The sequence below is a fragment of the Helianthus annuus genome, chromosome 7, assembly GCF_002127325.2.
Source record: "Helianthus annuus cultivar XRQ/B chromosome 7, HanXRQr2.0-SUNRISE, whole genome shotgun sequence".
Taxonomy (NCBI): Eukaryota; Viridiplantae; Streptophyta; class Magnoliopsida; order Asterales; family Asteraceae; genus Helianthus; species Helianthus annuus.
The window spans coordinates 85897751-85969839 of record NC_035439.2 but is presented as its reverse complement, the minus strand read 5'-3'; positions in this window follow the sequence as shown (position 1 = coordinate 85969839).

The window sequence follows — 72089 nt, the reverse complement described above, 5'->3', positions numbered from 1 at the left end:
GTAGAGATGGTATAATATACAGATCAAATGAGATTTTCTCAGTTTGATATAGGTTTCTTGGGTTTCTTTTGGGCACTTGAGGGCCTCTTACGGGTGTATTAGATCTATAGCGCGACAACGTATAGCTAGGTCAGCATGTATCTGGATGCAGCAGAAGCTGTCGTTGCCTAGCACCTCCAGGTCAGCATATATCTGGATGCAGCAGAGGAGGTACACGACTTTTTTCAGAGAAGATTTCAGAATCAGATCAAAATTGTGTGTATCGGGAAAACATACAGACATTCAAATAGAAATAAGCTAATTCCAAGTGACTTTCTTTCCTGGGGTCATGTACAATTTTAGTTCTAATAGACAGACAACCAAGATATCCCTAGTTGAAACAACAGTATAAAGACCCAAAACTTCAGATTTTGGCAATCTATCAACGCAAGAATTAAGGTCATTAAACCATACACCACTGATGTGTTCCCCACTCATATTCAGTTCATTTAAGTTTATATCACATTGGTAAGTTGATTATTTCATGCTTTTGCCTACTGGTACATCGTATAATGAAGCTGCTATCACACTTAAGCAATTTTGATTCAATTTCAGTGTGACAGTCTAACTTGCCAATGTACTATCACTTCTTCTTTTTCACACAGTGAAATCTCATTTTTCAGTTTTCAATTTTTTTATGTTTTTGATTTTTCAATTTTTTTTTGTATTTTTGATTTTTTTAGAAAAAGCAGTAAACTATTTACAAAATTCTTATGAAAAACCAGTTATTCAGGATTCCTCATCTCGTTGAGTTCGACTAAATGTTCAAAGCGAGCCCTGTCAAATGCTTTAGTATAAAGATCTGCCAGGTTATCCTCTGCGTCGACTCGATGTAATTCAATTAGTCTCTTTTCAGCACAATCCCGTATAAAATGATGACGTATGTCAATATGTTTTGTGCGACTGTGATTCACGGGATTATTAGTTATTGAAATAGTGGCATTATTGTCTATCATAATAGGAGTACGAGTGAAATCCAAACCGTAATCGCGCATCTGCTGTTGTATCCAGAGAACCTGAGAGCAGCAGCTTCCAGCAGCAATATATTCAGCTTCACACGTAGAGGTAAACACACAAGATTGCTTCTTGCATTGCCAAGACACGATCCTGCCTCCTAAGAACTGACAACCACCTGTTGTAGACTTTCTATTCGATTTGCATCCTCCAAAGTCTGAATCAGTGTAAGCAACAAACGTCAAATCACTATCAGCTGGATACCACAACCCAAGTTTAGGTTTCCCCTTTAAGTAACGAAGAATCCGCTTCACTGCTTTCATGTGTGACTCTTTAGGATTTGCCTGATATCTGGCACACAAGCATACGGAAAACATGATGTCGGGTCTTGAAGCAGTCAAGTACATTAGAGAACCAATCATTGCCCTGTATTGAGTAGGATCAACGTCTTCAGTACTTTCATGATCTGGGCCAAGATTGTGATTTTCACATATGGGTGTGTTGGAAGTAGTGCAATCATTCATTTTGAACCGACTCAAAATGTCATACACATACTTTGTTTGATGAATAAACATCCCATCCGCCTTCTGTTCAACTTGTAATCCCAGAAAGTAAGATAGCTAACCCATAGCACTCATTTCGAACTTGCTCTTCATCACCTGCTCGAACTCTTTACACATGCTTTCATCAGATGACCCAAAGATGATGTCATCCACGTACACCTGTACCAGCAGAAAATCTTCCTTCTTCCTCTTGATGAAAAGTGTACTGTCTATCTGACCTCTTTCAAAACCATTCTTGATCAGATGTGTAGACAGTGTCTCGTACCACGCCCTGGGAGCTTGATGTAACCCATACAAAGCCTTATCAAGTTTGTACACTCGATCTGGATAATCTGGATCAACGAACCCATCTGGTTGTGAGACATACACCACTTCTTGGACTTTCCCGTAAAGAAACGCACTCTTCACGTCTAGTTGGTAAACTTTGAAGCCCTTGAAAGTTGCGAAAGCCAGAAACAAACGAATTGCCTCCAACCTTGCCACTGGTGCAAACACCTCATTGTAATCTATCCCTTCTTGCTGATTGAAACCTTTGACCACCAATCGAGCCTTGTTTCGCGTGACTATGCCTCTTTCATCCTTCTTGCACCTAAACACCCATTTGGTGCCAATCTCTCTTTCACCTTTAGGAAGATCAACCAACTCCCAAACCTTCAACTTAGCAAACTGGGCCAATTCCTCTTGCATAGCTTCAACCCATGAATTGTCTTTAAGAGCCATATGAATGTTCTTCGGCTCCTCTTGGGAAATAAAGCAACTATACAAGCACTCGTTCACAATCCCAGTCTTCTCAATCGACACAAATAAACCAGTATTCGCTGCTATGCTTCTTCTCGTCTGAACACCTACAATAGGATCTCCAAGTATCATGTCAACTGGATGATCTCTATTTGCTCGTGTAGTTGCAACAGCATCGACTACTAGATTGTCACCCAGGTTTGATCCAACCTCCCCCTGAATATTCTGATTTGCAAACGGATTAATGAAATCCTCCCCCTGATTGGGTTCGGGTTCACCATCACTTGAATCAGTATCAACAGCATCTTGGGAAGTTTTCGGAGCATCTGTCATATCAACATTTGATCTAGGCATGAACTCGCCTTCATCATCTCCATTTATCACTGTTTGAATCAGCTGAGACTCATCTGCATTGGAAAACTCAGGAATATTAAATGATTTAAAAACACTTTCATAATCATATAATATAGCTGGTCCACTCGTTGACTGTTGAGGTTTGTAAGAAGTAATTTCAACATTAAACACAACCTCATTTTTACCAGTTTTTAGATTAAAAACCCTTTTATTCGGTGCGCCAGGTACGTAACCTAGAAAGTAGCCTTCGTCAGCCACCTCACCGAATTTTTGTTTATCTTTATTTCGCACAATGGTGCAGGGTAATCCAAATGGTTCAAAGCCTTCTAAGTTTGGTTTCTTGTTAAACATTAACTCATGACAAGTTTTGTTAAAACGTTTAACAGTCAAAACTTTGTTTAGGACATAGCAAGCTGTATTCACAGCTTCTCCCCAGAAGAGAACTGGTAGCTTAGAATCTGAAAGCATCGTCCTAGCGGCTTCAATCAACGTCCTGTTTTTCCTCTCAGCGACTCCATTCTGTTGAGGCGTATAAGGAGCAGAATATTGATGTTCAATTCCCTTGCGAAGACAGTAGAGATCCAGAATACGGTTCTTGAACTCCGTGCCATTATCACTCCTTATCCTCTTTATCTTTGCATCATGGACGTTTTCCAATTTTGTAAAAAGATCTATCAACATCTCTGCTGTCTCATCTTTTGTACCTAAAAAGAAAACCCATGAATAACGTGAGTAATCATCAGTGACAACAAGACAATAGTACTTTCCACCTATGCTCCTCACGTTCACTGGACCGAATAAATCTATGTGAAGTAATTCGTAAGGGCCATCTATGGAATTTACTGTTTTAGACTTGTGAGGTTTCTTATGTTGTTTTCCCTTTTGACATGGAAGACATTTGTCTTCCACTTGAAACCTCTGCATTGGAACCCCTTTCACTAGCTCATTTTTAACAAGATAGTTCATTTTTCGATAGTGAATATGGGCCATGCGTCTGTGCCACAACATCGGTTCAGCTTCAGATGCTTTTGATAGTAAACACGCCACCACCGCAGTTGGATCCTTAGCACCCATGTCCATGACATAAGTGTCATTTCTCCTTGGCGCTCGCATCACTATCCAATCATCCGGTATCTCCAAACCTGGTTTCAACACTAATGCTTCATTCTTGGTAAAATGGACCGAGTGACCCTTGTCGCAGACTTGTGACACGCTCATCAGATTGTGTTTAAGCTGCTCCACATAGTTCACTTTGTCCAGTGTGATCTTCCCATTGGTCACCTTTCCTCGTCCAGTAATTCTACCACCTTTCGCACCCGCAAAATTCACATGTCCTCCATCATAATCTTCAAATTCAGTCAAAAACCTCGCATCCCCCGTCATGTGCCTGGAGCAACCACTATCAACATACCACAAGTTGATAATCCTCCTTAGCAGCTCCTGCACACACCAACCAAAAGATTAGTTAGATTGGGGGACCCAAGCCTTAATGGTCTTGGGTCGTCCAAATTCACCAACCACCGGAACATCCATCCAATATCCATTACTCCTAACTGGAGTCTTGGATCTTAGACCTGTTGGAATTTGATTTTGATTTCCACTAGGTCTTTGGTCCTGAGGGTTCCTATGTGTGTTTGGACTATTTGACCTTTGAAAATTTTGATTTTGATTCCAAGAAGCATTATTATTGTAATTTTAAAGCCATTGTTATAAAAATTTCGACCACCATTATTTTGGTATCGATTTTGATATTGACCTTGACTTCTGAAATTATTTGTATTTTGATTGTTCATTCTTGGTGAACTGCTTCTAGGTCTCTCAAATCTGCCTGGTGGAGATCTAGGCTGAAATCTAGGTTGATTTCTTTGAAAACGAGGAACTTGTGGAGTTCCTTTTTCAGCCTTATCCACACCAACAACAACTTTCTCTGGTTGCTTAGGAGCAGATTTCTTTGGAGAGTTTGACTCTCTCTCCTGCTTATCACCACTTTTCTCTGGTGACTTCTCTCTCTTCCTCTCATCCACTTATGCTTCATTCTTTTTGTTAGGACAGCAACTAGCTACATGTCCTTTGGTGTGACATTTGAAGCACGACATCCTCTTCGAAGACTTCTTATCTGAAGCCTTTGAACTAGATTCAGGCTTTGATGATGATGCTTTAGAAGAATCTGGTTCAGTTTGCTTAGTTTCAGAATTTTCTTTGTTCTTGTTTTTAGCAAACTCTACATTAGATTCATTTTCAATAACAGCTGTTTCGTTTTTCATGTCACTTCCTTGAACAAAATTAATCTGTTTAATAACAGTTGGATTCTTATTCTTAGGATGTGAAGTTTTCTCTTTCAAAGATGGTTTGCTGTTATCATTCTTCTTAGCATCATCACACGCAGACTCATCACCTCGACTTGCTGTGGAACTACTTGGTGCTGTTGACACGAAATTGGTTAGCTCATCTTCATCAGGTAGGAATGAATAATCATGACCAAGAGGAGGTGGGACTTCATTAAAGCCTTGGAATCCCACACTAGTCTTGTCATTACTCTTCTTTAACCCACCCATCATATGTTTCATAACAAAAGTAGAATCCCTGAATTGACCCAATTTCTTTTCAAGTTCAACAATTTTGAGTTGTGCATCTGACAACTCTTTGTTTTTATCAGAAATCTCTTTTGTTTTCTCAACAATCATGTCATGAGCTAAGTCTATGACTTGAAGTTTTTCATTTAGTTTACAGGTTAAAGAATCAATTTCAGTTTCATAACCTTTAATTTTCTTTAAGTATAGAGATTCATTTCTTTTAGCGAAAAAGTTTGATTCTTTTATGTTAGACATTTCGCTTACCAAACTTTGGTTGTGTGTGGACAACCTGTCAACCTCACCCTATAGTTCACGGCATTTTAACACACCGAATCAGACTTTACCTCTCCTGTCTGTTTGTCAAGGTTTGCCATTAGAGCCGCAAGCTGAGCTTCCATTCTCTTATACTTGGCATCCTTTTCTTCAGCTTCCCTTTCATGTTCAGACTTTTGCTTTTCTTCTTCAGCAACTGATGTCTGATCAACCTTCTTTTCTTCTGCAGCTTTACTCTCTACTTTCTCATCAGCATCGACTTTCACTTCAGCATCTCCCTCAGTAGCTTTATCATCATCAATGGGCACTATCTCTGCCATGAATGCCTGAGTGGCATTCTCATTGTCTTCTAGATGAATACTCCAATCATAAGAACCTTCTCGTGCTGTAGAGATCAACGCCTTAGAGCTAGAGTTGTTTGATGCACTCCTGTTGTTTGAACTCTGATTCGAATTATCTTGCTTTTGTTTTTGACATTCCCTAGCAAAATGCCCATAACTTTGACAGTTAAAGCACCTAACTTTGGTCTTGTCAAAACCAACAGACCTTCCCACAAACTTCCTTCCTGTCCTGTTCATGAACCTCTTCACACGCCTAGAAATCATGGCCATTTGCCATTGCAAATCCATTTCTTCAAGAGCATCAGGGTCAATCTGATCATAGTCTTCATCTAAAGTAGCAGGATCAGAAATCTTTCCCTGAATGTAGTTTTCATAAGAGGCAACAAACGAAGCAAGTAGAGCAAGATGTTCTTCAGCAGATTTCACACTCATTGGCATTGACTTAGCACTACTACTCTGCTTAGCAGCTGAAGTTTTCTTTACTCCTGATGATCCTCCTGAAGCAGCAACGAAACACACATCACCATCCTGATTCACCATAACCTGCTCATTTTCACATGATAAAAATGCAGTAGTAGAGTCGCTAGAAGCGTTGTGAGATGAAGAAGATGTAAGCCCATTGTAAACTGCCGGATCTTGAACCTGATCATATCCAGTATCTTTCTTCTTCATGCTGAGCTCATAAGCTCTCAGCTTGCCAACAACCTCTTCAAGCTCTTTTGTCTCATAATCTGCTTCACCCTTGATCATGAGAGTGTAGATATCCCACTTGGTAGGCAAAGCATCTAGCAGCTTGTCATTCTTCTCTACGTCAGTATAGCAATCGATTTCATAATTTTCCATTTCTGACATCAGATGGTAGTAACAAGTGATGACGTCTTCAAGTGACTCATGCTTCATGTACTTGAAAACAGCAAACTGCTTCTTCAGTAGATCAATGTTGTTTTTCTTGACATCAGCATTTCCAGCGTATCTTTTCTCCAAAGCATCCCACATATCCTTTGAGTTAGTGTACTTCTTGAAGGTATGCTTGATGCTATCAGGTAGCGACATTTTGATTGTAGCCAAGGCTCTGTTTTCAGCCTCATACATCTTTTTGTCATTATCTTGCATGTTAACATAAGCTGTTCTTCGTGGTCTGCCCTCAAAGTCGTATGTAGGGTTCGTATACCCATCTTCAATGCATATCCACATGCGCGTATCCTGATATTCAATGAAGGACTGAAAACGATCCTTCCATGTCAGATAGTTTTCCACCTTCATCATCTTAGGTGGTTTGTTGGTAGTGCCAACCTCATGCTCCATCTTCAACAACTCGTTCAAAGTAGACATGTTCGACATTTTAACGTTGCAGACTGAGAAAACCGTACAAAATTTTCCAAAAACTGTGATTACCAAATTACACCGTTAGAATCGTCTCGAAAAGACGAATCCAATGATATATAATGTCAAAAACCGAATTCGGGATTTTCCAGAGTCTTTTTTTTGTCCTAAAAATAACACGAATTCAACGGTGCAGACGGTTTCCTCAAATGAGTTACGGTTCACTTTCTATTTGCAAAACACTGAAAATTTTCCTACGCTTGCCAAAAAATGTTCCACCTTTTTAATTTGCTGGATTTTAAATATGCTGGTCAATTCGCTGGTAACCAGTTAATTTCGCTGGTCTGTTTATGGTTCAAATTCGCTGATCAAAGTTCAAAGGTTCGCAGGTCAAATTCGCTGTTCAAGTTCGCTAGACAAATTCGCTGGTTTAGTTCGCGATTACGACGACTGGTAAAGTCGCCGAAAACCGTAATAATTTCACTGTGAAAACTATACGGTTACCAAAGTCGCCTTTGGATTTAACTTCGCCGATCACCGAGGTACTCAGTCACAAAATCGCTGGAGAGTTAATTTCGCTAGTCAGTCAGCGAAATTGATCAAAATCGCCAGATAAATCTGGAAACTTGATCTGTTCGAAAATTGTGAAGATTTTTCTAATTCTCCTAACAACTTCCTGCAAAATCAAAGCAGCAAATCAGCAAAAGAATTTCGAAAATTTATCAAGAACTGATTGAATAAACTCAAGAACACGAAGAACAGTCTTCGAATCTTCAAGTCTATCAGCCGAAAAATTCTCCAGAATCAACAGAATCTTTCCAGAAATCCTGCAAACCACCAAACAAAACAAACCAGAAGATCAAACAGCCAAAAATTTTCGAAAATTTTATCAAACCTAACACAAAAATTTCGAAAATTTTATAAACCCTAATTTTCAGGTTTAACAAAAAAATCGAAATCACTCCCTGTTTCTGCAGCAAACAATTCTGAACCGAGCCTTCAAGAGCCTAACGCTCTGATACCAATTGTAAGTCCCCTTGATGTGTATGGATCTTCACAGAATCGTCTTTCCAATCAAGAGTGCGGAATCCTATTGATCAGAATAAGCAGAAAACAAGTAGAAGAACAGAAACAACAATTTAATCAAACCGGGTTTTATTGATTATCTATCAAGACTGATTACAATCAATCAAACCCTAACCACACACTCAATTTCGTCCAAGCTCTCACTCTCACGAAATTCTGTCTCTCAAAATTCTGTTCTGGCTGATTAACCTAAACCCTAATGTCTAACCTTGTTTATATAACACAAGGTTTACAACTGGGCTAGGTCAAACATCATGGGCTGCGAATTGGACAGGCCCAATTCGCCCCCCATCACCCAATTCTTTGGGTTTAGTTAGCCCAAACATTACAACTAACTATTACAAAGCTAAACCCGCTAACCGTTTATCGTTTAACCAATTACAAGATATCCAAAGACCAAATCTAAGCTGTTGTCACAAATATGCACCAACATATTGTCGAGAATTTGCTTGTTAAGGTCGACAAGTTTGTTTTTCCCGCTGATTTTGTCATTCTTGATATGGAAGCTGATGAGAGAGTTCCTATCATACTTGGTCGTCCGTTTTTGCGTACCGCTAAAGCCCTCATAGATGTCTTCGATGGTAAGATCACACTGAGAGTCGGTGAGGAGAGAGTCACCTTTGAGACCGATCGTTCCATGAACCACCCGAGTGGTTCTGATGACTATAGTGGTCCTTTCCATTCCGTCTATTTCTTGAACTCATTCATCTCATGTGTTAACCATTGTCTAGAGTACATTAGTGGGGCCGACTTACTAGGAGGAGAGGTAGTAGAGGAGGAGTCGTTGAGGTTGGATGAAGTAGAAGATGAGGGTACTCTTTTGATTCCCAAAGTGTTAGCCGTTAGTGATGACACCACCCAACCCCCACCCTTAGAGCTTAAGGTCCTTCCATCTCATTTAGAATATGCCTTTTTAGGGGAGGGTTCCGAGCTACCCGTTATCATCTCATCGAAGTTGGAGGACGAGGAGAAGTCGAAGTTGTTGGAAGTGTTGAAGGCCAACAAAGAGGCCATTGTATGGAGGTTGTCCGACATTAAGGGCATAAGCCCTTCTTATTGCACTCACTGGATACTCATGGAGGATGATTTCAAGCCGGTTGTGCAACCCCAAAGGCGCCTCAACCCCAACATGCAAGAGGTGGTGAAGAAGGAGGTTCTAAAACTCCTAAATGCCGGGATGATATATCCTATCTCTGATTCGCCATGGGTTAGTCCCACTCAGGTTGTCCCTAAGAAGGGATGGATGACCATTGTCATGAATTCCAAGAATGAGCTTATCCCTTCACGTACGGTCACGGGTTGGCGAGTGTGCATCGACTACCGGAAGTTGAATGACGCCACCTGAAAGGACCACTTCCCATTGCCCTTTATCAATCAGGTGTTGGAGCGTCTCGCGGGTCAACAATTCTATTGCTTTCTCGACAGTTTTTCTGGTTACTTCCATATCCCCATCGCACTGGAGGATCAGGATAAGACCACCTTCACATGCCCCTATGGCACATACGCGTACCGATGCATGCCATTTGGCTGTGTAACGCTCCAGCTACCTTTTAGCGGTGCATGGTTGCCATATTCCAGGATATGATTGAGAGTTCCATGGAGGTTTTCATGGACGATTTTTCGGTCATGGGTAACTCATTCGATGAGTGTTTGAGGAATCTTGAGAGGATGTGAAAGAGGTGCGTTGAGACGAAACTGATGTTGAATTGGGAGAAGTGTCACTTCATGGTGACTGAAGGTATTGTTTTAGGTCATAAGATCTCGAGGGATGGTATAGAGGTGGATCGTGCGAAAATAGATACCATTAGCAGGTTGCCTCCACCCACTAGCGTAAAGTCGATTCAAAGTTTTCTCGGTCATGCGGGCTTCTATAGACGCTTTATTAGGGATTTCTCTAAAATCACTCGCCCTATGACCCGTCTTCTAGAGAAGGATGTTCCATTCGTCTTTGACGAGAAGTGTCTTAAGGCCTTCAACTTTTTGAAGGAACAGATTGCGAGTGCACCTATTCTTATCTCGCCCGATTGGAGCTTTCCATTTAAGCTCATGTGTGATGCGAGTGACTATGCCGTTGGGGCGGTATTAGGACAAAGAAAGGACAAGCACTTCCACCCCATTTACTACGCGAGCAAAATGTTAAATGATGCTCAAGAGAACTACACCACCACGGAGAAAGAACTCTTAGCCGTAGTTTTTGCGTTCGACAAGTTTCGTTCGTACCTCGTGCTCTCCAAAACCATAGTTTTCACCGACCATTCTGCGTTGCGTTTTCTTTTCCAAAAGAAAGACGCCAAACCCCGACTTATTCGGTGGATTCTCTTGCTTTCCGATTTCGACATCGAGATTAGAGATAATAGAGAGGCCGAAAACGTTGCAGCCGATCATCTTTCACGTTTAGAAGACCCTAGGAGGGAGGAGATTCATGAGGAGGAGATAGGAGATACATTTCCTCACGAGTCTATTGAGTTTGTAGAGGCCAAGAAGGAGGGATTGCCATGGTTTTGTGATTTGGCGAATTACCTTTCGAGTGGTAATATTGTAAAGGGAATGACCACACAACAGAGAAGGAAGTTCCTTAGTGAGTCGAAGAAGTACGTGTGGGATGATTCATTTCTTTTTAGAATAGGGGGAGATAGGATTCTTAGGCGATGTGTGTCGCGAGAGGAGAGTTTGAATATCCTTAAACATGAGCATGAAGGTCTAACGGGAGGCCACAATGGTGCATATGCCACCGCACAAAAGGTGCTTGATTGTGGATTTTATTGGCCTAACGTACTTCGTGATGCCGTTGAGTTCGTGAAAGCATGTGATGCTTGTCAACCAACCGGTAACATTTCAGCCAAAGATGAGATGCCTCAAAACCCAATCCAAGTGTTAGAGGTTTTTGATGTTTGGGGCATTGACTTCATGGGACCCTCTCCCGTCTCAAAAGGGAATCGTTATATACTTGTGGCAATTGATTACTTTCTAAGTGGGTTGAGGCTCAAGCTCTTCCTACGAATGAAGCCCGAGTAGTATTGAGTTTCCTCAAGAAACTCTTTTCCCGCTTCGGTACACCTAAGGCTTTAATCAGTGACCGTGGTACTCACTTTTGCAACGCATTGATGGAAAAGTTGCTTGCACGCTACGGAGTCACTCATCGTTTGTCTACCGCATACCATCCACAGACGAGTGGTCAAGTGGAGAACGCGAATTGCGGTATCAAACGTATTTTAGAGAAAACCGTCGGAAAGAATAGAAAGGATTGGTCTGACAAGCTTGACGATCCATTGTGGGCGTTTCGAACCGCTTACAAAACACCTATAAGAACCACACCATTTATGATCGTCTATGGAAAAGCTTGTCATCTTCTCGTAGAGCTAGAACACCGATCACTTTGGGCTTTAAAAACCGTTAACCTTGATATGACCGAAGCCGCTAGGAAACGTTTCTTTCAAATCCATGAGCTTGATGAGCTTAGGGATGCGGCTTATGCTCGATCTTTGGGCATTAAGGAGAAAACAAAAGCCCTCCATGATCGCAAGTTAAGGAAGATCAAAGAATTTAGCAAGGGTGATAGAGTGCTTCTCTACAATTCAAGATTGAAGTTGTTTGTGGGGAAGTTGAAGTCGAAATGGTCGGGACCGTATATGGTTCATTATGTGTTTTCGTATGGAGCAGTTGAGATTATGGATGAGTCCGATGGCCGGAGTTGGAAGGTAAATGGCCACCGTTTGAAGCACTATATTGGAGGAGCGATAGATAAGAATGAGATGGAGGAAACTCCTCTCGAAATTCCACCAAAAGCCACCACTTAGTGTTTTGGGTGAAAACCCAAGTATACATTTTGTATCGTTTGTATAAGAGTCGTCATTTGAGTTATTTTTGCTTTCTAACAGTATTTTGGTAGATTGTCGGTCTTTGTTTTGTGTCGCTGAGAATTTCGCAGGTTTAATTACCACTATGGAATGGAGAAAGCATGAGAAAAGAGGTCCCAGGTATGTTTATTTAACACTTAGAAAATATTTTGGGAGTTTTGGATGGCTGGGAAAGTGTTTGAAAAAATTTCTAAGGCATGAAAGGAGAAAATTTTCGAAACATTCTGTGAAAAACGGACCCTGGCGTAGCACCTAGGCCCATAGCGCTAAACCAAGCCCTCAGCTCAAATTTTAAATGTTTTGGAGGCGCCGCTGTGACAACTGTCACTTTTCCGTACATTCCGTACACTAATTGAACAGTATTCTGTGCTTTAATAACTGTGCATGATCTAGTTTACAAGACAAATGAATTTCTGATTACCGTTATATTCATACAATGGCATTTCATGTTGCAAGACTTTTATCGTTACTACATGCAACACGATATAGTTCACATAATACACAGAACAGAACTGGCACCATGATCAGACAAACTGAAAATGCTAACGATGTTCAGTACATAGACAGACAATATTTTGAGGCCCAGTATGAGCCAAAGACTAAGTACTACACTAGTATAGTGTGTAGGGAAGTAAGGACCCCAAAACTGCATGCCTAAGTGATAGATAAAGTGCCGGAAAGTGCCTAAAACTCACATAAAGTGCAAAATTCTGCATATTTCAGCAAAATTCAGCATTTTAACATACTTGTATTATGCAGAAAATTGACTAAATGGTCCTGAATGCTTTCCTAAGTGTCGGGAATTAAGAGTGTCACAAAAAGTTACATAAAAGACACTATACAGTATAACTTAGCACTTTAACGAACCAGTATCTAACTGTAGGATCGTTTACGGACCCGAACGAGTCGATCAGAAGAGTTTATACTCAATACGAAAGGCGGAAACAGTCGTATTGAGGTCAATTCAGCAAGAATATCACTTTAAACTATCGTATGATTAATTTGATGACAAATTACAGCGAGACGACACTTCGGCAGCAGTTCGGCACTGAAACCGGAATAGTTACAACTAATATCGCTTGAAGGGTATATATAGGCTGCTGATTCCGCTTGAAGAAGTTCCAAACGGAATTAGAATTCCAAGCGGAATCTAATTCCGCGCGGAATTACATCAAACATCTTTCAAGCGGAATTAACCCTTACAAGCGGAATTACAATTATCTCGAACTACGTGCCCTGATCTAGCAATCTTAGTACAAGACTCGATACAAGACGAAGTCGACAGACGTATGCACTAACAGACTCCCCATCGAATGTTGACGAGTCTTCAGTGTCAAGTCTTCAACATCTTCAGTCTTTATCAGTCTTTGGGCTCTCTTTTGAAGTATCTAACATTGTAAAGCATCCTCAAATCCTCTCTTCTCTTTATCAACACCAACAAACTCCCCTCGAACTCCTTTACCAGGATCTGAACTTAGCTCTTGCTTCTCTCTAAATCTCTTGATCAGATCTCTTGATTCCTTAAGTTCATCAGCATCAGCAGCTTGCGTGAATATCAGGCTTCCAGAATCTTAACCTGGCTCTTAACATCTACAGACTCCCCCTTTCGATAAACTGGGATCGCAGTCTGGCTTTCACAGGTTCAAGATCGTGACCTGGCTCACACTCTGCTCAGGAACGAAAACTGGCTTTCTCTACACACAGAATCTTCAGGAATCAGAACCTGGCTCTTCTCAGATTTCATTCCTGCACAAACTCTACCTCACAATAAATTTCACAAATTTTAACATTTTACAAATTTATACCACTGCTTACCACTTGTAGAAACAACTCAATCAAAGAATGATTTTACCAATTAAAAAAAAAACTTCTGATGACCACTTGCTGGAAAAACATACACAATCTCCCCCTCACAAATTGTCCATCATGTTTAGCACTTAGAATTTTGAAAAACAACTCTTCAACACCAGCTGTCGAAAATCTTTTTGAATTTTTCAAAATTTATGCTAAAACACACTAAAATCTTTTTGGAATTTTTGAATAAAATGAAATGCAATAAAGAAATATTTACATTCAGTATTTTTGTGAGTTTGTGTAAGAGGATCATATCAGTTTTTGAGACAAATCACTAACACCGTTAAGCTTTAAACAATTTAAGTTCTAAACAATTCACCTAGATTGTCAGTATACTGGTCCACTTAAATTTTCACACAAAATTCATCTGTTTCGAGATACGAGATTAATGTTTTAATGCACTTAAACTTATTCGCGTGTCCCACTACTTGAATATACTCCCGTATCCAGATCCCAATATTCAGTCTTACAGGTGAATATACCTAAATGATATCTGTAAAGGGTTAAATGCGAAACTGTGAGAGCTCAGGTCAGAACTTCCGTTCAGCAGAGAGATGACGGTTCGACTTTTGGTGTGTTCCCTTTAGAGAATCTTTTCTTCAACAGCACATGATTAGCATTTTTCAATGTTTCATCATTTTTTGTACTGAGGGCAGCGCTATATTTCAAGCAAATGCAAAGTATTATACGGGGACTAGGCCATTGCTTCCGCAAAATCAGAAGTCCCGGGATAATACCCCAGATATCACTGAGTATAAAGACCTAGTATCTCAGAAAGAGAGACCTTTCAAACAAGATTTCGTGGGTTACCCATATATCCAAGAAATGTTCCCCACGAGATAAGCAAGTTTGAATTTAGGTTTATATCTCGAAAACAATTTACTAAATGTGCAAAAACCTACTGGCACATCCATAGTGAGATTGTTTATCACATTTTCGACTTTACAATTCTTTAGCATGTTGTGATAGCTCACTGATGTACTATCATTTCCTCTTTTTCACAACAAAACTGATTTTGAATTTTATCATGTTTTTGGTTTTTTCAAAATTTTCTAATGTTTTTGGATTTTCTGAAATTTTCTTACTCCCCCTAAAATTCAAAAACATTTAAAGAAACTTGAAAACAAACTGTACAAGAAACTGACAACTGTTGTGAATTGCTTCAATTCGCCATTCACTTGGCATAAACAATCAGAACTCCCCTTTACAACAAACTATTTTCCCATTATGATTTCAAAACACTTAAGTTTGTTTTAATCAAAATAGTTTTTCCGGAAAATAAATTTTGTTGATTTTACCACTTGTAGGTTGGGGTTAATTCATCACATTGTTTTTAACCGCTTGTAAGTTTACCAATCAAACCAATTGTAGAAAATCAAGTACAACTTAATGTCCCTGATTTACCACTTGTAGATCAAACAAATTACCACTTGTAGGTATGCACAATCAGACTTTATATAAAAATGATACCGATTCCTGCTCCACTCTTACCAACCTGGGAGTTCCGGCAAGTCAGGTTTTTCAGTCAAAGAATATATCCACCCAAGCCTGACCAGCCTTGGGTGATTCTGAGTTTCCAACACTCGGTTTTTTACCTTTCAACTTTTTCTCATAGAACTCTTTAACCCCTTTTTCCTTCCCATCAATCATTTTTTCGAAAGTATGTTTCACTTTGGAATTAAAGGCCTTTTCAATATCAAATTCTTTCTTTTCAGAAAAAAATTGATTTGAAATCTCAACTTTTCCAACTTTTTGTTTGAAATTTTCAGCCCTCAATGGTGGAAAATTTGCATCATCCATTGCAGGAACTGAGTTTTCACCTTTTGGTTCAACCTGTGGCTCCTCTGACTTTGTGGAATCGGATTCATCGCCAGAAGATAGCTGCTCTGATTTTGATGAATCAGAATCATTGCTAGAACTATCACATAATTTCTTAACAACCCATTTCTGGTTGTCAGAGTTTGCTCTTCTCTTATAAAACCTCTTTGAACATTCACCAACTTCAAACTTTGAGTTTTTGAAAACTATGAACCGTTTAGTTGGTGGTTCATTTTCAGTCATGTTTTCTTTCATCTTACGAGAAACTCCCTGTTTTAATTGTATTGCTTTGGAACAATCCTTGGCAATATGTCCAGTCGTGTTGCATTGGAAACAGGTTCTCGCTTCTTTCTTTTGAATTGCTTCATTCTTCATTTCATCTTGCTTCTTCTTAGCAAGGAACTCTCTGTTTGTCTGCTTCCAGAAAGAACTCTTCATTTCTTCTTCCGAGCTTGCACCTGAAACAAAAACCATCTTTGATTTAAAATCTCTAACATATTTTTCATTTTTATAATTTTCTGGTGGAGTAAATCCTAATGCTTTCTTTTTGAAATTACTGTTATGGTTTGGTTTCTTTCGATAACCAGAACCAGAACTGTAACCTTTTTTCTTGTTTAAACGTTGTTGAACTCTTGAGGTGTAAGGTCTTGGATTTTCAGAAAGATTTACATCTTTTATTTCAGAAATATTGATTTCTGTTAGTTTGAAAACCTTTTTGTTCATTTCTGGTTTAACACCTCTTATTGGAAATTCCTCATCAGAATATAATTTGTCAGAATCATTCAAAGTATAAGCCACTTTGATTGGTCCGTCATTCAAATTAGATTTTGATAACAGGAATTCTTTATTGTAAACTCTTTTGCCCTGTTTGACTGTTTGATTCGAAGTGCTGGACTCAGACTTTGACTCTGACATAGACTCCGACTTTGACTCCTCTGTTTCATCGTTATCTAACACATGATCCACCACTTTCTTCATCAATTGAGATTGTTGATCGGTGTCAGACGATGTGAACGTGACATCAATACTTTCTGGCAGATTAACTGATGGTTCAGACTCCCACTTTAAGTTGGTTGCCTTTTTGACTCTTTCTGAATTTGGATTTCTTGGCGAATATCCATTTGACACTTGTTGTAACTAACACCTTGTTTCTTACCAGGTGTCTTTACTTTAGTATCCTTCTTCTTTTCTTTCATCTTTTCAGGAGTCTTTTCTTCAGAAACCTTCTGTTCTTCAGTTACTTCATCATCCTCAAATGCCTTCATGCCTTCAACAGTTGGATAAATCCTGTCAATGACATAAGAAGTACATGAGTAACTTTTTAACAATCGATTAACTCTTTCTGTTTCAATTCTTTGAGTTTCCAGTTTCTGTTCCAGCACAGCACACTTTTCGATGTAATTGTTAACCACTTTCTGTTTTATCATGAAAGCTCCCTGAAGTGTCTTCATTGCTGTTGCCTGTTCATCACTGGATTCATTGTATTGATTCATAGCTTTGTTCAGTACATCATAGGACTCCTTCAATCTGTTCAAGTTGTGAATCAAAGTACTGTTTTGTTTCTTTATTGTTTCACAGTTTTCACAAATCACCGGACTCTTCTTTGCATCAGTTTCTTCATCAATCTTGAAAACTGGAACTTCTTTCACTTTTCTCTTCACCACTGGAACCTCTTCATCATCACTGCTGACTGGTGTTTTGACCTTTTTCTTTATCTTTTTAGCTTTTTCATCTTCACTATCACTTTCTGCCATCATTTTCAAGTGCTTAGCCATTCTTTTAGCATAATAATCATTATCATCATCACTATCTTCTTCAATTCGAGCAACAAAAGCTTTGTGATTTGAAACTTTGTTTGGATCATAATCATCCCAATTTAAATTTGCCCAGCTAAAACCTTCTAGCAACTTTTCATCATCTTGATTGATTAGGCATGCTTTGTTGTCGGCTGGAATATATTTGTCCCAGCTGAAATCTTCTTGATTCACCAAACATGCTCTCTTTGAAGATTCTTCAATCTTCTTCCTGCCATGAGCAGTTTGCATTTGTTATTGATGTGGCTGTTGATCAACTTGATGATAGATCGATTTTCGATAGTAATCGTTGTTGTTGAACGGATTTTGAGCTCCACTTGCTTCGCGATTAGTGCACTCCCTCTTGAAGTGTCCTTTTTCCCTGCAATGAAAACAAGTGACTTTAGATTTATCAAAGCCTAAAGTAGAAACATTTGCATCACGTAAATCATCTCTTCCTGTGATTTGTTTAAACTTTTTGGCTCTCCTCAACACACTCGCCAAACACCATTTTATGTCCATCAATTCCATTTCTTCAGCATCTATCTGATCGTAATCTTCTTTTGTCAGCATTGGATTACCGATCCATCCTGCCACTAAGCTTCCATAGGACTTTAACACAGTCCCCAACAACGACATATGGCTTTTTGCTAATTCTTCAGAATACTCCTGATCATTTTCAAGATTCAATACAATGTTGCATTGTAGCTTCTTGCCATTTTAGTTGCTGAAATGTTCGGATCAAATGATGGATATGATGAAAAACTTGTGTTGCTGTTTGATCCTTTGGATGAACTTCCTGATGAATTTTTTGCATTAAATGCTGTCTCAACTTTTGGTGACATGTTGGTAGAATTGTCATTCAAACCTGCTTTGTAATAAAGCCCAATATCTTGTTCTCCATCGAAATCTTTCATTCTTGAGATCTTTCTCTGTTCCATCTCCTGAGCCTCAATCTTTTCAATGAACTTGCTCAGTGTCAGACTGCTAAACCCTTTCTTGTTCCTTAGCATCATGAGATATGTGCCCCAAGTTTCGTGTGGCAATGCATCAGCTAGCTTTTCAATCAACTCCTCATTGTCTTTTGTGATGCTCAATCTCTTCATGTTCATCAGTAAATTGCAATATCTTTCAATAATTTGCTTTGTGCTTTCATTTTTCAAACCACGAAACAAGTCAAACTCTTTCTTCAAAAGTGACTTTTTGTTTTTCACCATCTCTTGACTACCAACAAACTTTGATTTTAAAGCTTTCCAAATCGAATAAGCACTACCATTATGTTGCAATAACACTAAGATATCTTCTTTCACAGCTTGTTGTAGTAAACTTAACATCATTTTTTCATTTTTGTATTTCTTTTTATCATCAACACTCATATCTTTAATTGCAATCTCCTCTTCGTCATCATTCGTCGGTCTAACATATTTTGTTTCAACACATTCCCAAGCATCTAAATAATTTGCTTGAACCCAGTTTTCAAAACGTCCTTCCCAACCTTTATACTCTTCAATATTCATGAGCTTAGGCGGTTTTTGCATAGTCCCTGTTTCATTTTCCAACATTGCCTGCTGAGTAACAGTAATCGGGGTAGCAAAGGCGTTATAAAATTCCTCTTCCATGTTTCGGATTTTCAAAGTTCACAAAAACAGTTTGTTCAAACGAAATTACCCTTCACACGGAATTCCCTTTCAAACGAGATTACACAATTCAAACGGGATTAAACTTTGAACGAAATTACCCTAATTTCGTTTGAAGTTGCACTCTTTCAAACGGAATACTAATTCTGTGCGGAATTATCAAGCAAGATCAGATCTTTCAAACGAAATTACTAATTCCGCGTGAAACCACTCAAACGGAAATACCAACTGAAACGAAATCACTAATTTCGTTTGAAACCTTTCAAACGAAATTACCAATCTGAAGCGGAATTAGCTAATTCCGTATGAACTTTCAAACGGAATTAACTTTTCAAGCGAGATTACCCCTAGTTTCGTGCGGAATTACGCTGATGTCATCATCTCGAAGCGAAATTTGTCAAATTGATTGAGTTTTAAGCCATTTTTAGTTCTGAAACTTTCTAGGGTTTGTTAAAACACCAATGCACACATGATGTTTGAAATTCAAAGCATTTTGACTGTAAAAACAAGTTCAATTTGAAAAAGAAGGTGTAGAAATCAGAATTTGCAGCTGAATTGGTATGAACTCTTCCTCCTGAGCTCTGATACCACTTGTAGGATCGTTTACGGACCTGAACAAGTTGATCAGAAGAGTTTATACTCAATACGAAAGGCGGAAATAGTCGTATTGAGGTCAATTCAGCAAGAATATCACTTTAAATTGTCGTATGATTGATTTGATGACAAATTACAGCGAGACGACACTTCGGCAGCAGTTCGGCACTGAAACCGGAATCATTACAACTAATATCGCTTGAAGGGTATATATAGGCTGCTGATTCCGCTTGAAGAAGTTCCAAACGGAATTAGAATTCCAAGCGAAATCTAATTCCGCGCGGAATTACATCAAACATCTTTCAAGCGGAATTAACCCTTACAAGCGGAATTACAATTATCTCGAACTACGTGCCCTGATCTAGCAATCTTAGTACAAGACGAAGTCGACAGACGTATGCACTAACACTAACCGAATAACCGGACATTACTTGGAACACCAAAATATTGCTAGAAGCATTGTTTTACTTATTCTGAGCTAGTTGTGGTTCCCGAACAACCTAACATACTACATAATGCATCCTACACTTAAAACACTAGACTTTACACTTAACCTCCAACTAATTATCTAATTTACCATTTAAACTTACACTTACCCCCCCCCCATGATTTACGGTCACAATGGTGTGACCCCACCTCCCAAAATCTTGCAAGATTACTTTAGATCTTCTATTAATTTTCCTAAGATATGATTAGATTTGTTGTGTACTTGTGTAACATAAGAACCAATGGGTAATGTATTTAGATGGTTATAAAATAATCAAGGCTCACTTCATCTTCACAACACACCCACCCTTCTCTTCCTCTCTTCTTGGCTTCGGCCGAGATTAACCCCACCACAACCACCATTATTCATCCAAGTTCAATCGATTCCAAAGTGTTCACAAGGAGTAAGAAGGTGATTTATGAAGCTTGGTGCTCTTGAATCTTGAAGGACCTCTTTTGTTTGCTATTATCCTTCACTTTTGTCATCACCATCTTCAAGTGTTCTTCCCTAGCTTAGAGCTAGTAGTAAGATCCTTGTAACCCTTTGTTACTTCAATTTTTTATTGGTTAAAAGATGCATTATGTTATAAATCACAAGAACACTAAAAGACATGAACATGAATCTTGAACAAAAGCTTAACATATGATGATATATGGATGAAATGATGTTGTTTAGTATATGTATGATGTTTGATTGTTGTTTACTAGAGATTGTGATGTTGATCATCATATGGAACTTGCTAGATTGTGCATAAACACATGATCTAGCAAGTGAGAGGATGATTATGTGACAACATAAGATAATCATCTTCTTGTGTAGACATGAACTTGATGAATAAAATGATTCTTGTAAAACAATAATCAAAGTAATCTAGTAACTTTATGAATCTAAGATTCATGAAGGATTTTCCAAGAAAACTAAGTTCAAAATATGATTTTTAGTGGAACTTGATTTTTTTTTCTTAAACTTACACTATTTTTAGTGATAAAATAAGTGTAGAAACACTAGAGAAACAAGAAGATTTAATAATGAAACGTTTTTATAAAATATGTTTACAAGTTGTAAACACCTAAAATTTTCAATAATGAAGTTTATTAAGAAATAAACACACTTTAAAGAATAACTAGGCCTACTAAAAACATTACCAAGTTACTACAAGTTTTTGTGAAAGATCAAGTTCATGTTGTTATGTAAATTGAATAGTTTTTGCACTTGGTAAGTGTAAAGTTATTTAGGGATTGATTGTTGATTATTGTGTGTTGATTTTTGAAAAGAAAATGATATGCTTTAATAGCATGGACACCTCCATTATCAGAGGAAACTATGGCAAAATTTTCTAAAAATAAAAACACTTAGAAAATATTTTCTAAACAAATATTTACAAGTATGTTTTAAACTATGTTTTTCAATATAAACTTTGCCATAAACTTTGTTACAAAAATAAAAGTATTGGAGGTTGGTTTTTATAAATAAAAATGGATAAATATGTATTTAGAATATATATTTACAATAAAGACACTTGTGTGAATATTTGTATAATTGGTGAAATAGGTATATTATTTTAGGGTAAAATAATATAACTTAACAAAATACCAAGAATTTTTCAATCCAAAATAATACCAAAAATCACAAGGAATAAATATATAAGTTACACACTTAAATATTGTGAAACCGAACACAAGAACGTAACTTACAAAATATTCCGGAAAATACCATTATAAAGATATTTTTGGTAAATATTATTTTGGATACGGAAAATGAAAGGATGATTTTTACAAAGTATATCATATTTTCGACAAGGAGAAAATATATTATTTTTGGAAGTAAAAATATATTTTCTTAGTATATTTAGAAGATGTATGATTTTTGGGAAAAATATATATTTTCTTGAAATACATTATTTCGGAACTACAAATACAAGAATACAAAAATACATGTATGAAATACTCCCATCCTTGGGAAGGAAATACGAAAATAAATACTTGAGAAGTATTGTCACGAAACCTTGTAATAATATTTGAGACATAAATGAAACGTAACTCAAAACTTGAGTACTAAGGCAAGGCACGGCCCGCTCGTCTAATAGACCCTAGCACATTGTAGGTAGTCGTGTTTGCTGACGAGATTTGAGTTACGAGTACCGAAGACGCAAAACTGTGAGTTCATGCTCCCCCTTTTCTTTTAACTGTTTCCAGTTTTATAACTTCGGGGGTGAAGTACATGTTACTAAATGTTTACAAGATTACAGTACTCTCACAAAACACATGAACTCGCTCAACTTTTGTTGATGTTTTCCAAAATTACATGTATTTCAGGTGACATGATGGATCTTGGGCGCGGGTGTCGTAACTAGAAGTAGACTCCAAGTTTAGATGTCATCCACTTTTGTTGGTTTGTAACCTAGTCGAAGGTTGCGTTTTAAAACTTAAATAACCGGTGTTTGTAATACTCAAATTTCATGAATGGATGAACATCGTTTTGATCATGTAGTTGTTTATTATGATTGAATGCAATGATATTAAACCAGTCATACATCATACGCTTCCGCAAAAGTCAGGGTGTGACAGTTTGGTATCAGAGCTTCGATTGTAGTGAACTACGATTCCTTCTCGAGTCTAGACTACAATCACTAGAGTTCTCTCACAAAAACATTTTACAAAAAGGTTTTTCATTGCATTCACGTAAGCGTCAAGATCCATGAGTCAAACAATTTTCAAAGAAGAGACAAGGTAAGGACATTAATAGGGAATACCCCAAAATAAGGTGCCAACTAAGGCTTGCCAAAGACAAAATGACACCCCCAAAGGATAAATGAGAGTTATACGTGATATGATGCATCGAAATGCCTGTTTATACTAAGTAACATGTTTGTTTACTGATATATACATACGAATAAGTGTACGGAATGATTATTGACGTTAGTAAAAGATACTTTCGACTCCGACTCCTATTATTGTTTTTACTCGCACGATGAAACTATCGACCTCGCGTTCATTGCAAAGCTCATGGCTGAAGTGATTACCAAACAAGATTCTAAGCTTGCTTCCGTAGGAGATGGCTGCTCTTCCCTCTCGATCGTGAAGGTGTCTGACTACGGTAGTGACGGCGAGGCAGAGGCGGCAACCTTGAATAACTTCTTAATCAGCAGGACTAGATCCCTGCGGCTTTGTGAAGCGAGATTGACGACACACCTGACCAGACAAGGAAGATGAGGTATTCATCTTTTAGGTACCCCTCAAACTATTAGGAATTCTCCTTGTTCCTGTTTCATTTAATCAACGTGCCTATTCACGCGTAACGATAACGAGTGTTACCGAGTGGACCACCGCAATGGTCCTTTCCATGTCAAAGATATAAGGACAGTAGTGTCCCCTCTTTGGTTGATCATCTGCTTGGACGAGAGAAAATTGGGGTAACTGTGCAAGACAATTTATTATTACGGGGGCCCACGCAATAACAACTTGTAGTGCATGGAAATCCTTTTGGACTCTGCGGGTCAGGTTGATGATCACCATCCCTCCAAAAAGAAACTCTAGGTGTTCACACCTTCATATGGTAGAACAATACATAGACCAGTGCCTTAGCACTTTATAAAGTTGGAAACCTGTCTTGCCTACTTCATGTCTACCCGTGTACGAGACGTTTGAGAAATGATATTTAAGCAAGAGAAGATGGATAATATTCAGAAAGATTCAGTGACGTTACACTCTCTACATGAACAACCCCGTCTCTGGGAAAATATACACATCAATAAAGCTAAAGACCTAAGAAAACTAATGTAGCAGGAAATAACTGAAGCTTGTGACCAAGGTAATGTAACCTTGGGTTCATTTAGTCACAAACAATAAGCCAAGTTGCCGAGCCTGTGTAAAGGCTCAGTAATTGTTTCCTCGCTCATACATTGATTATATATGCATGTGATATTGGGTGATTACATGATGGCTTATGGTGCTATGTACCTCATAAACAATTATGGAATGTTGTCTAACCTACCTCATACCTTTTGACAGAAGAGAATGCCGCCCAGATGAGACACAGACACCAGTATGTTACCAAGGACAGAAGCCGAGCTTCAAGAACGCATCTCACAGGCAATTGCACGACATGAAGCCCTCTGCTCCGAACACAGCGGTGGCACTTTCGGAAATAACCCTCCAACTGGCCGCACCTATAAACATTTCCTGGACTGCAAGCCATTGAACTTTGATGGCAAAAGAGGTGCCTTTGCGTTTGTTCGTTGGGCAGAGAAGACTGACTCCGTTCTAAGAATGAGTAACTGTTCACCCCAACAGAGTGTTACCTTTATCTCAGGGTTGTTTTTGGATGGCGAACTCTCCTGGTGGAACCTTCAAGTTCAAACCCTTGGTGCAGATGCTGCTTATGCACTGAGCTGGGACGAGCTCAAGGAAATGATGGAGAAGAAATACTGTTCTAGGACTGAAATCCAGAAGCTTGAGGTGGAGTTCTGGAATTTGAAAATAGACGGACCGAAGATTCCTGAATATGTCCAGCGATTTTACGACTTGTCTAGGGTCGTCCCCTACTTAGTCAAGCCGGAATTCAAGAGGGTTGAACGATTCATTTGGGGACTTGCACCTCAGATCAGGAGCATGGTTACTACCTCAAAGCCCTCGACCATCGTAGAGGCTATCGATTTGAGTGTCACTCTTACTGAAGAAGCTCTACGCATGGGAAAATTTTCGGAATATGAGGATAACAAGAAAGAGACTCATGTGGAGTCATCAGGCAACAAGAAGAGGAAGTCTTCAAACCTAAAGTCAAGCACCCAAGTCAGCTATGGAAGCTCTAAAGAAAACAAGAGAAAGAAAGTGAATCCACCGCATGGCAGGAAAGCTGATGGAGCCACTAATAAGGCTGGTGGTAAGGTTTACTTGGGGACTAAGCCAAGGTGCGAGGAATGCAATTTTTACCATGAAGGTCGATGTTTGAGACCTAAGTGTGGAAAGTGTGGAAAGGAAGGGCACAACAAGGTTGTCTGTTGGGCAAAGGATCCAGACGGAAAAGATAAAGGTAGAATACCAGGTTGCTACAGATGTGGTGAAGCAGGGTACTTTAGGAAAGATTGCCCTGGGAAGAAATAAGCAATGAAGGGTTTTCACGATCGAAGCTCATGAAGCACGCCAGGATCCAGATGCGGTTACGGGCACGTTTCCTATTAACCAACCTTATGCATCTACTTTTGATTAATACTGGCACCAACTTTAACCTTGCATGCTTAGAACTTAAGAAACTGCTTGGCCTAGTTTCAAGTAGAATAGACGTCCCGTATTCTTTAAAAATGGGCATATAGAAGGCTAGTTTAAGCTGACGAAGCAATTAAGGATTATATTTGGGGGGACTCAGAAGGCCTGAACTTTCTGTTACCATTGCCTTGGAAAGTCATGATATGATAGTCAGCATGGATTGGAAATCCAAGTATAGAGCCGAAGTCGTTCGATATAAGGAAAATCAGTCCCATCCCTCTTGCGAATGATGAAACATTTATAGCACACAACCTTCCTGCAATAGGTGCAAGGGTGCTAGACCCCATAAGGCAGCGGATCTACGATATCTCTCATTGGTCGAAGAGACTCAGAAGCGCCTCTAGGTAGACTACAGAGCCTTTCTAGCTCATGTTACCTATAAGGAGACCAAGGAGCCAGAGCCTGAGAACATCCCCGTGATGGAAGGAGTTCCAGAAGCCTTTTCTGAAGACTTGCCATTCATACCTCCATAACAACAAGAGGAGTTTAGGATAAACCTCGTGCCAGGAGCGGCACCAGTGCCGGATGACGCCTTACCGACTAGCTTCGTCCGAGAAGCATGAGCCTCCGATATAACTGCAAGAGCTGCTAGACAGAAGGAATTAAGGACATGACATCCTTAGTTAAGGACACAAAGAGAAAGTTGATAGTTTCCATTTTGCATAAATTCCAGAGAATTGGATATCAAGGATTGGTATCCTTTGCCAAGGATTGATGACATGAACAGACCAATCATAAGGTTCTAGTTACCACTCAAAGATCAACTTGAGGATAGGATGTCCTCAACTGTGAATACAAGAAGGAAATATCCCTAAAACGACCTTTAGGACTCGCTTCGAGCATTACGAGTTCCTTGTCGTACCATTTGGCTTAACACATGCATCGACAATATTCATGGATCTCATGAATCGAACGCGTAAGCCATACCTGGATAGATCATGATTATATTTATTGACTACATTCTTATATGGCCAACGACCAAGGAAGGTCGTGAGCAACATCTGCAATTTACCTTGCAACTCTTAGAGAAAAAACATTTATGTGCTAAGATGTCGAAAAGCGGATTTCGAATTCGCGAGGTAAGAACTTTAGGGTACATGGTGGATAAAAACGAGATTCATGCCAACCCTGCAATAAAGAGCTAAGGAGTTAGAGTTGCAATTATGTGACGCTTCTCGACAAAGTCTCGATTGCGCGTCAATGCAACGAGACCACGGAATTGCATATGCGTCACGTTGATTAAAAGATCATGAGAAGAAACCATGACCTAGATGCAGTGATTGCGCGATTTGACGTCATTACCTGTAAGAAAACGTTGCACGACTTTTACTGAACAGAAGGGTTGCAGCACACCGTTGATCGTAAAAACTTGAATATTATCGTAGATGGACTAAGCTACTGAACGATGCAGACTGTATGGACATGATACGTGCTTGTGTGATAAACTTTGATGAAAGGTTGGAACTCTCACTTGCCCTTAGTGGAGTTTTCCTACAACAGTATTTATCACACTGCCGTTTAAACCGCTTCGTGTGAAGCTTTAGATGGAACATAATAAGTCGATCCCCGTCGTGTTGAACGGAGACCGGAGATAAACAATCTACTGGCCCAAGTTGGTCCAGTAAAAACTAGTGGCAAAATCGTTCAGATATGTGATCATATCGAGACAGCCCGCGGAAAACAGAAAGATTGCGTCGATGAGCGGCGGAAATCGTAGGAATTTGAAATAAGAAGTATGACTTTAATGGGAGCCTCGCCTAGAGAAGGCGTGATGTGATTTGGAAAACGTAAAGGTTAGACCCCCGGTGTAGGGATCGGAACCATTGCTCACAAGCTGAAACTTCCAGAAAAGATCGGTAGTGATCACGACACATTCCATGTGTCTAGTCTTTAGAGGAGTCTGACTCAAGGAGCAGTTGTTGTTCCCACAAACAAGATTCACGTCAACGACAAAATCCAAATTTACTATAGAACCTCTTAAGGTTGCGGACTGAAAGTCCACAAAACACAGAAAAGACGTAATTGAATTACTTGAGTATGATAGAATTCATATCATGACTCAGAGTTACATGGGAACATGAAGACACATCTTGAACCTAAGTGACCACATTTGATTCACAACTCCCCTGCGACCGACGGCATCGCTTAAATTTTGGGAAGAAATTCTTTTAACGGGGGGAGACTGTGACAACTGTCACTTTTCCGTACATTCCGTACACTAATTGAACAGTAATCTGTGCTTTAATAACTGTGCATGATCTAGTTTACAAGTCAAATGAATTTCCGATTACTGTTATATATTCATACAATGGCATTTCATGTTGCAAGACTTTTATCGTTGCTACATGCAACACGATATAGTTCTAATAATACACAGAACAGAATTGGCACCATGATCAGACAAACTGAAAATGCTGACGATGTTCAGTACATAGACAGACAATATTTTGAGGCCCAGTATGAGCCAGAGGCTAAGTACTACACTAGTATAGTGTGTAGGGAAGTAAGGAACCCAAAACTGCATGCCTAAGTGATAGATAAAGTGCCGGAAAGTGCCTAAAACTCACATAAAGTGCAGAATTCTGCATATTTCAGCAAAATTCAGCATTTTAACATACTTGTATTATGCAGAAAATTGACTAAATGGTCCTGAATGCTTTCCTAAGTGTCAGGAATTAAGAGTGTCATAAAAAGTTACATAAAAGACACTATAAGGTATAATTTAGCACTTTAACGAATCAGTATCTAACCGAACAACCGGACATTACCCAGAACACCAAAATATTGCTAGAAGCATTGTTTTACTTATTCTGAGCTAGTTGTGGTTCCCGAACACCCTAACATACTACATAATGCATCCTACACTTAAAACACTACACTTTACACTTAACCTCCAACTAATTATCTAATTTACAATTTAAACTTACACTTACCCCCCCCCCTCATGATTTACAGTCACAATCGTGTGACCCCAACTCCCAAAATCTTGCAAGATTACTTTAGATCTTCCATTGATTTTCCTAAGATATGATTAGATTTGTTGGGTACTTGTGTAACATAAGAACCAATGGGTAATGTATTTAAATGGTTATAAAATAATCAAGGCTCACTTCATCTTCACAACACACCCACCTTTCTCTTCCTCTCTTCTTGGCTTCGGCCGAGATTAACCCCACCACAACCACCATCATTCATCCAAGTTCAATCCATTCCAAAGTGTTCACAAGGTGTAAGAAGGTGATTTATGAAGCTTGGTGCTCTTGAATCCTGAAGGACCTCTTTTGTTTGCTATTATCCTTCACTTTTGTCATCACCATCTTCAAGTGTTCTTCCCTAGCTTAGAGCTAGTGGTAAGATTGATGCATTATGTTATAAATCACAAGAACACTAAAAGACATGAACATGAATCTTGAACAAAAGTTTAACATATGATGATATATGGATGAAATGATGTTGTTTAGTATATGTATGATGTTTGATTGTTGTTTACTAGAGATTGTGATGTTGATCATCATATGGAACTTGCTAGATCGTGATTAAACACATGATCTAGCAAGTGAGAGGATGATTATGTGACAACATAAGATAATCATCTTCTTGTGTAGACATGAACTTGATGAATAAAATGATTCTTGTAAAACAATAATCAAAGTAATCTAGTAACTTTATGAATCTAAGATTCATGAAGGATTTTCCAAGAAAACTAAGTTCAAAATATGATTTTTAGTAGAACTTGATTTTTTTCTTAAACTTACACTATTTTTAGTGATAAAATAAGTGTAGAAACACTAGAGAAACAAGAAGGTTTAATAAAGAAACGTTTTTACAAAAATATGTTTACAAGTTGTAAACACCTAAAATTTTCAAGAATGAAGTTTATTAAGAAATAAACACACTTTAAAGAATAACTAGGCATACTAAAAACATTACCAAGTTACTACAAGTTTTTGTGAAAGATCAAGTTCATGTTGTTATGTAAATTGAATAGTTTTTACACTTGGTAAGTGTAAAGTTATTTAGGGATTGATTGTTGATTATTGTGTGTTGATTTTTGAAAAGAAAATGATATGCTTTAATAGCATGGACACCTCCATTTTCAGAGGAAACTATGGCAAAATTTTCTAAAAATACAAACACTTAGAAAATATTTTCTAAACAAGTATTTACAAGTATGTTTTAAACTATGTTTTTCAATATAAACTTTGCCATAAACTTTGTTACAAAAATACAAGTATTAGAGGTTGGTTTTTTTAAATAAAAATGGATAAATATGTATTTAAAATATATATTTACAATAAAGACACTTGTGTGAATATTTGTATACTTGGTGAAATAGTTATATTATTTTAGGGTAAAATAATATAACTTAACAAAATACCAAGAATTTACAATCCAAAATAATACCAAATATCACAAGGAATAAATATATAAGTTACACACTTAAATATTGTGAAACCGAACACAAGAACGTAACTTACAAAATATTCCGGAAAATACCATTATAAAGATATTTTTGGTAAATATTATTTTGGATACGGAAAATGAAAGTATGATTTTTACAAAGTATATCATATTTTCGACAAGGAGAAAATATATTATTTTTGGAAGTAAAAATATATTTTCTTAGTATATTTAGAAGATGTATGATTTTTGGGAAAAAATATATATTTTCTTGAAATACATTATTTCGGAACTACAAATACAAGAATACAAAAATACATGTATGAAATACTCACATCCTTGGGAAGGAAATACGTAAATAAATACTTGAGAAGTATTGTCACGAAACCTTGGAATAATATTTGAGACATAAAAGAAACGTAACTCAAAACATGAATACTAAGGCAAGGCACTGCCCGCTCGTCTTATAGACCCTAGCACATTGTAGGTAGTCGTGTTTGCTGACGAGATTTGAGTTACGAGTACCGAAGACGCAAAACTGTGAGTTCACGCTCCCCCTTTTCTTTGAACTGTTTCCAGTTCTATAACTTCGGGGGTGAAGTACATGTTACTAAATGTTTACAGACAAGTGAGTTCATGTCCCCCTTTTCTCTTAACTGTTTTTGGTTTTATAACTCTCGGGGGTAGAATACATGTTACGAATGCTTAAAATGGTATAAAATGCCTATGAAATACTAGATCATGTGAGCATAGACTTAATATTGAAATGCCATTAATACTTAATTAGGGATGAGGGTTAGATCTAACGGGTACGGCCGAGCCCCACTCATGATCCTCATGTGATCACTTGAGTGCTTCGGTGTCCCAGTCGAGGGTAATCGACATAGTCGAGGGTAATCGACATAGTCGAGGGAAATCGACATAGTCGAGGTAAATTGACATAGTGAAGGGAAATCGACATAGTCAATGTAAATTGACATAGTCAAGGGAAATTGACAAGATTACAGTACTCTCACAAAACACATGAACTCGCTCAACTTTTGTTGATGTTTTCCAAAATTACATGTATTTCAGGTGACATGATGGATCTTGAGCGCGGGTGTCGTAACTAGAAGTAGACTCCAAGTTTAGATGTCATCCACTTTTGTTGGTTTGTAACCTAGTCAAAGGTTGTGTTTTAAAACTTAAATAACCGGTGTTTGTAATACTCAAATTTCATGAATGGATGAACATCGTTTTGATCATGTAGTTGTTTATTATGATTGAATGCAATGATATTAAACCAGTCACACATCATACGCTTCCGCAAAAGTCAGGGTGTGACAGTTTGGTATCAGAGCTTCGATTGTAGTGAACTAGGATTCCTTCTCGAGTCTAGACTATAATCACTAGAGTTCTCTCACAAAAACATTTTACAAAAAGGTTTTTCATTGCATTCACGTAAGCGTCAAGATCCATGAGTCAAACAATTTTCAAAGAAGAGACAAGGTAAGGACATTAATAGGGAATACCCCAAAATAAGGTGCCAACCAAGGCATGGTCTACACGAGTTAGGCTTGCCAAAAACAAAATGACCCCCCCCCAAAGGATAAACGAGAGTTATACGTGATATGATGCATCGAAATGCCTGTTTATACTAAGTAACATGTTTGTTTACTGATATATACATACGAATAAGTGTACGGAATGATTATTGACGTGAGTAAGATACTTTCGACTCCGACTCTGACTCCTATTATTGTTTTTACTCGCACGATGAAACTATCGACCTCGCGTTCATTGCAAAGCTCATGGCTGAAGTGATTACCAAACAAGATTCTAAGCTTGCTTCCGTAGGAGATGGCTGCTCTTCCCTCTCGATCGTGAAGGTGCCTGACTACGGTAGTGACGGCGAGGCAGAGGCGGCAACCTTGAATAACTTCTTAATCAGCAGGACGAGATCCCTGCGGCTTTGTGAAGCGAGATTGACGATATATCCTTTTATGACTATTTTATTTTATGCTGCTTTAATAGTTCGATTTGGTTGTATTAGTAAGACAATATGTTTTTATTTTTCTTTTGAACTTCGGATGTTGGTACTATGGATGTTTGGTAGTAGTTTGTTTGGTATGGTATGTTTGATTTAGGGTGATGAATGGATCCGCTTTCCGTTCGTGTGAGAGAGAGTTTTGGTATTGTTTGCTGAGCACGTTCGGTATTGGAGGGCACTTATGGAATTGACTGGCACGTTGACAGTCTCATATTTTTCGAGCTAAGTCTTTTTCATTGTAGAGTTTTGTACTTTTATTTTATTTTTCTTTTGTTTTTATTTCGTAGGTAGTTTCTAGTTTTGTTTGTTTGAGTCTTGTTCTACTTTTGCATTAGCGACAATGCATATCTCGAGTGTGGGGATGGGACATTAGAGTCGTAGTGAACCTGTTTTTAGTAAAAAAAAAAATAAAAAAAAAAACTGAAAAAATGAAAATGTCTTTTGAATTTGATTTTGCAAATAAAGACGGAAAATGATAGAAAAGATGAGTTTTTATTCGGGTTATAATAATAATAATAAAAGACAAATAAAAATAGTCGTGCTTATGTCTAGTTTGGGATATGTGAATAGGCCCTGTCTGGTTCTAGGTTCCTTTGATCTAATATACCTTAATTGTCGGTCTACTAGTGGGTGCTCATCTAGGAAAAAATGGAAAATTGAAACCGCCGATAATAGTATAAGGAATACCGTTATAAGTCAAAATCGTTAGAATTTTTAGTCATGAAAAGAAAAAAAAATTAGAGAAAAATATTTGAGCTAGAAACTGAATTAAAGTAGCACAGGCCTATGCAGTCTTGGTTGGGGATATCGACTCTACAACCGGAATGCCTCTAGGATGTGTGAAATTGAAACTGCAAAGAAAAATTACTGACGCCTATGTAATCCGAGTTGGGGATAGTGACTTTACAGCCGGAATACCTCTAGGTTAGATAAAGCAACGTCTAGTCTCAAAAAGAAATAGAAAAAAAAGGAAGAAAAATGAAAAAAAAAATATATATTTGATTTTAAATTATCTAGATTTTGATATAAAACGGTTAGGAATTGGTCCAGTGATCGTTCCTTTTGTTCCATAACCTTGAGGCGGGATTAGATGGACTGTGGCTTCTAGTGTGAGAACCTAGATAGATAGACCGTATTTGAACTATTGCGTGATAAGGGCTTGGAACCGGGTTCGGGTTTCAAGGGACAAATATATTTGCAATCGTGGCTAACATAAGTTTCGACTTTAATAAATATAAATAGTTTTTAACCCGATTATTTGCTTATCTCTGATTCCGTTTGCATATATCTTTTTCGAGGACGAAAAAAATGCTAAGTGTGGGGATGTTTGATGTACTGCAAAGTACATATGTTTATAGTGTATATTTTGGTCAGTTTTTCGTTATTTTGAGTCTAGTTCAGGTTAGAATTTCGATACTGCTGACGTTAAGTTATGGTTTCCGGTCCCATTGCTTAAAGTGATGAAAAACGAGTCAAAACGAGCAGTTTAGAATAAAAACGGGATTCGAATGCGAGTCGGATAGCTGAATGAACAAGAAAAAAATAAAACAACAGATACGGGGGCGCCGCCATACGCGACGCCTGAGGGCTATACCCGTCGCGTAGCGTCTAAGGGTCAAATACGCAGAAAAGTTGATTTTCAGTTAGGTTTTGATGAGATGTTCGGGTATATAGTTGAGAGGAAGCTGTCGTCAAAAGGGTTACGAATTTGTGGAGTTTGGAAGCTTAGTTTGGAGATTGAAGTGCTGCGTTTGAAGAGTTTGGATCACGGGAATAATTGGTTCGAGTTCGGTTTGAAGATTGAAGACTTGCACGGGTCTTTAGTTCCTTGTTTGTTTGATTTCTCTCTTTCAAAACTTGTAACCATGAATTCTTGTTTGAATAACTTTGTTTTACTTTCATTAATTAACATGCTTGGCTAAACGCTTAAAATGCCTAGACTACGATGAATGGATTGAAATAAAGTTTGAACCTTTTTAGTTAATTGCATGTGTTTATGGATTAATTGTGTTTTGCAAGAAGTTTGGTTTATTTATTTGGTGTGTATGCGTACTTTAATTTGGTTAATTGTTATTTATTACTTCGTGTGAATCTAGGTGGTTGTCTGCTACGGAATAGGTTCATGCTAGATCTTTGACCTTGTGTCTTTGACCTTTAGGTTGAATTGGCCAATAAACCTTAGAAGTGATAGTTAATAATTTGCTAGATTTCAGTATTCTACTAGTCCTAATAGCTGGAAGGTGCAGGGCTATTGGTAGGTCTTACCTGGCGAATTGATTTAGACAGTCTTTGGAAAAAGTCGTGCCTTAGTTGCCCCGTCGGTTTATTAGTCTATCAAGTCAAAGTAAGAAAACTAAACTACCCTAGATCTATAATTGGAAAAGAGTAGGTCAATATTAGGGTACTTATACAATAATTAGATAACCGGAAGGAAGTTTAATAACCGGTAGGATTAACGGCCTAGGTAGTGCCATAAGTTTCACCTCGAGAAGGGTTGAGGGGCTTAGTTGGTGTCTTAATAGGTTTAGTATCATAAGATCCCGGTTCCATAAAACATGCAGTTAACTTAATTGGTAAATTCTTAAAATCAATCCAGGATTCTAGTCTAGGTGTCTTCATCATTGTCTAAGAACAGTCTTCATATTAGTTCGTATTAGCATAGTTCTAATTAATAATTAGTTTAATAAATTTCCTTAAAATTTCAGTAACCCCCCCCCAAACAATGAAACAGTTTGAGTCGTGTCTATCAAAGTCTGTTAGAGTTTAGTTAGCATGATTAGTAGAGTCTCGTGGTTCGATATCCGGACTTCCTTAGGTCATACTACAGTGATCGTTACACTTGTAGATTCTGTGGTTTAGGTCGAGTCTAGATTTAAAGCTTTTTAGTGTCTAGCTTAGAGAGTCTAAAGTAGTTAATTTTAGTAGTCTGTTTAGCACACATTAGGGGACAAGCCCAATAAACTGAGGACAAGCACAACAAACTGGGGACAAGCCCAAATATACTTGTGTAATCTGGAGTATGGCCCAAAATGGCGACTATCCCAACGTGAGTGACATGAAAATGTCAAAACCTTAGCTAACGTGAAAATGTTAGAAATCTTAGGAATGGATGTATGGTACATCTACCATTATACTTAGGATCCTACATATAGCCAACAACAATGAAATTGTCAGCCCTTAAAGCAGGTATTGGTCCCGTTGCCTCGAACTATACTGGGATAATCGTGCGCAACTGGCGGGGTGTCAAAACCCAATTCATGTGAAAGGTGAAGACCTTTAAACCGTAGAAGGTAATGGATACCTTAGACTGGGGACAAGCCCAAAAACTTTGGAGAGGTGGCCAACCCCTTGATCCTTTGTCACAAATGCAAACAATTTTGCAAAACTTAAAACTTGATGAAAATGGATGTTATAAATCTAACATCCTTTCCTCATAATAAATGAAATAAAGAACTTATGAAATAATAAGCAAATCATTACCAGAATGAGGATCATATATCCTCTGAGGATCCTCAAACATGAACAGAGTATCAGGATTTATAAGGATCCTTAATCCTTCTTACATGAAATACTTCTTTAAATGAACAACATTCCAAGCTCTTGGTAAGAGGTCACCATCCATCGTTAACAAACGATATGCCCCCTTTCTGCTTTAGCTATAATTTGATAGGGGTCTTCCCATTTTGGTGCTAGCTTGCCATCAGCAGGATTTGTGGTATTTTGGAATGCCTTCCTTAATACCATGTCACCAACTTGAAACTTCCTGACCCTGACATTCTTGTTGTAAGCTCCAGCCATTCTCTGTTGATAGCTAGCCAACCTTATCCTTGCCAAATCCCTGAGTTCTTCTATGGTATCCAGGTCTTGAGCTAAGCTTTCAGCATTTCCTTCAGGATCACAGATGCTTGTTCTTGCAGTGGGGACTACCATTTCTGTAGGGATCACCGATTCAGCTCCAAAGACTAAAGATAATAGAGTTTGACCAGTAGAATTCTTGGGAGTTGTTCTATCAGCCCATAATATATATGGAAACTCTTCTGCCCATTTCCCTTTCTTGGATCCAAGCTTCTTCTTCAAATTGTTGATGATGATCTTATTGGATGATTCTGCCTAACCATTAGCTTGTGGGTGGACTGTTGTTGATGTTATCATCCTAATCCCCAAGTTGTCACAAAAGTTAGTGGTTCAGCTCCCAATGAATTGGGATCCATTATCACAAACAATTTTAGAAGGTATTCCAAATCTAGTAATGATATTTCTTTTGATTAAGGATATAACTTCTTTTTCTCTGACTTATGCAAAGGCTTTTGCTTCTATCCACTTAGAGAAATAATCAGTCATGGCCAACATGAATACTTTTCCTCCTGGTGCCTTAGGAAGCTTGCCAACTATGTCCATCCCCCATCTCATGAATGGCCAAGAAGAGGATATAGGATGCAGGGGCTCTGTTGGCTGATGTAGGATATTACTGTGTCTTTGACAAGCATCACACTTCTTTGCATATTCCACAACATCCTTCTTCATTGTGGGCCAATAATATCCTGTTCTGAGGATCCTTGAAAACAGTGCTCTGCCCCTAGTGTGATTCCCACAATCTCCTTCATGAAAATCCTTTAAAACTTATTGAATCTCTGGATCCTCAATGCATCTTAAATATGGACCTACAAGAGACCTTTCATATAAGATGTTATTTAATAATGTGAATAGAGATACCTTAATTTTGAAGGCTTTAGGATTTTCTCCAGTAGGAATTTCTCCATTTTGTATATATTTCAGGATTGGAAGGATCCAGGATCCTGAACTTGACTGTGCATCATCACTGGGTATAATTGCAGAATCCTCCACTATCTCCATGGCTATGTTATCCTAAATTGCAGGAGTTAAAACATAGATGATAGGTATCTTCACATCCTCTGGAATCTTCAGTGATGATCCAAGATTAGCTAGGGCATCAGCTTCTGCATTTTCTTCCCTGGGTACCTGTGTTAAAATGAAAAAAGCAAAAGAATATGCCAATTTCTTGACTATTTCTAAATACTTGATTAGCTTTTCACCTTTGACAGCATAAGAACCGTTATAATGGCTAGTAATTAATAGAGAATCTACATATACTTCAAGATACCTGATCCTCATATGCTTGGCTAATTGCAAACTTACTATCAAGGCCTCATACTCAGCCTCATACTCAGCCTCATTATTGGTGGTTTGGAATTCACAAGCAATTGATTGGGGTATAATGTCCCCCTGTGGCAATTTTAGTAGTATGCCTAGTCCAGTTCCCTTGACATTTGAAGCTCCATCTGTGAAGAGTGTCCAAGGATCCTTGGTCTCCTCAAGTTGTTGAACTTCTAATTCAGCTTCCCTTTGTAGATCACTACTGAAATCAGCCACAAAGTCAGCTAAGGCTTGGGACTTGATGGCAGTCCTAGGTTCATACTTAATGTCATATGCACTAAGCTTGACTGCCTATTTTGCCCTCCTTCCTGACATTTCAGCTTTCCTGAACATTCTTGATAGGAAAGTTAGTTTTAACAACAATAGGATGGGTTTCAAAATAATGTCTTAGTTTAGTAGATGCCATATTTAAAGCAAGAATAAGTTTCTCTAAATGAGAATACCTGGACTCAGCATCAAGTAGACTTTTACTTACATAGTATACCGGATGTTGAGAGCCTTCATGATCCTTAACTAGGACCGCACTTACTGCCTTAGTTGAAACAACTAAGTATAAGGATAATGTTTCCCCATTTTCTGGTTTCATTAGAGCTGGTGCTGAGGATAGGTAATCCTTGAGGGCTTTGAGGGCATTCTCATGCTTTTCAGTCCATTTGAACTTTTTATTCTTCCTCATGATATCATAGAACTCTTTGTACTTTTCTGAGGACTTTGAGATGAATCTGTTCAAGGCTGCGATTCTTCCTGTCAACCTTTGCACATCCTTAGAATTGGCAGGAGACTTGATGTTCACAATGGTCTTGATTTGTTCTGGACTTGCCTCTATTCCTCTCTTTGTCACCATATATCCTAAAAATTTACCAGCTTTAACTCCAAAATGGCATTTGGAAGGATTTAACTTCATGTTGTATCTGTCAAGGATATCAAATGCTTCTTCCAAATCCTTCAGGTGATCCTCAGCTCTTTTGGATTTGACCACCATATCATCTATGTAGACTTCCATTGTGTGTCCAAGCTGCTCCTTGAACATCATATTCATTAGACTTTGGTATGTGGCACCTGCATTTCTTAATCCAAAAGGCATAGCAATATAGCAATATATACCAGTGGGAGTCATGAATGTTGTGTCCACTTGGTCAGATGGTTCCATTTGAATTTGTTGGAATCTAGATGAAGCATCCATAAAAGTTAACAACTCATGACCCGCCGTAGCATCCAGCATGGAATTAATGTAGGGTAAAGGGAAAGGAACCTTGGGACATGCTTTGTTTAAGTCAGTAAAATCAACGCATACCCTTCACTTTCCATTCTTTTTCTGAACAACTACCACATTGGCTAGCCATCTTGGATACTTTACCTCTCTGATCATATCTGCCTTGAGCAATTTGTCTACCTCTTCTTGGATAATGGCATTTCTTTCGGGTGCAAATTTCCTCCTTTTTGGTGTATTAGCTTGAATGACCTGTCAATATCAACTTTGTGAGTAATAACATCCTTAGATATACCTGTCATGTCTTCATGTTTCCAAGCAAAGGTAGATTTTCTTCTTTTCAAGAAGGATATTATATCCTGCTCAATACTGTCAAGGATCCCGGATCCTACAAAAATTTTGGATTCAGGATCCTCTAGGTTCAACAGAATATCCTTGGTGTCTTGCTCTCTTGCCTCCATGACGTCCCTTTGAGGATACTTTAATTGATATGCTTCCCTAGGCTGGTTTCATTGACGTAGTGTAGCAGTTCTTTGCTTCCTGCTGATCACTCTCTATCTTCACCACACCCCATGGAGTTGGGAGCTTGACACATTGATGATATGTTGAGGGGACTTCCTTCATATCGCGTATCCATGGCCTGCTAAGGATAACATTACAACAAGATAAGCAATCAATAACATAGAATTTTTTAACAGAATTCACTCCCTCTATATAAATAGGAAGTTTGATGTCCCCCAATTTTTTTTATGTCTCTCCACTGAATCCCACTAGGATAGATGATCTTGGAACAATCTCGGATTCAAGGATATTCATTCTTTTGAGGACATCCAACTAGATTGTGTTCACCGAGCTTCCCCCGTCAATGAGAATCATGCGAACAAAATGGTTAGAGATAAATAATGTAATAACTAAACCATCATGATGAAGATCCTATATGCCTACACGGTCATCCTCATCAAAGGATATCACTTTCTACTAGGTAAGGATGGAAGTTCGAATAGGTTTGTCCCCATTCTCCATCTTGGTTTCCTTTGCATGTCTCTTAGCTACTGAGAACAAAGTCTCACAAATATCAGAACCTTCGGATATGAATTGGATGATTTGAGCATCAGCTGGTGGAGGAGGAGCTTTTTCAGGAACTTTCTCAGAATCCTGGATCCTTGACTTCTTCCTTCCAAGCAACTCCTTCAAGTGTCCTTTGCTCAAAAGATAACCAATCTCCTTCCTTAATGCTATGCACTCATCTGTGAGATGACCAAAGTCCTCATGATAAGCACACCACTTCGATTTATCTTTGGTAGCCGTCGGCTTGTCACTTTTCCTTGGCCATCTAGCTTTGTCACCTAAATTCTGCATAGCAAGGATTAGTTCACTATTATCAGCAGCAAAACAATATTCAGAGATAGGAGGATAATCCCCGTCATCTTCCTCTTGCTCCACAACATGCACATTTTGGTTGTCAGGTTTAGTGTATGACTTGGATCTGTTATTCTTGAAATAGGATCCTTGTTTGTCTTGTTTTGAGGATCCTGACAACCTTTCCTAGATCCTTTTTGTCATTCTCTAAACGGATGAACCTAAGGGCCCTGTTCCTTACCTCATCTAGGTTCCTGCAAGGTGTCAAAACAAGATCATCATAGAATTGAGAATCTTTTAGTAAACCCATTTTAAAAGCTTCAACAGAAGTAGCAATATCTAAGTTAGGGATTTCTAAGGATTCTCTACTAAATTTAGTTATATAATCCCTTAACGATTCATTATGAACTTGGGTGATCCTATATAAGTCACTAGTCAACCGTTCAAATGTTCTACTACATGAAAACTGATTATTGAACAAGTTAACTAAATGAGAAAATGAAGTAATTGAGTAAGGAGGAAGACTTAGCAGCCATTTCAAAGCTGATCCAGTTAGTGTGGATCCGAAACCTTTGCAAAGACAGACTTCCTTTAACCTTTCTGGAATGGGGTTAATCTCCATTCTTTCCCTGTATTGTGCCACATGTTCTTCTGGGTCAGTAGTACCATCATACAGCTTCATATTAGGTGTTTGGAACCGTTTAGGTATCTCAGCATTACATATTGGTGGTGCAAAGCGAGACACCTTGTGACTTCCATCCGGGATCTCAGGAATGGGTTTCACCACTCCCGGGGCACTGGATATCATATCCTTAAGCTTTTGTAACTCCTTAGCCATGGCCTGATTGATTCCTGGTTCCTGCATGAGACCAAGATTAGTACCATAAGATGTATTGAAAGTGTTACCTCCTGATTGGTTTGAAATCGGTATTCCAGAAGTGTATCCAAAATGAGGCATCTCTGGTGCAAGAGTGGGACCAGATGAAGCAATGGTCTGCATGGAAATGAAGTCTCCCACATGAGTCTCAGAACTTCTGGGTTGTTGACTCCCTAAGGATCCTTGATCCTGGAAGAGGTTGGATCCAGGATACATCGGTGCTGAAGGTCTTGGAGGATATTCCATGGATCCTTGAACCTGTGATGAGGATCCTTGATGCTGAGGGTAGGATCCTTGAGCTGAAAGCATCCCCATATATCTTCCCGAACTAGAGAAGGATCCTTGAGGCTAGAAGTAGGATCCTTGAGCCTGCGTCATAACTGATGATCCATATTGCATACTTGATGATCCTCTTTGATACTGGACACCTTATGCTTTGGAGTGCTGGATGGTTGTTGGTGGAGTAGTGAAATCCAAAGACTTAAGCATCAATGGGGAGTGATCCTTCGCTGATTTTTTCAGTTTCTTGATTTCATCGATTTCACGAAGGATCCTGCCATTAGTTTCATCCTGCTGTTGCATGTATCCTTTCATCTGCAAAATCAAAGAGTAAAGATCACTGTTAGTAGGTGTAGAGGAAGGAACAGCAGTTGGTTTTGTAAAAACGGGGGTTGTCTTCTTCGGAGCATTCTCAGCATTCTTCTGAGATGCAGAGGGAACAGGAGGCAATGATGGAATGCCCTATGATGAGGTAACCGGCGACATGGAGCTTGAAGTTGTTTTCCCCTGAGAAGCCATGTGGTTGAAGGTAATGCACAGAAATGAATGGAATGAACAAAGTTTTTAGAGATGAAGCACCAATTGCCCCACGGTGGGCGCCAAACTGTTTTGGTCAAAAATCACAACAAGGATAATGTAACCAAAACTGATTTTTGTGAGGTTGAGTACTTGATTAGATGAACAAATGTATGAACAATTATCAAAAGGGAATGCCAATGGATACAAGGATTATACGAGGAAAAAGCCCTTGATCAATAAATGATCTCCGACATAAAAAATCTCGGATAGTGAAAACTATCACTATCAACTATATTGAAAAAGAAAGGTTACAACTTTGGAAGATAACAAGCTCAATACAATGAATTCATAATGTGAATGTGTGTGTTCGCCAATGAATGTCAGAGAGTTCGAATATCAGATGTTCTGTTTCTAAAAATAGCTTGTTAACCCCTTTAAAATTAGAAAATATCCTAATAACTAACTGTTTTGGTCAAAAATCACACAAAGATAATGCAACCAAATTCTAAGTAAATGGGGAATGATGCTTGGTTTATTGAAAAGGTAAAGGATCACTTCAGAATGAAATATGCAAAGACACAATGATTTATACGAGGAAAAAGCCCTTGATCAATGTATGATCTCCGGCATAAAAAACCTCGGGTGATGGCAACTACCGATCACCAACTTCAATATATCAAAAATATGGTTACAACTTCGGATGATAATGAGCTGAGTACAAGGATCACTATCGTAATGTGTGTCTAAGCGTGTGAGAATTGTGTTGTGTGTTCTTCCGAATGAAGAAGAGTGTTATATATACAAGTGTAGGTGACCTATTTTAGGTAAAAAGACTAATAATCAGCTCATTACCCCTTTAGAAATAAAAGACAATCTAGCCTAAATTGCCGCCCTTAAATCAAGCTAAGTTTCCATATCCTTTGCAACGTCTATCTCCGATTAAGCTAATGCCATAATTGTGAAGACGCGTCCCTTGGTTATGATGCTAAGAGCGTATCCTGCTAGATGTTCCTGCAAGATAACATTGTATTAAACGAAGGTAACCGTTAGCATGAGGATCCTAAAATGGTCCATGATCCTGATCCTGAAGTCCTGCTGAGGATCACTGTCTGCCAAAGAAATAAGGATCACTGGTTAGGATCACGTGTAAGGATCATGTATAATAAAAATCCAGCCCTAACAATTGCCCCCAAAATATAAGGAGTTAATTGTAAATTAATGAGTTATATTTTGCTCTGATCTTATCTTCAACGGACTACTCGGATAACTAGCCGTTATAAGCGGACTAGCCGTTGTGATCATTACGTCATGGATGTGACAATCCCTGCAAATCATGATTATAAATAGGAGATAGGGTTGGGATCATTCTGCATTTAAATTCGAGATATCTTCCCTTTATAATCGCTACCGAAGATCGATCAGGTATTCTCTTTTCTTCTCTTTTCATTCTTCCTTCTCTTGCTCTGTTTTTTTTGCTCCCCTGTTTTTATTCTGCTGTGAGGATGTTGCTCCGAAACTCTCCCCATAAGGATCACGAGAAGAGCAGTCCCCTGAAAAGCCAAGGGATCATTAAGGACTCTCCTACGGAGAGATGTTGCTTTACTGATGCTCATGTAGATAGGATTCGTCATTGCTTTCCGGCGGATGCTGTTTTCAAATCCTTCACATCCACTGCTTTGAGTGACTTTGTTTCAGACACCTGGGTGATCTTTCCTGCAACTCCATTTACCATAGGATATTCGTATCCTTTTCCGGCCTTCACCCAATCTTTCTTTTCTCTGACCGGCATATCTTATATCCAAGCTATGCCGATGATCTGGAGGGTCTTGTATACCTTCGAGAGGATCATCGAGCAGGAGGGGATTGATTTAGGGATAGCAGAGCTGGCCGAGCTTTATAATCTTACCACGTTTGGTTCTCATCGATATTTGCTGAAACGGAAGGCCGGGGAGGATCACCCTGTTTTGAAAGTTACCAAAAATGACACAAACTGGAAGCGTCGTTTCTTCTTTGTGAGAAGGGATTCCCTCCCTGATGGGAATGATCTGCCCAAGGAGTGGGCCACCCATGGTAGGATAGAGGATCCTGGAAGGATCACCATCAGACTGGTCTCTTATGATGAGGATCACTAATGTCTTGTTTTTTGTTTATTGTGCAGCTGTCTCCATTGCTCATCTCAAGTTAACCCCTGCTGCCAGAGAAAGGGTCCTTGCTTTCAAGAAGCTTGATCCTGAAATCAGAAGTTTTCAAGTCACCGTCCAAGATTCTCAAGAAGTATCCTCCGCATCTGCCACTATGTCAAGTAAGTATCCTTATTAAAAAGTAAGTTATATGTAAGACTGTTTAGTTAGTAAGGGAACTTATCTTGTTTTGGTTGTGTAGGCGCTGGGAAACCTGCTAAGTCTGCCAAGTCTGCATCCAAGTTCGGGATTGATGAACTTGCCAACGTCAAGTCTTCACGAAAGAAGGCTTCTGTTGCCAGTCCCTCTGCTTCGGCTCCTAAAGCACCTGTTAGAGGTAAGGGGAAGAAGAGGAAGACTTCTGAGGATCTCCAAGGATTTCCCCTGATCCGCCAATAGTTCCTTGACTATGTCAATGAGGTATGGATCATTGCCCCTGTTGGTTATCCTTCTCGAATATCCTGCTTGTATATTCTGCCTGTATATCCTGCTTTTTTGAGGATCACCTGGTCCTGAACTTACCTTTTTTCTCTTTTGCAGAAACTTGCTGAGATTGAGACCTACCTTGGCCACGTCAAGGATCAGGAGAGCCAAATCGCCGACCTCCAACAAATGGGCGTGTTAAAGGATCTCAAGATAGCCGATCTTGAGAAGGAGCTCCGGGCTACAAAGGATGAGGCTGCTCAAAGGCTAATTGACATGGATGGCGAGAAGCAGGAGATCATCCAGGATGCCAAGGTCTCTGCCGCAACTGCGACGTACAAGATACAACTACAAATGGCTGCGGAGGCTTAGGATCCTGCCTTTGACAAGAGCTCATGGGACGTGGAGGGTTGGAAGGCAAGATTGGCAGAGCTGGAGGATGAGGACGAAGCAGAGGAGATCCCAATGCTGGAGGGCGGTGATGCTGACAAGGATCAGGGTGGAGAAGCTGGTGGTGATGGAGCAGCAAAGGTGTGAGCTGCTGGATTGGGCGATGATGGATATTTCGAGACTAGGCCGGAGCCCAATTTTTTTTGAGTTTGGTAGTGGTTTGTTTGTGGTTTGAAACAATTATGGTTTGTAATCTTTGAACAATAGTTTTTTAGGGTTAAGGATCCTGGATCCTTTGAACAATAGGTAGGATCGCAAAAGGTGGAGGGATCCTCTGTTTGGGGGATGAAGCCTTTGTGATCCTGCCGCCTTTAATTTCCTGCACCTGCTAAGATCGCATAGACAATGGACACCCTTTGCCAACCCATGTGGACGGGCCACGTTTTGCTGGTAGAAATGTGGGTTGGCAATTTTGACAACTTTTTGAAAGGGTTTAAGATCCTTTTGTTAATAATATAACTCTAATCTTTCTGGCTTATCTCGTGTTGTTATCCTTTATTTATCTTCTTATTTCCCAGTTTTTAGGAACATATTTGTTAGAGTAACAAGAGTTGAGCAAATCATGTTTAATAAATTTAGGATATGATCCTTAGATCAAATATCCTGATACTGAAAATTTTTGAAGCAATCAATTTCAAGGATCATAGGTTTAGTTGTCAAAGTGTAAGGGTTGTTTAGTATAATTAAAATAGTCAGGGATCATACCTGAGGATCCAAGTTAGGATCCTAACCTTTGATCAAGATAACCATAAGTGAAATTTTAACGGATAACAAGGATTAAGGATCCTTATTTGTTTAGCTTTGAGAACCTGAAAAACGGAACATAACTTGGGACTAAGCCAATGTAAAAGATAAATAAGTAGCTGGGACATGCCCAATGGATAACGGGGGATGATCCCAAAGGATCACTGGGGACAAGCCCAAAGGATAACTGGGGACAAGCCCAAAGGATAACTGGGGACAAGCCCAAAGGATCGTATGTAAACTGGAGTATGGCCCTTACTGGCGACTATCCAAACTTAGTGACATGAAAATGTCAAAACCTTAGCTAACGTGAAAACGTTAGAAACCTTATGAACGGATGTATGGTACGTCTACCATTATACGTAGGATCCTGGGTATAGCCAGTACGATGAGGTTGTCAGCCCCGGAAGTGGGTACTGGTCCCAAAGACGTGAACTATATCAGGATCATCGTGCGCTACTGGCGGAAACTGGGGATAATCCCAAGGATAACTGGGGACAAGCCCAAGGATCTGCGTTGCTTTTGAAGATCTTTGACGATATGCTGTAGATACCTGAACTATCATAACTCAAATGGTTCGTGAGAAGAGGATGAAGGATACAGGATCCTTATCCTTTGGTAAAAAGTAAGGAAATGTAAATGTTTTAAGACAAGGACATTACCAGACTAAGGATCACTTGACATCACCGGGATCCTTCGAGGATACTTCAGTGTAAGGATCACATACTTGAAGGATCATGTTCACATAAAGTATCTCTTTAAGTGAACAGCATTCCAGGCTCTTGGTAACAAGTTTCCTTCCATAGTTAGCAATCTGTATGCCCCCTTTCCTGCTTCAGCTTCAATCAAGTAAGGGCCTTCCCACTTTGGTGCTAACTTCCCGTCAGCAGGATTAATAGTGTTTTGGAATGTTTTTCTCAACACCATATCTCCGACTTGGAACTTCCTTATCCTAACATTTTTGTTGTAAGCACCAGCCATTCTTTGTTGGTAGCTTGCCATCCTTATCCTAGCCAGATCCCTGATTTCCTCAATAGTATCCAAATCCTGAGCCAGGATTGCAGCATTTTCTTCAGGATCACGAGCACTTGTTCTAGCAGTTGGGATCACCATCTCTGTTGGGATCACTGCTTCTGCCCCAAATACTAAAGAAAAAGGTGTTTGACCAGTGGCATTCTTGGGAGTTGTTCTATCAGCCCATAGCACATAAGGTAACTCCTCTGCCCATTTTCCCTTCTTGGATCCTAGCTTCTTCTTCAGATTGTTGATGATGATCTTGTTGGATGATTCTGCTTGGCCATTGGCCTGTGGATGAACTGGTGTTGATGTTATCATCTTGATTCCCCAACTGTCACAAAAGTTAGTAGTTCTGCTTCCAATGAATTGGGAACCATTATCGCATACAATTTCAGAGGGAATGCCAAATCTAGTTATAATGTTTCTTTTGATAAAGGATATAACTTCTTTTTCTCTGACTTGAGCAAAAGCTTCAGCCTCTATCCACTTAGAGAAGTAGTCAGTCATGGCAAGCATAAATACTTTTCCACCAGGTGCTTTAGGAAGCTTGCCAACTATGTCCATTCCCCATCTCATGAATGGCCAAGAGGATGGTATTGGGTGTAGCAATTCAGCTGGTTGATGAAGGATATTGCTGTGTCTTTGACAAGGATCACATTTCCTAGCATATTCTACAGCATCCCTTTTCATGGTTGGCCAGTAGTATCCTGTTCTAAGGATCCTTGAGAATAATGCCCTGCCCCCAGTGTGGTTTCCACAATCTCCTTCATGGAAGTCTCTCAACACTTCTTCAATTTCAGGATCCTCAATACATCTTAAATATGGTCCTGCAAGGGATCGTTTATATAGCACATTATTTAAGATTGTAAATTGAGATACCTTGATCCTGAAAGCTCTAGGATTTTCTCCCATCGGAATCTCTCCGTGTTGCAAGTATTTCATGATTGGTGAGGCCCATGATCCTGCATAAGATTGAGCTTCTTCACTAGGGATTACTGCAGTATCCTCTTCTATTTCCATGGCCACTTGATTTTCAATAGCAGGAGCCAGGATATGGATGATAGGGATACTTATGTCTTCTGGAATTTTTAAGGATGAGCCTAAGTTGGCCAATGCATCAGCTTCCGTGTTATCCTCCCTTGGTACCTGTGTTAAGCTGAAAGAAACAAAAGAGAGTGCCAATTCTTTGACTATCTCTAAATATTTGGTTAGTTTTTCACCTTTAACAGCATAGGATCCATTAAAGTGATTGGTGATCAATAATGAGTCTACATATACTTTAAGATATTTCACCCCCATATCCTTAGCAATTTGCAAGCCAGCAATTAAGGCTTCATATTCAGCCTCATTGTTAGTTGCTTGGAACTCACAGGCTATGGAGTGGGGTATTATGTCCCCCTGTGGCGATTTTAGTAGTATCCCGAGCCCTGTGCCCTTGACATTTGAGGATCCATCAGTGTGTAGTATCCAAGGATCCTTGGTCTCATCCAGCTGTTGGACCTCCAATTCTACTTCTTTTTGTAGATCACTACTGAAATCAGCCACAAAGTCAGCTAGTGCTTGGGATTTAATGGCTGTTCTTGGCTCATATCTTATATCATGGGCACTAAGCTTTACTGCCCACTTAGCCATTCTTCCTGACATCTCTGGTTTCCTGAGGACATTCTTAATTGGAAAGTTAGTTCTAACAACAATAGTATGGGTTTCAAAATAATGCCTTAGCTTAGTTGATGCCATGATTAATGCAAGAATAAGTTTTTCGAGGTGTGAGTACCTGGATTCGGCATCAAGTAAACTCTTACTTACATAGTAGATAGGATATTGTGTACCTTCGTGATCCTTAATGCTGGTGCTGAGGACATATATTCGGGCTTTGATAATGCTGGTGCTGAGGACATATATTCTTTAAGGGCTTGTAAAGCATTCTCATGTTTCTCAGTCCATTCAAACTTCTTGTTCTTCCTTAGGATATCGTAAAACTCTTTACATTTTTCTGAGGATTTTGATATGAACCTGTTCAGAGCTGCTATCCTGCCTGTTAGCCTTTGCACATCCTTAGCATTGGCAGGGGACTTGATGTTTACTAGTGCTTTAATTTGCTCCGGACTTGCCTCAATGCCCCTCTGAGTTACCATATATCCTAGGAATTTACCTGCCTTAACACCAAAGTGGCACTTTGAAGGATTAAGCTTCATGTTATAATTATCAAGGATATCAAATGCTTCCTCCAAATCCCTTAGGTGATCCTCAGCTTTCTTTGATTTGACTACCATATCATCTATGTATACTTCCATAGTTTGTCCAATTTGATCTTTGAACATCATATTCACCAGCCTTTGATATGTTGCACCTGCATTTCTTAAGGCATGGCAATATAACAATACAAACCTGTTGGGGTCATAAAGGCTGTATCCTCTTGGTCAGATGGTTCCATCTGAATTTGTTGGAATCCAGATGATGCATCCATAAAGGTTAACAGTTCATGCCCCGCTGTTGCATCCACCATGGAGTCAATGTGGGGTAATGGGAAAGGATCCTTGGGACATGCCTTATTTAAATCAGTGAAATCGACACATACCCTCCACTTTCCGTTTTTCTTTTGGACAACGACCACATTGGCTAACCATTTTGGATACTTTACCTCTCTGATCATACCTGCTCGAAGTAGTCTCTCTACTTCTTCTTGGATAATGGCATTCCTTTCCGATGCAAACTTCCTCCTTTTTTGATGGATTGGTTTGATAGACCTGTCAATGCCAAGTTTGTGAGTAATAATATCCTTAGATATACCTGTCATATCTTCATGTTTCCAAGTAAAGGTAGATTTTCTTCTTTTGAGGAAGGATATTAAGTCTTCTTTCATCTTGCCAAGGATCCCCGATCCGATATAGATTTTTTGATTCAGGATCACTAGGATCCAAGAGGATTTCGTCCACATCTTGTTCCCTTGCCTCCAAGACATTCCTCGGAGGATACTGTAATTGCTATTGCTCCCTTGGCTTCGAGGTTGGCTTCATGGATGAAGTATAACAATCCTTAGCCTCCTGCTGATCACTGTTGATCTTGATTATTCCCCATGGGCTAGGGAGCTTCACACATTGATGGTAGGTGGATGGGACTGCTTTCATATCATGTATCCAAGGTCTGCCAAGGATAACATTGCAACAAGACAAACAGTCAATAACACAAAATTTCTGATAATTATGTAATCCTTCCACGTAGATTGGGAGTTTGATGTCCCCCAGAGTTTTCTTCGTTTCTCCACTGAATCCTACAAGCACGGAGGATCTCGGTGTGATGTCTGATTCTGGGATACCCATTTTCTTCAGAACATCAAGCTGGATAATGTTCACTGAGCTTCCTCCATCGATAAGGATCCTGCGGACAAAATGGTTAGAGATAAAGAGAGTAATAACCAAACTATCATGATGAGGATCCTGAATATTGACGCGATCATCCTCATCAAACGTTATTATCTTCCCCTCTGAGACACTTGATGTTCTAATAGGCCTTTCTCCATTATCCATTTTTGACTCCTTTGCATGCCTTTTGGCCGCCGAGAAGGATGTACCACAGATGTCTGATCCTCCGGAAATAAAGTTGATCACTTGTGCATTTGTCGGAGGCGCTGGAGCCTTTTCAGGGATCCTTTCAGGATCCTGTGTCCTTTGCTTTTTTCTTCCCAACGGTTCTTTTAGGTGCCCCTTGCTTAACAGATATCCAATCTCTTTTCTTAAAGCTACGCATTCTTCGGTTAGATGCCCGAAATCCTCATGGTATGCACACCATTTTGACTTGTCTTTAGTTCCAGATGGTTTATCATTCTTCCTGGGCCACCTAGCTTTTTCACCTAGATTCTGCATTGCAAGGATTAGTTCATGATTATCAACGGAAAAACAATATTCTGAGATTGGAGGATAATCTTCATCATCCTCTTCTTGGTCAACAGCATGCACATTCTGGTTCTCATTTCTAGGGTAGGATTTGAATTTGTTGTTCTTGAAGGAGGATCCTTGCTTCTCCTGTTTTGAGGATCCTACTTGTCTCTCCTGGATCCTCTTGTCATCCTCTAGCCGGATGAACCTGAGTGCCCGAGTTCTTACTTCATCTAGGTTCCTGCATGGTGTCATAACAAGATCATCATAGAACAATGAATCCTTAAGCAGTCCCATTTTGAAGGCTTCAATAGCCGTAACCATATCCAAGTTGGGAATGTCCAAGGATTCTTTACTGAATTTAGTTATATAATCCCTTAATGATTCATTATGACTTTGAGTTACCCTATATAAATCACTAGTTAATCTTTCAAATTTTCTACTACAAGAGAATTGGTTATTGAATAAATTAACTAAATTAGCAAATGAAGTAATAGAGTAAGGGGGAAGACTTAGCAGCCATTTAAGAGCTGATCCAGTAAGAGTGGATCCAAATCCTTTACATAGGCATGCTTCCTTCAACTTTTCTGGGATAGGATTGATCTCCATCCTCTCCCTGTATTGTGCTACGTATTCCTCTGGATCCGTTGTACCATCATACAGCTTCATAGTAGGGATATGGAACCTTTTGGGTACCTCTGCATCACAAATTGGTGGTGCAAAGCGAGATACCTTATGGCTTCCATCTGCAATCTCTGGGATAGGCTTGACTACCCCTGGAACACTTGAGATCATATCTTTTAGCTTCTGCAACTCCCTGGCCATAGCATGATTGATACCTGTATCCTGCATGAATCCATGGTTAGTGGTAAGATAATTATTTAAAGTGTTACCTCCCATTGAGTTCAAGTTCGTGAATCCATATTGCTGGGATTCTGGGATAATGGAGGGACCAGTGGAGGCAATGGTCTGCATTGGAATGAAGTCCCCTTGATGGACATCTAGACTTCCTGTTTGCAAACTTTTTAGGGATCCTGGCATCTGGAAGGATCCTGGTATCTGGAAGGATCCTGGTATCTGGGATGATCCTGGAACAAAGGAGGATCCTTGAACCTGGGATGATCCTGGAACAAAGGAGGATCCTTGACCCTGGGATGACCCCGGAACAAAGTAGGATCCTTGAAACTGCTGTGCTCCCGGATAGGCTCCCGAATTCATGAAGGATCCCATATGCTGGGGGTAGGATCCTGCCGGATGAAAGTGTGAGCCTATTGCCTGAGTCATTGCTGTCGATCCGTGGTGCAATCCTCTTGATTCTCCCATAATTTGCACGTCTGGAATTTCCGGTGGCTGAGAAGTGATCATTGGAGTATCAAAGCTCAAGGATTTGGGCATCAATGGGGAATGATCCTCTGCCGTTTTCTTTTGTCTTTTGAGATCTCCAATTTCCCTGAGGATCCTTTCATTAGTTTCATCCTGCCGCTGCATACGATCCTTCATCTGCAAAATCAAAGTAAATACGTCACTAGTACTGGGAATATAAGAATTCATAGCAGAAGAAGATGGAGGTTTAGAGTTAGTAGGATTTTGTCTCTTCTCAGCATTCTTCTGGGATCCTGCCGATGGAGGAGGCAGAGTGTTCTGAGACGAGGTGACTGCAGACATCGCCGTGGACATGTTTTTCAATGATGAAGCCATGTAATTCTTTGAAACGATTTCGAACAGAAAGTTTTCTTATGAATGAAGCACCAATTGCCCCACGGTGGGCGCCAAACTGTTTTGGTCAAAAATCACACAAAGATAATGCAACCAAATTCTAAGTAAATGGGGAATGATGCTTGGTTTATTGAAAAGGTAAAGGATCACTTCAGAATGAAATATGCAAAGACACAATGATTTATACGAGGAAAAAGCCCTTGATCAATGTATGATCTCCGGCATAAAAAACCTCGGGTGATGGCAACTACCGATCACCAACTTCAATATATCAAAAATATGGTTACAACTTCGGATGATAATGAGCTGAGTACAAGGATCACTATCGTAATGTGTGTCTAAGCGTGTGAGAATTGTGTTGTGTGTTCTTCCGAATGAAGAAGAGTGTTATATATACAAGTGTAGGTGACCTATTTTAGGTAAAAAGACTAATAATCAGCTCATTACCCCTTTAGAAATAAAAGACAATCTAGCCTAAATTGCCGCCCTTAAATCAAGCTAAGTTTCCATATCCTTTGCAACGTCTATCTCCGATTAAGCTAATGCCATAATTGTGAAGACGCGTCCCTTGGTTATGATGCTAAGAGCGTATCCTGCTAGATGTTCCTGCAAGATAACATTGTATTAAACGAAGGTAACCGTTAGCATGAGGATCCTAAAATGGTCCATGATCCTGATCCTGAAGTCCTGCTGAGGATCACTGTCTGCCAAAGAAACAAGGATCACTAGTTAGGATCACGTGTAAGGATCATGTATAATAAAAATCCAGCCCTAACACTAACTATCCGAGAATCATGCAAGCCTTCACACGATCCCCTTAACGGTTATGACTCTCATGCACGTGCAAAAATAGCATATTCCTCCGATATTCTCTTGTTGATTCAGTCTACACAGTACCTGCAAACGTAAACAAAACATACAAGGAACAATTGTTAAAAACATAAACATTAGTAAGGATCCTCGATCCTTAGACTCCCTGCATTATCCATTAAGGATCTGTGATCCTGGTCCAGTCTCTGGATGAATAATCCTTAGCATAAAATCCATGCCCTAACAATAATAAATTCCATAATTAAAATAATTATCAAATTACTATCATGCCCTTTAGATAAAAATATCTAATTGCCACATGTCACAAGGATATGGCTTCCTACACTTTGTAGGAAAACTTGGCTTTGTAGCCAACTCCTACCCTAATGTTATATATATATATATATATATATATATATATAGTCGATTAAACAAATAGGTCCTGCGGTTTATACCTAGTTTCACCTTTAGGTAAAAATAAATATTATATTTCTAAATGAACATTAACCTTAATAAGAAAACCGAAAACAAAACCTGAAATACTTAATAAAATAGATTCTAGTAATCTTTTTGGAAAAATTAATTAAGTATTAGTTAATAATTAAGTAATAATTTTATTGTTTTTACTAGCTAATAATTACATTGATAAAATAGATTGGGTGTCAAAAGCAACACTCTTACTATAATCTCCCTCATAGTCAATGTTATTGATTGGACCTAAGGCTAGTGGGTGTGGAGGAGTGTAGTGCTTTGAGGATAACCGTCATGTAGATGACCACGTTATCGGGCGTGGAAGATGAGCCACAAGGGATTGACCAAGGGTGTGGTGATGAGTCCCTTTATATATATATATATATGTATATATATATGTATGTATGTATGTATGTATGTATGTATGCATGCATGCATGCATGTATGTATGTGTGTGTGTTGATAAGTAAAAGAGGGACGTCGCGAGCGGCTTTGGGAGGACGAGGACGAAGACGATGGAGACAGGCCCCAAGGGACGGTGTAGCCGGCCCAGAACTACCCTCGACGGCACAAGGACAAACCCCACACCCACCAGCCTAAAGAGGGTACTTTAATTAAATATGTATGTATGCATGCATGCATGCATGCATGTATGTATGTGTGTGTGTTGATAAGTAAAAGAGGGACGTCGCGAGCGGCTTTGGGAGGACGAAGACGATGGAGATAGGCCCCAAGGGACGGTGTAGCCGGCCCAGAACTACCGTCGACGGCACAAGGATAAACCCCACACCCACCAGCCTAAAGAGGGTACTTTAATTAAATAAATTTTTGTGCCTTAGGCTATAGGGTTTGGTCATGACCCTCATGGTCATCATAATCCTCCATATCAACTGTTAGGGGAGGATTTTCTAATGATTTGTGATCCTCAATTGTTGTTGGGTTTAGTGATCCCCACTTCTGTTTGAGCTAGTGATCCTCAGAAGTATTGCAGGATCACGATCATGGATCATAAGGATCCTTATACTAACGATTGTCTGCTTTGAATATGATGTTGTTTTGCAGGAGTACGAGCTTGGACTTGGTCTTGGCGATATTCCTGGGGCATATTCCATGTTTATTCCGCACGTGCTTGACCAATATGGACGTTATGGAGTTCGTGGGAGACTTGCATGAATTGCGGAATGTTTGTTAGCTTAGATATTTTCTATTTTTAAAGGGGATAGCGAGCTAAATAGAAACACTTGGCTATTTTTAGCTTATCACACACACTAGTAACTGCTCTCACCAGCTCGTAACCATTCACTTGGCGATTACACACTTTTATACACGTTACACCATAGTGATCCTTGTAATTAGCTCGCTATCATCCGAAGTTGTAATACATTTCTTGTTTAATCTGAGTTGGTGATCGGTAGTTTCCATCACCCGAGGTTTTTTATGCCGGAGATCATTCATTGATCAAGGGCTTTTTCCTCATATAAATCTCTGTGTCACTTGTTCATTACATTTCAGAGTGATCCTTAATATTGTTCATTAATTCAAGCATCATACCCTGTAACAGAGAGTTTGGTTGCATTATCATTGCTTGATTTTTGACGAAAACAGTTTGGCGCCCACCGTGGGGCAATTGGTGCTTCATTCCTAAGGAATTCTTGTTTTTGTGATCATTTCGGTTCGTTGCAATCAAGCAGATGGCTTCTGTAGCGAAGAACACCTCAAGTGCAATGCCGGCAATAAGTTCTTCACAGGGCATTCCACCTTTGCCTCCACCACCTTCTGGATCCCAGAAGAATGCTGAAAAGAGACCGACTCCTATTTTCTCAAAACCACCAACTTCTTCTGTTTCTTCTAATCCTACTACTGGTGACCTTTTTACTTTGATTTTGCAGATGAGGGATCACATACAAGAGCAAGACAAAACCAATGAAAAGATCCTCAAGGAGATTGGTGAAATCAAGAGACAGAAAAGATCAGTGGAGGATCATTCTCCGTTGATGCCTAGATCACTGAGTTTTGACACTCCGGTCATAACTTCTCAGCATTCTGTAGCTCCAGATGTCCAATACTTGGGTGGAACAAGAGGAATGCACTACAGATCCTCAGCAACATCTCAGGCTTTAGGATCCTATTTTCAACCAGCAGGATCCTTCTCTCAGCACCAAGGATCCTTTGTCAGCTTAGGAGGATACATGGGGACGCAGCAGATTCAAGGATCCTCCCAGGTTCAAGGATCCTCCCAGGTTCAAGGATCCTTTTCAGGTTCAAGGATCCTCCTTTCAGCCTCAAGGATCCTCACAGGTTTTCGGATCCATGGATTATCCTCCAATACCCCCATCTACAGTGCATCAAGGATCCAATGCTCCGCAGGATCTAGGATCCTTAAGAAGTTTGCAACCTGGAAGTTCTGATGTTCATCAAGGAGACTTCATCCCGATGCAAACCATTGCTTCTTCTGGTCCTTCAATCATACCAGAATCTCGACAATATGGATCTACATCTGGGATTCCAAGTTCGAATCCACTGGGAGGTAACACTTTCAATAATTCTTATACCACTAACCATGGCCTTATGCAGGATACAGGTATCAATCAAGCTATGGCTAGGGAGCTACAAAAGCTTAAGGATATGATATCCAGCGTTCCAGGGGTAGTTAAGCCTATTCCTGAAATTGCAGATGGGAGCCATAAGATATCTCGTTTTGCACCACCTATTTGTGATGCTGAGATACCCAAGAGGTTCCAAATACCAACCATGAAGTTGTATGATGGCTCCACAGATCCTGAAGAACACATAGCTCAATACAGAGAAAGGATGGAGATTAACCCCATCCCAGAAAGGTTAAAGGAAGCATGTCTATGCAAGGGATTTGGATCCACCCTCACAGTATCAGATCTTAAATGGCTGCTAAGTCTTCACCCTTACTCTATTACTTCATTTGATAATCTAGTTAACTTGTTTAATAACCAATTTTCTTGTAGCAGAAAGTTTGAACGATTAACTAGTGATTTGTATAGGATAACACAAGGTCAAAATGAATCACTTAGAGATTATATAACTAAGTTTAGCAAAGAATCCTTAGACATCCCTAATTTGGATATAGCCACGGCTGTTGAAGCCTTTAAAATGGGATTGCTTAGGGATTCATTATTCTATGATGATCTTGTTATGACACCTTGCAGGAATCTCGATGAAGTGAGAACCAGGGCCCTTAGCTTCATCCGGTTAGAGGATGACAAAATGATCCAGGAAAGACTAGCAGGATCCTCGAAACAGGAAAAACAAGGATCCTCTTTCAAGAGCAACAAGTTCAAATCCTACAACAAGTCTGATAACCAGAACGTGCATGCAGTGGAACAGGAAGAGGATGATGAGGATTATCCTCCAATCTCTGAATACTGTGTTTCTGTTGATAACAATGAACTGATTCTTGCAATGCATAACTTAGGTGAGAAAGCTAGATGGCCAAGAAAAAGCGATAAACCAGCTGCTACAAAAGACAAATCAAAATGGTGTGCTTACCACGAGGATTTTGGGCATCTCACTGAAGAGTGTATTGCACTAAGAAAAGAAATTGGTTACTTGTTAAGCAAGGGGCACTTAAAGGAACTTTTGGGACGAAAGAAATCAAGAACCCGGGATCCTGAAAGGATCCCAGAAAAAGCTCCAGCTCCTCCAGCAGATGCACAAGTTATAAACTTCATATCCAGAGGATCAGACATTTGTGGTACTTCCTTTTCAGCAGCCAAAAGACATGCCAAGGAGACCAAGATGGACAATGGAGACAGACCCATTCGAACGTCCAGTGTTACCAAGGATAAAATCATAACTTTTGATGAGGATGATCGTGTTGACATTCAGGATCCTCATCATGACGGTCTTGTTATTACTCTTTTTATTTCTAACCATTTTGTTCGCAGGATCCTTATAGATGGAGGAAGCTCTGTGAACATCATCCAGCTTGATGTCCTTAAGAAGATGAATATCCCTGAATCCGATATCATACCAAGATCCTCAGTACTTGTGGGATTCAGTGGGGAGACCAAGAATACTCTGGGGGACATCAAACTCCCAATCTATATTGAAGGATTACATTCTTATCAAAAATTTTGTGTTATAGATTGCTTATCTTGTTGTAATGTTATCCTTGGCAGGCCATGGATACATGATATGAAGGCAGTCCCATCTACCTATCATCAGTGTGTAAAGCTTCCTAGTCCATGAGGGGTGGTAAAAATTGAGAGTGATCAGCAAGAGGCTAAGAACTGCTACACATCATCAATGAAGCCAGCCTCAAGACCAAGGGAGCAATAGCAATTAAAGTATCCTTCAAGAGATGTCTTAGAGGCAAGAAAACAGGATTTGAAAGAAATCCTCATGGATCATGATGATCCTAAATCCAAGATCTTCATAGGATCAGGGATCCTTAGCGACATTGAACAGGAGCTGATATCCTTCCTTAAAAGAAGAAAAACTACCTTTGCCTGGAAACATGAGGATATGACAGGTATATCTAAGGATGTAATTACTCATAAACTTGGCATTGACAGGTCATTCAAACCAATTCATCAGAAAAGGAGGAAGTTTGCACCTGAAAGGAATGCTATTATCCAGGAAGAGGTAGATAAACTACTTCGGGCAGGTATGATAAGAGAAGTTAAGTATCCAAGATGGTTAGCCAATATGGTTGTTGTTCAAAAGAAAAATGGAAAGTGGAGGGTATGTGTCGACTTTACTGATTTAAACAAGGTATGTCCCAAGGATCCTTTCCCATTACCCCACATTGATTCCATGGTGGATGCTACCGCGGGTCATGAACTGTTAACTTTTATGGATACTTCATCTGGATTTCAGCAAATTCAGATGGAACCATCTGATCAAGAGGATACAGCCTTTATGACCCCAACTGGTATATATTGTTATATTGCTATGCCATTTGGACTAAGAAATGCAGGTGCTACTTATCAAAGGCTAGTCAATATGATGTTCAAGGATCAAATTGGACATACTATGGAAGTGTATATAGATGACATGGTGGTTAAGTCTAAAAAAGCTGAGGATCACCTTAAGGACTTGGAGGAAGCATACAATATCCTTGATAAATTTAATATGAAACTAAATCCTTCCAAGTGTCATTTTGGTGTTAAAGCAGGTAAATTCTTAGGCTATATGGTGACAAAGAGGGGCATTGAAGCAAGTCCAGAGCAAATCAAGGCTATTGTGAATATCAAATCCCCTGCCAATGCTAAAGATGTGCAAAGATTGACAGGCAGGATCACAGCCTTGAACAGGTTCATATCTAAGTCCTCAGAAAAGTGCAAGGAATTCTATGACATCCTGAGGAAGAACAAGAAATTTGAATGGATGGAGAAGCATGAAAGTGCCCTTAAAGCTCATAAGGATTACCTGTTGTTAGGGGAGGATTTTCTAACAATTAGTGATCCTTACTTGTTATCCTAATAAGTGATCCTTACTTCTATGACAGATAGTGATCCTCAGAAGATCTTCAGGATCAGGATCATGGATCACCCTAAGGATCCTCATACTAACGATTGGCTGTTTGTGTCTCATATTGTTTTGCAGGAGTATTAAGCTTGACTTGGTCTTGGCAACGTAACTATGGAATATTCCACGGGTATTTCGCACACATTTGAATAGAAATGGACGTTGTGGAGAACGTGGGAGCATGGCACAAAAGTCGGACAATTAGTTATCTTAGTTAGCTTTCATTTTTAAAAGGGAGTGACGAGCTAAAATTAGAACACTTAGCCATTTCGGTTACACACACACTCTTATACAATTGCAGTCTCAAAGCTCTTAGCAAACACTTAACACTTTTACACGATTAACCATAGTGATCCTTGTACTTAGCTCGTCACTATCCGAAGTTGTAAACTTTTATTGATTTATTTGAGCTTGGTGATCGGTAGTTTCCATCACCCGAGGTTTTTTATGCTGGAGATCATTCATTGATCAAGGGCTTTTTCCTCGTATAAATCCTTGTGTTGTTTATGCAATTTACATCGAAGTGATCCTTATTATTGTTCTTCATTTAAAGCATCATTCCCTGTAACTAAGAGTTTGGTTGCATTATCCTCATCAGATTTTTAACCAAAACAGTTTGGCGCCCACTGTGGGGCAATTGGTACTTCGTTTCTAAGAAAGTTTTCTGTTGGTGATCATTCCGGTTCATTGCATACAAGTACATGGCTTCATCATCGAAGAATACCTCTACTGCAATGTCTGCGGTCAATTCATCTCAGGGCATTCCACCCTTGCCTCCACCACCTGCTGGATCTCAGAAAAATGTTGAGAAGAAACCAACTCCCATTTTCTCTAAACCTCTAACTTCTTCTGCTCCTTACACTCCCACTACTAGTGACATGTTTACTTTGATTTTGCAGATGAAGGAACATATACAGCAACAGGATAAGACCAATGATTGGATCCTCAAAGAAATCGGAGATCTCAAGAAACAAAAGAAAGCGGCAGAGGATCATTCCCCACTGGTGCCCAGATCTTTGAATTTTGACACTCCGGTGATTACTTCTCAGTCATCAGAGGTTCCAGATGTTCAATATGTGGGTGGACCAAAAAGAGTGCACTACGGTTCAGCAATAGTGACTCAGGCATCAGGTTCATATTTCCAGCCAGCATATGGGATCCTTCATGAATTCAGGAGCCTACCCAGGAGCGCAGCAGATTCAAGGATTTTCCTATGTTCCAGGATCATCCCAGGTTCAAGGATCCTCCTTTGTTCCAGAATCATCCCAGGTTCAAGGATCCTCCTTTGTTCCAGGATCATCCCAGGTTCAAGGATCCTCCTCTGTTCCAGGATCATCCCAGGTTCAAGGATCCTCCTTTGTTCCAGGATCATCCCAGGTTCAAGGATCCTCCTTTGTTCCAGGATCATTCCAGTTTCAGGGACCCTTCCAGATGTCAGGATCCTTGAGGAGTTTGTAAACAGGAAGTTCAGATGTCCAACAGGGAGATTTTATTCCGATGCAAACCATTGCTTCCACTGGTCCCTCCATAATTCCAGAGTCCCAGCAATATGGATTTACATCCACTGCTCCTACTTTAAACCCGACGGGAGGTAACATTTTAATAATTCTCTTACAACTAACCATGGATTCATGCAGGATACAGGTATCAACCATGCCATGGCCAGAGAGTTGCAAAAATTGAAGGATATGATATCAAGTGTTCCAGGAGTGGTCAAACCTATCCCGGAAATTGCAGATGGAAGCCATAAAATATCTCGTTTTGCACCACCAATCTGTGATGCTGAGATACCCAAAAGGTTCCATGTGCCAACCATGAAGCTATATGATGGTTCGATGGATCCTGAGGAGCACATAGCACAATACAGGGAAAGGATGGAGATCAATCCAATTCCAGAAAGGTTAAAGGAAGCATGCCTATGCAAGGGATTTGGATCCACTCTTACTGGATCAGCTCTCAAATGGCTGCTAAGTCTTCCCCCTTACTCTATTACCTCATTTGCTAATCTAGTTAACTTATTCAATAATCAGTTTTCTTGTAGTAGAAAATTTGAGCGGTTAACTAGTGATCTATATAGGATAACCCAGGGTCATAATGAATCATTAAGGGATTACATAACCAAGTTTAGTAAAGAATCCTTAGACATTCCCAACTTGGATATAGCCACGGCTGTTGAGGCCTTCAAAATGGGATTGCTTAGGGATTCATTATTCTATGATGATCTTGTTATGACACCATGCAGGAACCTAGATGAGGTAAGAACCCGGGCACTCAGGTTCATCAGGCTAGAGGATGACAAATGGATCCAGGAGAGATTAGCAGGATCCTCAAAACAAGAAAAGCAAGGATCCTCGTTCAAGAACAACAAATTCAAATCCTATAACAGATCCGATAATCAGAACGTGCATGCTGTTGATCAGGAAGATGATGATGAGGATTATCCTCCAATATCTGAATATTGTTTTTCCGCTGATAACAATGAACTGATCCTTGCGATGCAGAATCTAGGAGATAAAGCCAAATGGCCTAGAAAAAATGACAGACCGGCTGCAACCAAAGAAAATCAAAGTGGTGTGCATACCATGAGGATTTCGGGCATTTAACAGAGGAATGCATTGCATTGAGAAAGGAAATTGGATACTTATTGAGCAAGGGGCATTTAAAAGAATTGCTGGGTAGAAAGAAGTCAAGGACTCAGGATCCTGAAAGGATCCCTGAGAAAGCTCCGGCCCCTCCAGCAGATGCACAAGTGATAAACATTATTTCTGGAGGATCAGACATCTGTGGTACATCCTTCTCAGCAGCTAAAAGGCATGCAAAAGAAGCTAAAATGGATAATGGAGAAAGACCCGTTCGAACATCAAGTGTCTCTGAAGGAAAAGTCATAACCTTTGATGAAGATGATCGTGTTGACATTCAGGATCCTCATCACGATGGTTTAGTTATTACTCTTTTTATTTCTAACCATTTTGTCCGCAGGATCCTTATTGACGGAGGAAGCTCAGTGAACATTATCCAACTGGATGTTCTAAAGAAAATGGGTATCCCTGAATCAGATATCATACCAAGATCCTCCGTGCTCGTGGGATTTAGTGGCGAAACCAAGAACACCCTGGGGGACATTAAACTCCCAACTTATGTTGAAGGATTACATAATTATCAAAAATTTTGTGTTATTGACTGTTTATCTTGTTGTAATGTTATCCTTGGCAGGCCCTGGATACACGATATGAAGGCAGTCCCATCTACCTACCATCAATGTGTGAAGCTCCCTAGTCCTTGGGGAATAGTCAAGATCGATAGTGATCAGCAGGAGGCTAAGGATTGCTACACTTCATCAATGAAACCAGCCTCGAAGTCGAGGGAGCAATAGCAATCAAAGTATCCTCCAAGGGATGTCTTGGAGGCAAGAGAGCAGGATGTGGTAGAAATCCTCATGGATCCTGATGATCCTGATCCAAAATCTATATCGGATCAGGGATCCTTGGCAAAATGAAAGAAGATCTTGTATCCTTCCTCAAAAGAAGAAGGACTACTTTTGCATGGAAGCATGAGGATATGACAGGTATATCTAAGGATATTATCACTCATAAACTTGGTATTGACAGGTCATTCAAACCAGTCCATCAAAAAAGGAGGAAGTTTGCACTATCCAGGAAGAGGTAGAGAAATTGCTCCGGGCAGGTATGATTAGAGAGGTCAAGTATCCAAGATGGTTGGCCAATGTGGTTGTTGATCAAAAGAAAAATGGAAAGTGGAGGGTATGTGTCGATTTTACTGATTTAAATAAGGCATGTCCCAAGGATCCTTTCCCATTACCCCACATTGACTCCATGGTGGATGCAACGGCGGGTCATGAACTGTTAACTTTTATGGATGCTTCATCTGGATTTCAACAAATTCAGATGGAGCCATCTGATCAAGAGGATACGGCTTTTATGACTCCAACCGGTATATATTGTTATATTGCTATGCCGTTTGGATTAACAAATGCAGGTGCAACATATCAAAGGCTGGTGAATATGATGTTCAAGGATCAGATTGGACAAACTATGGAAGTTTACATAGATGATATGGTGGTAAAATCCATAAAAGCTGAGGATCACCTAAGAGATTTGGAGGAAGCATTTGATATCCTTGACAGATATAACATGAAACTTAATCCTTCAAAATGTCACTTTGGTGTTAAAGCAGGTAAATTCTTAGGATATATGGTGACCAAGAGAGGCATTGAAGCTAGCCCGGAACAAATCAAAGCCTTGGTGAACATCAAATCTCCTACCAATGCCAAGGATGTGCAAAGGCTAACAGGCAGGATAGCAGCTTTGAACAGATTTATATCCAAATCCTTAGAGAAGTGCAAAGAATTCTACGATATCCTAAGGAAGAACAAGAAATTTGAGTGGACTGAGAAGCATGAAAATGCCCCAAGAGCTCTAAAAGATTACCTATCCTCAGCCCCAGCCTTGATGAAACCAGAAAAAGGAGATGTGTTATCCTTATATCTTGCAGTATCCTCAAAAGCAGTAAGTGCAGTCCTTGTTAAGGATCATGAAGGTAAACAACATCCTGTCTATTATGTAAGTAAGAGTTTACTTGATGCTGAATCCAAGTATTCACACCTTGAAAAGCTTATCCTTGCTTTGATTATGGCATCTACTAAGTTGAGACATTATTTTGAAACTCATGTTATTATTGTTAAAACTAATTTTCCAATTAAGAATGTCCTCAGGAAACCAGAGATGTCAGGAAGGATGGCTAAGTGGGCAGTGAAGCTTAGTGCCTATGATATAAGATATGAGCCCAGGACAGCTATCAAATCCCAAGCATTGGCCGACTTTGTGGCTGATTTCAGTAGTGATTTACAAAAAGAAGCTGAGTTAGAAGTCCAGCAGCTAGAAGAGACTAAGGATCCTTGGATACTCTATACTGATGGATCCTCAAACGTTAAAGGCACAGGGCTTGGTATACTACTAAAATCGCCACAGGGGGACATAATACCCCACTCCATAGCTTGTGAGTTCCAAACCACTAACAATGAGGCTGAGTATGAAGCCTTAATTGCTGGTTTGCAAATTGCTAAGCATATGGGAATCAGGTATCTTGAGGTACATGTAGATTCATTGTTAATTACAAATCACTTTAATGGATCCTATGCTGTTAAAGGTGAAAAGCTAACCAAGTATTTAGAGATAGTCAAAGAATTGGCACTCTCTTTTGTTTCCTTTAGTTTGACACAGGTACCAAGGGAAGAAAATACAGAAGCTGATGCACTGGCTAATTTAGGATCATCTTTGAAGATCCCGGAGGATATAAGCATTCCCATTATCCATATCCTGGCTCCCGCCATCGAGGATCATGTGGCGATGAGAGGATTCTGCGATTATCCCTAGTGAGGATACTCAATCTTTTCCAGGATCAGGATCATGGATCTCACCAATCATGAAATACTTACAACACGGAGAGATTCCTATGGGAGAAAACCCTAGGGCTTTCAAAATTAAGGTATCTCAATTCACAATTTTGAATAATATGTTGTATAAGCGATCTCTGGCAGGACCATATTAAAGATGCATCGAGGATCCTGAAGTTCAAGAAGTTTTAAAAGACTTCCATGAAGGAGATTGTGGAAACCACACTGGGGGCAGAGCATTGTTCTCAAGGATCTTAAGGACAGGATACTACTGGACAACTATGAAAAGGGATGCTGTGGAGTATGCTAAGAAGTGTGATCCTTGTCAGAGACACAGCAATATCCTTCATCAGCCGGCTGAATTTCTACATCCTATATCCTCCTCTTGGCCATTTATGAGGTAGGGTATGGATATAGTTGGTAAGCTCCCTAAGGCACCTGGTGGAAAAGTGTTCATGCTTGCTATGACTGATTATTTCTCCAAGTGGATAGAGGCTGAAGCTTTTGCCCAAGTCAGAGAAAAGGAAGTTATATCCTTTATTAAGAGAAATATTATAACTAGATTTGGCATTCCTTCTGAAATTATATGTGATAATGGTTCCCAATTTATTGGGGGCAGAACCACTAACTTTTGTGACAGCTGGGGGATTAAGATGATAACATCAACACCAGTCCACCCACAAGCTAATGGTCAAGCAGAATCATCTAACAAGATCATCATCAACAATTTGAAGAAGAAGCTTGGATCCAAGAAAGGAAAATGGGCAGAAGAATTAATTATGTGCTTTGGGCTGATAGGACAACCCCTAAGAATGCTACTGGTCAAACACCATTCTCTTTGGTATTTGGGGCAGAATCAGTGATCCCAACAGAAATGGTAGTTCCAACTGCTAGAACAAGTACCCGTGATCCTGAGGAAAATGATGAGAACCTGGCTCAAGACCTGGATACTATTGAGGAAATCAGGGATTTAGCTAGGATAAGGATGGCTAGTTATCAACAAAGAATGGCTGGTGCTTACAACAAAAATGTCAGGATCAGGAAGTTTCAAGTTGGAGATATGGTATTGAGGAAAGCATTCCAGAATACCACCAATCCTGCTGATGGAAAGTTGGCACCAAAGTGGGAAGGCCCTTATTTGATTGAAGCTTAAGAAGGAAAGGGGGCATATAGATTGCTGACCATGGAAGGTGATTTGTTACCAAGAGCTTGGAATGATGTCCATTTGAAAAAGTACTTCATGTGAGTAGGATCCTCCTGGCACGTATGATACTTACATTAGGGGTATCCTTGAAGGATCCTTAAAGCATCAATGATCCTTACTCTGGTAATGTCCTAACCTTATATTATTTCATTTACTTATTTTCTCATACAAGGATAAGGATCGTGTATCCTTTACCCTTCTCTCACAAGACTTTGAGTTTTGAAAGTTCAGGTATCCTTAGCATAATGTTGATTATCTATAGAAGCAATCCAGATCCTTGGGTTTAACCCCAGTTATTTGGGCTTGACCCCAGTTTCGCCTGTAGCTCATGATGATCCTGGTATAGTTCAAGGCATTGGGACCAGTACTCGCTTTAGGGGCTGATAATTCCATTGTACTGGCTATACCTAGGATCCTACGTATAATGGTAGACGTACCATACATCCGTTCCTAAGGTTTCTAACGTTTTCACGTTAGCTAAGGTTTTGGCATTATCATGTCACTAAGTTTGGATAGTCGCCAGTTAGGGCCATACTCCAGTTTACACACGATCCTTGGGCTTGTCCCCAGTTATCCTTGGGCTTGTCCCCAGTTATCCTTGGGCTTGTCCCTAGTTATCCTTGGGATTGTCCCCAGTTATCCTTGGGCTTGTCCCCAGTTATCCTTGGGCTTGTCCCCAGTTGCTAACTCTTATCTTATATTGGCTTAGTCCCAAGTTATGCTCTATTTCAGGTCTTTGAAGCTAAACCACTAAGGATCCTTGATCCTTGTTTCTCTCTAAGGTATATCTTATAGTTATCCTGATTATGGTTAGGATCCTAACTTGGATCCTCAGGTATGATCCTTAATTATTTTTATCTTATTCATTGTTTAACCCTTATACTTTGACAACTGAACCTATGATCCTTAAAGCATGTGCTACTTTTTGGGATTTTTCAACTACAGGATATTTGATCATGGATCATATCCTAAATGTTTTCAGTATGACTTATTCAAAATTGTTTGTTTACTAAATGTACATCAAGACAATTGAAAATTAAAGGAACTTAAAGGACAACAACACAGGATAAGCGACAAAAGGTTAAGATTTTATTTATTAACAAAAAGACTAACCCTTCAAAGGTTGTCAAAATTACCTACCCCAAGCATCTACCAGCAAAACATGGCCCGTTCGCTGGGGTAGGTAAAGGGTGTCCGTGATAATAGGTTTGAAGTTGTGCAGGAACATAAAGGCGGCAGGATCACAATGGTTTCATCCCCCAAACAGAGGATCCCTCCACCATTTGCAATCCTGCCTATTGTCTGAAGGATCCTTGATCCTTAAACCTAAAACTATTGTTCAAGAGTACAGACCATTAAATTGTTCAACAAAACAAGCTACTATCAAACAAAAAAAAATTGGGCTCCGGCTATGTCTAGAAGTTTCCTTCATCGCCCAATCCTGCAGCTTAAACCTTCGTTGCATCCTCACCACCAGCTCCACTTGCCTCACCACCCTGATCCTTGCCACTGCCTCCTGTTTTGGTCAAAAATCTAACGAGGATAATGCAACCAAACTCCAAGTTACGGGGAATGATGCTTGAAATGAAGAATTATGATAAGGATCACTATGAAATAAATTGCACGAACAACACGAGGATTTATACGAGGAAAAAGCCCTTGATCAATGAATGATCTCCGGCATAAAAAACCTCGGGTGATGGAAACTACCGATCACCAAACTCAAATAAATCAATTAAAGTTTACAACTTCGGATAGTGACGAGCTAAGTACAAGGATCACTATGCTAAAACGTGTAAAAGTGTGAGAAGTGCTAAGTGTTTGCTGAGAGCTTTGTGACTGCAATTGTACGAGAGTGTGTGTAAGCAAAAAATGGCTAAGTGTTCTAATTTTAGCTCGTCACCCCTGTTAGGGCTGGATTTTCACTATAAATAATCCTTATACGTGATCCTAACCAGTGATCCTTATTTCTTTGGCAGACAGTGATCCTCAGCCGGACTTCAGGATAAGGATCATGGGACATCATGGTGATCCTCATACTAACGGTCACTTTCGCTTACTACAATATTGTTTTGCAGGAACATCTAGCAGGATATGCCCTACACATCATGATCCAGGGACGCGTTTTCACAAATATGGCAAGAGCTCAATTGAAGATAGACGTTGTACCTGATATGGAAACTTGGCTTGAATTATGGGCAGCAATTTAGGCTAGATTATCTTTATTTCTAAAGGGATAATGAGCTGATTAGTAGTTTACCTACCTCAAATAGGTCACCTACACATGTATAAATACCACTCTTCCTCATTCGGAAGAACACACACGACATACGACACAACTCTCACACACTTAGACACAAAAAGCAATAGTGATCCTTGTACTCAGCTCATTATCATCCAAAGTTGTAATCATATTTTTGTTATATTGAAGTTGGTGATCGGTAGTTGCCATCACCCGAGGTTTTTTATGCCGGAGATCATTCATTGATCAAGGGCTTTTTCCTCGTATAAATCATTGTGTCTTTGCATCCTTTATCACAGAAGTGATCCTTTACTTTCATAATTAACCAAGCATCATACCCCGTTTTCATAAAGTTTGGTTACATTATCCTTGTGTGATTTTTGACCAAAACAGTTTGGCGCCCACCGTGGGGCCATTGGTGCTTCATTCATAAGAAAATCTTTTGTTCGAAATCATTTCAGAGAGTTACATGGCTTCATCATTGAAGAACACGTCCACGGCGATGTCTGCGGTCACTTCATCACAGATCACCTTGCCTCCTCCACCGGCAGGATCTCAGAAAAATACTGAGAAGAGATCAACTCCCACTTCCTCTAAACCTCTATCTTCTTCTGCTATGAATTCTTCTATTCCCAGTACTAGTGATGTATTTGCTTTAATTTTGCAGATGAAGGATCGTATGCAGCGGCAAGATGAAACTAACGAAAGGATCCTCAGGGAAATTGGAGATCTCAAAAGACAAAAGAAAGCGGCAGAGGATCATTCTCCACTGATGCCCAAATCCTTGAGCTTTGATACTCCAATGATCACTTCCCAGCCATCAGGGATCCCGGACGTGCAAATTACAGGGGAGTCAAGAGGATCACATCTCAACTCGGCAGCGATGACTCAGACATCAGGCTCACATTTTCAGCCCGTAGGATCCTATCCTCAGTACATGGGATCCTTCAGGAATTCGGGAGCCTATCCGGAGACACAGCAGTTTCCAGGATCCTACTTTGTTCCAGGATCATCCCAGGTTCAAGGATCCTCCTTTGTTCCAGGATCATCCCAGATTCAAGGATCCTCCTTTGTTCCAGGATCATCCCAGGTTCAAGGATCCTCCTTCGTTCCAGGATCATCCCAGATACCAGGATCCTTACAGATGCCAGGATCCCTAAAAAGTTTGCAAACAGGAAGTCTAGATGTCCATCAAGGGGACTTCATTCCAATGCAGACCATTGCTTCCACTGATCCCTCCGTTGTTCCAGAATCCCAGCAATATGGATTCCCTAACTTGAACCCAATGGGAGGTAACACTTTAAATAATTATCCTACTACTAACCTTGGATTCATGCAGGATACAGGTACCAATCATGCTATGGCCAGGGAATTACAGAAACTAAAGGACATGATCTCAAGTGTTCCAGGGGTAGTCAAGCCTATCCCAGAGATTGCAGATGGAAGCCACAAGGTATCTCGCTTTGCACCACCAATTTGTGATGCAGAGGTACCCAAAAGGTTCCATATCCCTACCATGAAGCTGTATGATGGCACAACGGATCCAGAGGAGCATATAGCACAATACAGGGAAAGGATGGAAATCAATCCTATCCCAGAAAAGTTGAAGGAAGCATGCCTATGCAAAGGATTTGGATCCACTCTAACTGGATCAGCTCTTAAGTGGCTGCTAAGTCTTCCCCCTACTCTATTACTTCATTTGCTAATTTAGTTAATTTATTCAATAACCAATTCTCTTGTAGCAGAAAATTTGAAAAATTAACTAGTGATTTGTACAGGATAACTCAAAATCATAATGAATCATTAAGGGATTATATAACTAAATTTAGTAAAGAATCCTTGGACATTCCCAACTTGGATATGGCTACGGCTGTTGAAGCCTTCAAAATGGGACTGCTTAAGGATTCATTATTCTATGATGATCTTGTTATGACACCATGCAGGAATTTAGATGAAGTAAGAACTCGAGCACTCAGGTTTATCCGGCTAGAGGATGACAAGAGGATCCAGGAGAGACAAGTGGGATCCTCAAAACCGGAGAAGCAAGGATCCTCCTTCAAGAGCAACAAATTCAAATCCTACCATAGGAATGAGAACAAGAATGTGCATGCTGTTGACCAGGAAGAGGATGATGAAGATTATCCTCCAATCTCATAATATTGTTTCTCCGTCGATAATCATGAACTGATCCTTGCAATGCAGAATCTAGGTGAAAAGGCTAGATGGCCCAGGAAGAATGATAAACCATCCGGGACTAAAGATAAGTCCAAATGGTGTGCATACCATGAGGATTTCGGGCATCTAACTGAAGATTGCATAGCCTTAAGAAAAGAAATTGGATACCTGCTAAGCAAGGGGCATCTAAAAGAATTGTTGGGGAGAAAAAAGCAAAGGACCCAGGATCCTGAAAGGATCCCTGAAAAGGCTCCAGCACCTCCGGCAAACGCACAAGTGATTAACTTTATATCCGGAGGATCAGACATTTGTGGTACATCCTTTTCAGCGGCCAAAAGACATGCAAAAGAATCAAAAATGGATAATGGAGAAAGGCCTATTAGAACCTCAAGTGTCTCAGAAGGGAAGATGATAACATTTGATGAGGATGATCGCATTAACATTCAGGATCCTCACCATGATAGTTTAGTTATCACTCTCTTTATCTCTAACCATTTTGTCCGCAGGATCCTTATTGACGGAGGGAGCTCAGTGAACATTATCCAGCTTGATGTCCTGAAGAAGATGGGAATCCCAGAATCAGACATCACACCAAGATCCTCCGTGCTTGTAGGATTCAGTGGGGAAATGAAGAAAACTCTGGGGGACATCAAACTCCCAATCTACGTGGAAGGATTACATAATTACCAAAAATTTTGTGTTATTGACTGTTTATCTTGTTGCAACGTTATCCTTGGCAGGCCCTGGATACATGACATGAAAGCAGTTCCATCTACCTACCATCAATGTGTGAAGCTCCCTAGCCCATGGGGAATAATCAAGATCGAAAGTGATCAGCAAGAGGCTAAGGATTGTTATACCTCATCCATGAAGCCAACATCGAAGCCAAGGGAGCAATAGCAATTACAGTATCCTCCGAGGAACGCCTTGGAGGCAAGAGAGCAGGATGTGGACGAAATCCTTCTGGATCCTAGTGATCCTGAGTCAAAGATCTATATCGGGTCAGGGATCCTTGGCAAGATGAAAGAAGATCTACTATCCTTCCTCAAAAGACGAAAATCCACCTTTGCTTGGAAACATGAAGACATGACAGGTATATCTAAGGATATTATTACTCACAAACTTGGCATTGACAGGTCTATCAAACCAATCCATCAAAAAAGGAGGAAGTTTGCACCAGAAAGGAATGCCATTATCCAAGAAGAAGTAGAGAGACTACTTCGAGCAGGTATGATCAGAGAGGTAAAGTATCCAAAATGGTTAGCCAATGTGGTTGTTGTCCAAAAGAAAAACGGAAAGTGGAGGGTATGTGTCGATTTCACTGATTTGAATAAGGCATGTCCCAAGGATCCTTTCCCATTACCCCACATTGACTCTATGGTGGATGCAACAGCGGGGCATGAACTGTTAACTTTTATGGATGCATCATCTGGATTCCAACAAATCCAGATGGAACCATCTGACCAAGAGGATACAGCCTTTATGACCCCAACCGGTTTATATTGTTATATTGCCATGCCTTTTGGACTAAGAAATGCAGGTGCAACATATCAAAGGCTGGTAAATATGATGTTCAAGGATCAAATTGGAAAAACTATGGAGGTGTACATAGATGATATGGTGGTCAAGTCAAAGAAAGCTGAGGATCACCTAAGGGACTTGGAAGAAGCATTTGATATCCTTGATAGTTACAACATGAAACTTAATCCTTCAAAATGCCATTTTGGTGTTAAGGCAGGAAAGTTCTTAGGGTACATGGTAACCCAGAGGGGCATTGAAGCAAGCCCGGAACAAATCAAAGCATTAATAAGTATCAAATCCCCTGCCAATGCCAAGGATGTTCAAAGACTGACAGGCAGGATAGCAGCTTTGAACAGATTCATATCGAAATCCTCAGAAAAATGCAGAGAATTTTACGATATCCTAAGGAAGAATAAGAAGTTCGAATGGACTGAGAAGCATGAGAATGCTTTACAAGCCCTAAAAGAGTATATGTCCTCAGCACCAGCATTAGCAAAACCGGAAAAAGGAGATGTGTTATCCTTATATCTAGCGGTATCCTCAACCGCTGTAAGTGCTGTCCTTGTTAAGGATCACGAAGGTACACAGTATCCTATCTACTATGTAAGTAAAAGTCTACTTGATGCCGAATCCAGGTACTCACACCTCGAAAAACTTATCCTTGCATTAATCATGGCATCGACTAAGTTAAGGCATTATTTTGAAACCCATACTATTGTTGTTAAAACTAATTTTCCAATTAAGAATGTCCTCAGGAAACCGGACATGTCAGGGAGAATGGCTAAGTGGGCAGTGAAGCTTAGTGCCCATGATATAAGATACGAACCAAGAACAGCCATTAAATCTCAAGCGTTAGCTGACTTTGTGGCTGATTTCAGTAGTGATCTACAAAAGGAAGCAGAATTGGAGGTCCAGCAGCTGGATGAGACCAAGGATCCTTGGATCCTAC